Here is a 51574-nt window from a genome sequence, read left to right as displayed (position 1 = left end):
CATGAGTCATCCGTGTAGAGGTGGCGCCTGGGGTGAGACTGCCTCAAGACCACTTGGATCATTTGTAAACTTAAAAAAATGATACACCTTCTTGTGTATGCTTGTTCTGTAATCAAATCACCGAATAAATATTTTAAACTTTTTATTCCTAAGATTTTATACAATATAAGAATTCATCCAGCCAAGAAGGATATGAGTTCAAGGGACGCTCCCACGCAGAGAAACCTCAGAAAACCTGAGTATGTTAGTTATCTATTGCCATGAAACAAAGTCATCTAAAATTCAGCAGCTTAAAGCAACAAACATACTATCTCACAGTTTCTATGGGTCAGGAGCTGGGGGGAGCTGAGCTGGGTGCTTCTGCCTCAGGGTCCCTCATGAGGTTGCAGACAGAATGTTGGCTGGGGTGGCATCATCTGAAATCTGGATGGGGCTGGAGGATCTGCTTCCAAGGTGCTCATTCATGGCTGTGGGCAGGAGGCCTCAGTCTTTGCTGTGTACATCTGTCCCTAGGACTGCTTGGGTGTCCTCATGACATGGCAGCTGGTTCCCCCAGAGCAAGTGAACGGAGAGAGGCTGGCTTTTATGTCCTCATTCCAGATGTCACACACGGGCTCTTCCACCACATTCAGTCCACTAAAAACAAGTCACTAAGTCCAGGCCACACACAAGGGGAGGGGGATGAGGCTTCACATTTTAAAGGGAGAAGTAACAATGAATTTGTGGACATATTTTAAACCTCTAAACTGAAATTACACAGTCAAATTCTTTGACAAGAATCAACTCCTTCCTCTGGGTTTCTCCATGGCCTTCCACATTCAGAGGGAGTGGCTGTCGGACCCACATCCACTGATTTCCTTGGCTCTTCAGTAACCACCTGTAATTAAGCCCAGGGCTTTCATTTTGTCCTTCTGAGAACACAAAAGGTGAGTTGCGAGCTGGGAACTGACGCTGATGAAGCCCTGACTGTCTACACTGGTTCTTCATGGCTCCTTCATCCTCCAGATTCTGGTCCTCAGCTTTGCATGAAACAACAAACATGCATCACATGTTTGTTGTGATAGAAACAACATACAATATGTATCACATCCTCAGAGATAACCAGGATCTGGAGAAGTGATCCCCACTAAACTAATTTTTGAGAGACTAGTTTATAAATACTTAGAATAATTCATAAACCAGAACACCTCTGTGCTTGTGGCCTCCCAGGAATCTTTTAGGCCTTATGAATGCAGGTCCATAAGGAGCCACTCTGGGCATCTCCAAGAGGACCTGGTCAGCCACCAGGGATTAATTGCATCCAAACACCCAGCCTGCTGGGCTCTTCCTTCAGGGAACAGGACAAAGGAGTAGAGATGGATGCCCTCGGAGAAGCAACAATGTCCATGCCCAGCTTCCCCCAGCCACACCAAGGACCTCAAGACACAAGCTCAGCCTTGCCTGGTTCTGAACCGATCTGGACCAGGGCAAGCATGGGAATCCTGGTATCCAAGGTGCCAGCTTGGGCAACTTCTGGGCACCAGAGCTGCATGAGTTAGAGTACACAGAAAGCCACAATAACAGTGGCCTTAAAATTGTATTATTATTATGATCACTATTTTGGCTACGCCAGGAAGCTTGTGGGATCTTAGTTCCCCAACCAGGGATTGAACCCAGGCCCTTGGCAGTGAAAGCACTGAGTCCTAACCACTGGACCACCAGGGAATTCCCTAAAAAATTAATTTCTTCTGTAATAAGCCAGGCATAAGCCTCAGGGCTGGGAAGAATATGTCTCTACAGCATCAGACACCCAAGATTATTCTCTTTGTAGCTCTGTCATCCCTTGAGCATTTCCTTTGTTCTCAGAGTCCCCATTCCAGATGGCTACCACCATGTCCCCATTCCAGCCACAGGGAAGGGAAAGAAGGGGAAGTGCGGGCATGCCCTTTCTTCCTCTTAAGGGCACAGCCCAGAGGATGCCCACTCACATGCTATCGGACAGAGCCTGGTCACATGGCCACACCTGGTTGCAAGGGAGGCTGGGAGATTCAGTCTTGATTCTGGGCAGCAATGGGCCCAGCTAAAAAGCAGGAGTGTCTCGGCATAAGACGAAAAATATGGATATGGGGCAACTAGTTGTTCCCACCATCAGAGTTCTGTCTAATCCCTGCCACGCGCATAAGCAGGATAGTTTACATTTATCAAGGGCATTCCAGGCACCAAGCATTGTGCAAGGGTTTCACTTACATTATCACACGATTTTCACAAGCCTTACACTTACTGAGATTCAGGAATATCAGCAAATTTTTCCAGTCCACCCAATAGTGCAAGGCAAAGCCTGCATTTGGACCACCCAGCTAATTCCACATCTGAACCACGATCTAGAACAGCACCAGTAGAAATATAACACAAGTTACATGTGTAATTTAAAGTTTTCTAGTGGTCACATTAAAAAAAGTAAAAAGAAATTAATTTATAGGGACTTCCCTGGTGGTACAGTGCTTAAGAATCCGCCTTCCAATGCAGGGGACACGGGTTGGATCCCTGGTTGGGGAACTAAGATCCCACATGCCACGGGCAACTAAGCCCACGCACTCTAGAGCCCACGCAGCACAACTAGAGAGCCCGCGTGCCACAACTACTGAGCCCGCGCACTCTGGAGCCTGCACGCCATAACTAGAGAGAAGCCCACGTGCCACAACTAAGACCCAATGCAGCCAAATAAATAAATATTTTTAAAAAATCTATTGTGACTTGTCAGAAAAATGAATAAATAGGCACATTATTTTTTTAAAAAAGAAATTAATTTATAATATACATTATAGTAAAATATAACATTTTTAACCCAATATTTTGGGTTAAATATGTAATCAATATAAACCATTATTAATGAGATATTTTACATTCTTTCGTTGGTCTCCAGCCAACACTCCAATACCCAGATGCTTCCTTCACATGTGTCAGCTCATTTCATTTTCACAGCCATCCTGGAGTCCACCTGGTTTTATACCCATTTGACAAACTAGGAAACTGAAGTGCAGATGAACTGAAGTTCATCTGTCCAAGGTCACAAAGGGCTCAAAGCCAACTTGAGTGGACAGAGTGGAAATCTGCACCCAGTCTAGGCTGGCATCTCTACTGGCTGCTGGACCCTAAGCAAGGCATTCCAACCTCCACTTCTTTCCTTTGTTTGGTCAATAAGCACCTCCTGAGAGCATCTACCTGCCACACGTCAGGCACCAGAATATAAGAACAGACATGTGGGACTTCCCTGGTGGCGCAGTGGTTAAGAATCCGCCTGCCAGTGCAGGGGACACGGGTTCGAGCCCTAGTCCGGGAAGATCCCACATGCCCCGGAGCAACTAAGCCCGTGCACCACAACTAATGAGCCTGTGCTCTAGAGCCTGTGAGCCACACCTACTGAGCCCGTGCACCACAACTACTGAGCCTGCACTCTAGAGCCCGCGAGCCACAACTACTGAAGCCCGCGTGACTATAGCCCGTGCTCCACAAGAGAAGACACCGCAGTGAGAAGCCCGCTCACCATAATGAAGAGTAGCCCCCGCTCACTGCAACTAGAGAAAGCCTGCACACAGCAACGAAGATCCAACGCAGCCAAAAATTAATTAATTAAAAAAAAAAAAACATTAAAAAACAAGAACAGACATGTGATCTGCCCCAGGGAGCTTACAGTAAAATGAGCTGGAGAGATATGAATCCAAGAAGGACAAATGTGAAATTAAAGCTGTGATAAGGCTTATGAAGGAGACACTCTGGAGGTCAAGGAAGAGGGCCTGAGAAAGAGGAGTTGGACCACAGCAGGGACTAAAGCTCTGTGGCAGATGGACCAGTGTGGCCTGAGACAGGAGAACAAAGGCTGGACCTTGGGGGTCCAAAGGTAAGAGGAACCCACTGAAAGGGTTCTACGCGGGAGCTGGGGCTGACATGACCATACTTGAATTTCAAACAGATCGCAGTGGCCATAGTAAGGAAACGATCTGGGCAGTAGAGGCTAGTCGCAGTAACGCACACCGGGTTGCCTTAGGAGTAAGGACTACACAGGAGAGGCACCCAGTAGGGTGAGTGCGCAGTAGACATCAGCTGCTGATATGGCCCCGGCCCTCAGCCCTCCCCGGATATAGTCTTTGTAACGCCCGTCCCCCTCCCACCATCTCCGCACCACGGGGCCAACGCAGCGCCTCAGACGTGGTAGTAAGTCAATAAACTGTAGTTAATTGGTTCAAGGTTCATAGCTTTGTTTTTTAAAATCTTGCCTCCCCCTCTCCAGAAAGCCTTAGTTTCCCATAGCAACAGCATGGGGAATCTGGGAAGGGTTTGAATAACAATCCTGCAGAAGCGCAGTCCCTGGGACTGTACTACACTACCGCCACCTGGTGGTAACATGTCCACACTGCAGAGCAGTGCCCTCCAGGCAATATGGATCAAAAATAAATAAAAGATAACATTAATGAAGTGTACAAATAAAAATGGTTAAGATGGTAAATTTTCGTTTATGTTTTTACCACAATAAAAATAAATAAAATAATAAAAGTATAAAATAAATAAAATTATTATATATAGAATGGAATAAATTTTTTTAAATAAAATAAATTAAAAGTGTAAAATAAGTCCTTTCTCACTTGACTTAGGATATAACATTGCTTAATCTTGGGATTATGCTGTAGTCTCAAAATTTACTTCTCATTATTATAAATCACATTATTACATGACAGTTCAAAGTATTTCTGTCCTATCTCTACATTTCCCTCAAGCCCTCTAAAATTTCTATTTGGCAACCTTTGGGGGGGTGTATATAATTATATACTATTATACATGTATTATTAATTATGCTATATAGTATATAAAATATTATATGCTATATTTATATATACTGCTGCTCTTGGCTCAAAAGCCACCCTTTATTAAGTTTGCATTTTCCAAACATAGATTCTCAGCATCGTGTTCCATATGATTTCCACTTTGCGTCAGCTCTTGCTGGGGTACAGAATACATGTGACCTATCCACCCTGTGTGTACCAACAGCAGTGTACAATTGGTCCTGACCTTAAGCCTTTCAATCATTTCTAGCAAATGTGAGGTCCATGAGGTCCCCATTTGCAATCAAAGTCCAGGATCCGTGACAGGAGCTGGTTTGAAATCTCACCTCATTGTTCCCTGGGAGTTCCCCACAATGGTTTTGCTACACCTACTCACAGTTGCAATATAAAAGAACTGGTCCACAGTTTAGTCTGTTCCTTACCAACAATGTAACCTCCAGCAAATTATCTAAACTCTCCAAGTTTGTAGAATCCCTATCAGTAAAATGGGACTAACAATGTCTTTCTTGCATGTGCTAAAAATGTGCTAAAAATCAAGTGATAAGGTATAGTAAAAGCATTATAAGCTGTAAAGCACTATGCAAGTATTGTATTCCTATGTTAAGATGGGGTTCTCTTTGCTTTTTTGGTTTTGGGGGGTTTTGTTTGTTTGGGGCTGCAGTTAAAACACGAACTTGAGTTGGAGACCTGGGCTGGGCTGGATCTGCCTCCACCTTTAAGCTAGAACTCTCTCCAGACGTGTCACTTCCCTCTCTGAGTTTCCTTTTTTGCATGTGGGAAATAGAGGTAACAATACCAATAACTCAGGGATTGCATCATCATTACATGACACAGTGAAGGTCAAAGAGCTGTCCCAGAGCAGGTGTGCAGTACCTGGTAGCCAAGGGCTCTCTTAGAGCACAGCCTGGTCTGGAAGGCCCCCCAGAGAGTGGCTGTTCCCTGATTGGCCACACGGCCACGTGGGCCAGAAGCTACGCCTCTCTCCACCATAGATAGCCTGGGTTTTATGCCCACAGACAGACTTTATATTGGGAGAACAGCATGTCACTACATAAACATTGTATTTTATTCCCTGACCAAACTGTTCCTTTGAGATGACAAGCCACTTGAAAAAATAACGATAAACCCTACCCACCTTAGCCCTTCAGGATCTGAAGGGTTTTTTTGTGGCTTAACAGGAATTATATTATTTTCTTTAATGTGAGATACTATATAACAAGCACTTATATTGGATTATATTGCTTACAAAACAGCTACATGAACATTTTTAAAATAAAAGCTTTATTGAGATAATTCACCCTTTCAAAGGGTACCATTTGATGTTTTTTAGTATATTCACAATGTTGTATATTCACACTATAGTGCAACCATCACCACTATCAACTGCTAGTATATTTTCATCACCCCAAAAAGAAACCCTGTACCGATTAGCAATCACTACCCGTTCTTCCCTCCCCAGCCCCTGCAACCACAAATCTACTCTCTGTCTCCACCGATGTGTCTATTCTGAACATTTCACATGAATGGAAATAGACAATATGTGGCCTTTTGTTTCTGTCTTCTCTCACGTAACATAATGCTTTCAAGTTTCAGCCATGTTATAGCATATATCAGTAACTTTATTCCCTTTTATTTACTGAATAATATCCCATTGTATGGATATACCATATTTTATTTGTCCATTCATGTCAATGGACATTGGAGTTGTTTCCACTCTTGGGCTATTATAAATAGTGCTGCTATGAATATTTTTGTAGAAGCATTTTGTGTATACATATGCCTTCGACTCTCTTGGGTACATACCTAGGAGAGGAATTGCTGGATCATAGGGTAATTCTATATTTAACTACTTGAGGAACCACCAGACTGTTTGCTTCACCATTTTGTATTCCCACCAGCATGTCTGAGGGTTCCAATTTCTTCACAAATTCAACAACATTAGCTGTTGTTCATCTTTTTTTGTTATAGCCATTCTATTTTGAAGTAATATGATTTGCATTTCTCTAATGACTAATGAGGTTAGGCATATTTTCATGTTTTATTGGCTATTTATATATCTTCTTTAGGAAAAAGTCTATTCAAGTCCTTTGCCCATTTCTAAATTGGGCTGTTTGTCTTTTTGTTATTTAGTTATGACTTCTTTATGTATTCTGGAAAATAGACCCTTATCAGATATATGATTTGCAAATATTTTCCCCTATTCAGTGGATTATTTTTTCACTTTCTTGATAGTGTCCTTTGATGCACAAATTTTTAAATTAAAGTGAATATTTTATCATTTTAAAAGTGTCATGCAAATATATCCATTAGTTAAAAGAGGAAATCATTCTCATGTGGTATTGAGTACAATTCAGCAGCCGTTCCTAATAAACTCTAAGGAAAATAGAACTAGAAGAAAATAACTAAACTCTGATTGTGCATTCTTCACACAAACCAGTAGCAACCATCAAGCCAAATGAGGTCATCCTGAAAACACTGCCATCAGATACAGGAAGAAGACAAGGATGTCCACTGTGATTCAATAATGTTTTCAAGGTTTGGATTAGTGTAAAAGGTAAAAGGTAAAGCAATTAAATTAACGAAAGAAATATTAGAAGAATAGTTGCATAAGCTTAAGTTGGGAAGATCTTATTTAGCAAAGTAGGAAACCTAAAAGTCATAAGGGAAAAGATAGACATAAAAGTTGTAAAACTTTGGATGAAGAAACACGGTTAAAAGACAGACTGGGGAAGAAAACACAGGCAAGATGCTCTTTGACATAGGTCTCAGCAATATTTTTTTGGATATGTCTCCTCAGGCAAGGGAAACAAAAGAAAAAATAAACAAATGGAACTACATCAAACTAAAAAGTTTTTGAATGGTGAAGGAAACTATCAACAAAACAAAAAGGCTGCCTACTGAATGGGAGAAGAAATTTGCAAACGATATATCTGATGAGATGCTAATATACAAACTATACAAAGAACTCATATAACTCGACATCAAAAAACAACCCAATTTTTAAAGTAGGAAGAAAACCCGAATAGACATTTTTCCAAAGACAGACAGATGGCCAACAGACACATGAAAAAATGTTCAACATCACTAATCATCAGAGAAATGCAAATCAAAACCACAATATCACCTCACACCTGTCAGAATGGCTATTATCAAAAAGACAGCAGGGACTTCCCTGGTGGTGCAGTGGTTAAGAATCCACCTGCCAATGCAGGGGACACGGGTTTGATCCCTGGTCTGGGAAGATCCCACATGCCGCGGAACAACTAAGCCTGTGTACCACAACTACTGAACCTGCGCTCTAGAGCCCGCAGGCCACAACTACTGAGCCCACGTGCCACAACTACTGAAGCCCGTGCACCTAGAGCCCGTGCTCCGCAACAAGAAGCCACTGCAATACGAAGCCCGCGCACCGCAACGAAGAGTAGCCCTGCTCGCCGCAACTAGAGAATGCCCGTGTGCAGCAACGAAGACCCAATGCAGTCAAAAATAAATAAATAAATAAATTTTTTAAAAAAAGACAACAAATAAGCGTTCGCGAGGATGTAGAAAAAGGGAACCCTTCTGCACTGTTGGTGGGAATGTAAATTGGTGCAGCCACTATGGAGAACAGTATGAAGGTTACTCAAAAAATTAAAAGTAGAACTACCATAACATCCAGCAATTCCACTGCTGGGTATTTTTCCAAAGAAAAGGAAAACACTAATTCAAAAAGCTCTCTGGAAAAAAAAAAAAAAGCTCTCTGCACCTTTATGTTCATAACAGCATCATTTACAATAGCCAAGATATGGAAGCATCCTAAGTGTCCATCAATAGATGAATGGATAAAGAAGATGTGATATATATAGATAGATATAGATACATATACATATATACATACACACACACACACACACACACACTCACACATACAAGGAAATATTACTCAGCCATAAAAAAGAATGAACTCTTGTGACAGCATAGATGGACCTAGAGGATATTACGCTAAGTGAAATAAGTCAGACAGAGAAAGACAAATACTGTATGATTTTGTTTATATGTGGAATCTATAAAACCAAAACAGGACTTCCCTGGTGGGGCAGTGGTAAACAATCCGCCTGCCAATGCAGGGGACATGGGTTCGAGACCTGGTCTGGGAAGATCCCACATGCCGCGGAGCAACTAAGCCCATGGGCCACAACTACTGAGCCTGCACTCTAGAGCCCGTGAGCCACAACTACTGAGGCCCGTGAGCCTAGAGCCCGTGCTCTGCAACAAGAGAAGCCCCCGCTCCCTGCAGCTAGAGAAAGCCCGCATGCAGCCAAATAAATAAATAAATAAATAAAATAAAAAACCAAAACAAATGAACAAACATAACAAAACAGAAACAGAGTCATAGATACAGAGAACAAATGGGCGTTTGCCAGAGGGGAGGGGGGTTGAAGGAGGAAAGAAATAGGTAAGGGAGATAAAGAGGTACAGACCTCCAATACAAAATAAATGAGTCACAGGAATGAAATGTACAGTGTGGGGAATACAGTCAATAATTTTGTAATATCTTTGTATGGTGACAGATGGTAACTAGACTTATCATGGGATCATTTTGAAATGTACAGAGATATCGAATCACTCTGCTGTGTAACAGGAACTAGCATAGTGTTGTAGGTCAACTATACTTCAAAAACAAACAAAATCATCGAAAAAGAGATCAGATTTGTGGTTACCAGAGGCAGGGGTGGGGTGATACGGAATTGGATGAAGTTGGTCAAAAGGTACAAACTTCCAGTTAAGATAAATAAGTCCTAGGGATGTGATGAACAACATGATAAATGTAATTAATGCCATTGTACATCATATATGAAAGTTGTTGTGATAGAAAATCCTGAGTTCTCATCACATACACAAGTTTGGAGGGTTTTTTTCTATTTCTTTAATGTATCTCTAGGAGAGATGGATGTTCACTAAACTTCTTGTGGTCACCATTTCATGATGTATGTAAGTCAAATCATTATGCTGTACACTTTAAACTTATACAATGCTGTATGTCAATTATATCTCAATAAAACTGGAAGAAAATAAAATAAAAATATCTTTGCTAAAAAAAAAAAGACAGGTTGGGAAAAAAATGTGTGCAACACATTTGATGGACAGTGGTTATTGTCTATGGCAGGGGTCTGCAAACATTTTCTGTAAAGAGACAGACAGTAAATATTTGAGGGCCACAAGGTCTCTGTCACCACTGTTCAAGTCTGTCTCTGTAGCACAAATGCAACCATAGACCATTCATATACAAATAAGCATAGCTGTGTTCCAAGAAAACTTCATGGATACTGAAGTTTGAATTTCATATAATTTCCATCATACATCATAACATCATGGAATATTATTATTCTTTTTTCTCCAACCATTTAAAAATGTAAAAACTGGAAATTCCCTGGCAGTCCAGTGGTTAGGACTCCACGCTTTTACTGCCACGGGCCCAGGTTCAATGTCTGGTCAGGGAACTAAGATCCCGCAAGACACCTGGCGTGGCCAAATAAATAAATAACTAAATAAATATGTAAAAACTATTCTTAACTTACAGGCCTCATAAAAACAGGTAGCTGGTCAAATTTGGCCTAACGGCCATAGTTTACAACCCCTGATCTTTGATATACAAAAACTCCTGCTACTTGGTAAGAAAGGCAAAGGACAAAGGATGTAAACCTGCAGAAAAGGAAATCCAAATGGTCAGTAAGCATTTGTAACAGGATGTGGAGAGATTTTTTTCCTGTTATCAGAGTAAATATATGACAAATAATCCCACATTCTAGAGGAAGGGTCTTGACATGCTCTTGAAAGCTTTCTAGAAGAGACCAGAACCAGTCCTTTGACTATCAACCTCCATCACCCACCTCCAGATAATAACAGACTCCTAATGATTCAGAAAAGGAAAGAGAAGGGGGTCAATGTCATACTTAGCCTATTTGACACCCAGACAGATGATTTTTTAACTCTCGCCACTTTACGAGACTATTTTGGTAATTATCATGAAATGAAGCTATACCCAATATTGAAGACATTACATATTTCAAAATAGATCATGCCATTGTTCCAGTAACTTCCTCTTTTGCTTTTTTTCTTTGTTGAGCTCTATTGGGCCAATGTCTTTTCCTGTTGGAACAGTGTCCTCTTCACATGCTATAAAGGGATTCTGCAGATGTAGTTATGTCCCCAAATCAGCTGACCTTAAGAAAGCGACATTATCAATGTGGTCCTAACCTAATAACATGAGCCCATTAAAAGCAGTGTCTCTGGCTGGTGGAAGAAACCTCTAGAAAGGAATGCAACTTAGCCGACACTTTGATTTCAGCCTTACTGAGAACCCAGACATGCTGTGCCCAGACTTCTGACCTACAGATCTGTAGGCTAATAAATGAATGTTGTTTTATGCCACTAATTTGTGGTAAATTATTACATAGCAATAGAAAACAAATATATGCTCTACTGCCCATACCCAGGTGGACCGCTCCCACCCTCTGCCCTTGGTACCCACCAGTAAGAAGCCTTAGGGGAATGTAAGGTGGTTTTCCCTCTCCAGCCCTCCCTCAACTGTGGTTAGTATGCAGACTACACCCTGTTTCACACGGCTGGATTGAGGCCAAGACAGGGCTCTGCCTGGCTCTTCCTCCCTCATCTCATGTCCTGAGGTGCCCCCTAAAAGTCTTTGGTCTCTTTAGTGCAGTCATGAGAATCACTGCTCTAGTGATACCCTATACTTTCCTACCTTTAGATGCTCTGTTTCCATTTTTTAATTGTATTGTTTTATCGTAAATTTAAAAACGAAGAGCATCTTTGTTCATAAAACTTTGAATTTTGGCTGGTTTTCTTAGGATAAGAAATGCTGAGTCAAGGCGGATGAACATTTTTAAGGCTCCTGATATACACCGCCAAAGTTTTCTAGAGACTCTACCAATCCACCATCCCATTAGTCAAGTATGATGCTAAGGTTATTTTATCTAAGCTGAGCCAGTGGAGATTTTGGGTCAAAGAATTAGGAGATATTTTGGGGGAAGACCCTCTTCTCATTTTACCTCTGAACTCTCTCCCCCTTAGGGACCCATCTTCACTCCCGTTTCTAGGCGCCTAATGGAAACCTCTACCTGGAAATTCCAAAGGCACCCAAACTTGATGTGTCCAAAACTAAATCACTTCTGTCACCTTTCCACCTCTTTTCCACTGAAATGCTCCAGATCCAGAAAACTGACCTATCGCTGTGGCTGGGACCACGGTGGTAACCATGACGATAACCATGGCAACCAGATTCCCTAACGAAGTCACACGGAGTGCAGACATGAAGCAGGAGACACAGAGGGACGACAAGCCCGTCCTCTCCCGCGTTGGGCACAGAATGGGACATTTAAGGGCATATACACGACAGCGCCTGCGCACCAAGGCACGGGACGAAAGGGTGACGAACATACGTCACGGACCTTCGCGAAGCCCGGAAAACAAGGCATCCGCGGCTGGTGCAGAACCGCGGTTTCGGTTTTGGGAGTCGGGGTTTTTGTGCGCCCAGGCCTTGCTTTCGCGCCTGGCTGGGGATAACTGCGCAGCCGCCGTAGGGCGGGCCGACCGCCAGGCGCGGGCGCGCGAGCCGGGGCGCAGGTGTTTGTGCGCACGCGCCCTCGGACGCGCGTGCGCTCGTGTAGTCCGGGAACTGGGAACAGGAAGCAGAGGGGAAGGGGTGGGGTTGAACCCGGGTCTCGCGCATGCGGGCGCCATACAAAGCATTTGGCGGGTTTTTCCGGGCTTCTCTTCTCTGATCCCATCCTTGAGATGTTCAGTGGTGGCTTTTAGGAAGCTGGCCGTTCTCCCCAGGAGAACGACTTCTGAAGATTTCTGCTCTCTTCCTTCAGGTGTTTGGGGACTTCAAAAAAAAAAGAAAACGTGTTTCTCCGTGACTGACGGCTGGAGCCTTCTGACGGCCTGAGGTTTTGGGCCATTTGGTCACTCTCCGTCTCGGTCCCTCGGAAGGTGAAAGGATCAGAGGGACCTCGTCCTGCTCATCGATCTCCACGCCTGTGGGTTTCTTGGCGTCAGGTCGGAGCTGGGTGGGCCCGGCCCCCCTCCTGGGTCATCATGGCCGTGTCCGCCCAGCTCTTGGTGGAGGAGTTGGAGATCTTCGGCCTAGAATGCGAGGAGGCTCTGGTTGAGAAGTGTGAGTCCCTTGCCCCCCTCCCCGGACCCCAGCCCAGGTTCACGCTCCCGCTCGGTTCTGAGGTTCACCTCCCCTAGATGGGGCTTCTCGGTGTTTGTGAGATGAGTTAAACTGAGTATTGAGATTTGGGATGTGAGGACTGTGAAATGCTCACAGGGTACTGCTTGGATTCCCAAATCAAAAATAAGAATATGAAGAGCGATTTTAAATCGGCGCAGTTTCACCGAGTTTGGAAACTGCTTAAAGCTCAATAACAAAGCAAGAGATGTTGGGGTTTTGAAAAGTAGCTTTTTATTCCTGGCTCCTCCCTTTCCAGCCTACACCTGAACTTCTGCTGAACCATCACTTCTCATCAGAACTGTGGGTGGTCTGTGCAAATATGAGTCCCTTTAGGTGGGTTCCTAAAATTGAATTTTGGCTTTGGAAGGAACTTTAAGGAGCTTGTCAGCTGTTTACAGATGGAGAAACAAATAAGGAGAGTTAATTGCCTGAGCTGGTCTGTGAACCAGATCTCCTGTGCCCAAGTCCGGTGCTCCATTGTATTGGTCCATCGTATTGGTCAGGGTCTGGGGCAGTGTAAGGAGTTGTTGGAAGCAAAGTCTTTGGAGGTGTGGACAGTCTCAGTTTTAGAATCAGGGTGATTGTGCACCTGCCTTACTCATTCATCAGCACATTGAACTTCTTTTCTGATATATAAAACCAGGACGCAAACATGGTAATTTATGAGAGACCAGAATACTCCAAGTTTTTATCTCCAGGGCATTCTCTTCCTAACAGACTTGAATGAGAAAGCCAATCATAGTCAGAAATTTATTTGGTGAGCCTGAAATCAAAACAAGAGAATTTATAAAGGCTTCCATCTCATGTAGGACTCCATTGGCAGTGCTGTTGGAATTCTAGACTTGGAATTCATAATTGCTAACCTCACTGGGACTTAAATATTGACTGACAGTCATACCATATTTCCCTGGTCTGTTCACCCTGAGTCTCCTATGATTATTCGTCAACTGCTGCGCCTTTAACAACCTTCTGTCCCACTCTCACTTCTCAGCCGATGAACTTCCTGTTTTGCTGAGAATAGAAGGAATTAGAAAACTTCTTTAAGCTACCCCCATTACTTCTTCCCACTGACCTGTGTCCGTGCCATATTCCTTGCCTCCTCCCATTACAGTAAATAAATTCTCCATAGTCCTAGCAAAAGCCACATGCTCCACTTGAGTCCCAAATCCCATTCCTTCTCTCCTCCTTAAGGACACCACTCCAATAATTCTCCCCTTACTTATTTTCCCTTTTTCTCTCTATAAGGTTTTTTTCCCTAATAGCCTAGGAATGTGACCCTTACCCCCTCCGTTTAAATACTCCATTGTTCCGCCTTCCCACTCCAGTTATCTTCTCCCAATTCCAACAAACCTCCTCCTCAGGGTTACCTATTCTTCAAATTTTTCCTCTTTAAGCCCATTTCAGTCAGCTTTTTCATCCCCACCACTTCACTGAAATTGCTCCTCTCAAGGTCACCGACAACCTTCACCTGGCTGAAGCCAGGGGTGCATTTTCAGTCTTCGTTTGGATGAATCGCAGCATTTGATGCCGTTTATCGTGTCCTCTCCTTTAAAACACGTTTTTTCTCATAGCTGCTTGGATGCTCCGGCCAGGTGTTCTCTACCACGCGTGTCACCTCCTCTCAGCCTTTGCACATTCACCCGCATCCTGAGCCGCGAGATACACTCGGCTCCTTGGTGATCTCACCTGGTCTCCTGGGTTTACATTCATGTGTTTGCTGATGATTCCCAAATTATATCTCAGCCCAGACCTTTTGCCTGATCTGCGGGCTGGTCTGCCTCCTAGATGTCTCCAGTTGGATGTCTGATTGGCATCTCAAACTCTACGTGTCTAAAGCTAAGCTTCTGTTCCCTCTCCTCATAGTTCCTCCTGCTGCCTCCCCACCTCAGTTAACTGCCCCCTTCCAGGTGCTCAGACTAAACCCACAGCCTCATCCTTGACGCCTTTCTCTCTTCACACCCCATATCCAGTCAGCAAATCCCACTGGCTTTACCTTCAAAGTGTTTCCCACCTAGAGTCCAACCACTTCTCCCCCTCGTCCACTGCCACCACCTTGATCCAAGCCACCATCATCTCTCACCTGGACTTTGCCGTGGTTCTCTTAATTGGCCCCCCTGATTCTGCCCTTGTCCCCTTCAATCTGCTTAACGTAGCAGCCAGGGTGACCCTGTTCAGTGGAAGTCAGATCCTGTTACTGCTCTGTTCAAACCCTCTGGTGATTTCTTGGCTTGCTCAGAATAATTACAGTGGCCAACGGTCTGCACCCCCTTCACCCTTTCAGCTCATCTTCTGTCGCCTCCTTCCTCCGTGCATCCCTGCCCCAGAGGCCTTACTGAACTTGCTTCTCCCTCAGGATCTTTGCCTGAAAGCTCTTCCCCTCAACACTGCCTGACTCGCTCCTTTACTTCCTTCAAGTTCTTACGCAGATGTCACCTCCTCAGTGAAGCCTTCCCTAATCACTGGGTTTAAAATTGCCAGCCCAGGGCTTCCCTGGTGGTGCAGGGGAAAAAAAATTTTTTTGATTGCCAGCCCCTTCCCCCACTCCCCCATCCCTGTCCAAGCTTTATTTTCCTACAAAGCACATTTAATCGTCTAACGTGCGTCTTTTACTTATTTGTTTTCTTTTCTTTTTTTAAAATGTATGTATTTATTTATTTATTTTTGGCTGCATTGGGTCTTTGTTGCTGAACGCGGGCTTTCTCTAGTTGCAGCGAGCGGACCTCTCATTGCGGTGGCTTCTCTTGTTGAGGAGCAGGGGCTCTAGGCGCACGGGCTTCAGTAGTTGTGGCACACGGGCTCAGTAGTTGTGCTGCACGAGCTTAGTTGCTCCGTGGCATGTGGGATCTTCCCGGACCAGGGCTCGAACCCATGTCCCCTACATTGGCAGGCAGATTCCCAACAACTGAGCCACCAGGGAAGCCCTACTTATTTGTTTTCTGTCTCCCCTCCATAGTGAGCTGCGTAAGGACAAGGGTACGTCTCTTTTTATTCACTGCTGTGTCCTTGGGCCTCGAACAGTGCCTGTCCCTAGTAGGTGCCGAATAAATTTTGATTGAATTTAAGTAGAGGATGATTTTCACTTTTCAAGGTGAAAGCTGCAAGCAATGAACTAAGTTCTTACGTGTCCAATTTCCCCCTGCAGTGATAGAGCTGTGCGCTCTGTATGGGCAGAATGAGGAGGGAATGGCCGGCGAGCTCATAGCCTTCTGCACCAGCACACATAACGACTGCGTCACCGCAGAGACCCTGAACTCTTTTGAGCACGAGGTAAGAACAAACTGTAAAAAAAAAAGAAAAGAAGAAAAAAGAACAAACTGCAGGCAAACTGATAATGTAACTCTCCGTGTCTGCTCAGTCGGGAGGCAGTGCGCTGTACTGAGAAGAGTGTGGGCTTTGGAGTCGGGCCTGGATTTCAGTCCCAGTGTGAGCTTGGACCAACTAACCTAATGTCTCCGAGCCTCAGTTTCCTCTCCTCTCAGTGATTCTCTTGATCTGTACTTTTTATGGGTATTGAATGAAATGAGAATGGACATAAATCACCTAAAACTGTGTCTTCAACAAATAATTGGTGTTAATATTAGAACTGTTATGTGTTGTAGGGAAACAGTCACAGGTGAAGTCTTTAATTTTTGGTCTATCGTGCATCTTCTGCATTCTTCCTTTGAGGAATTTTATATCTTTGATTATGTTTCAAATACCCATTATTACCTCATGGCTGTGGGGAACGCCTCCTCTATTACCTGAGTATGGAATAATATATTCATTATCTTTTCTTCCTCAGTTTCTGAGCAAAAGATTGTCCAAAGCCAGGCTCGGTGCCTCCAAGGGCAGTGGGCATGCGGGAGCCAGAGACATTGTTTCCATACAAGAGCTGTATCCTTTTCTGCTCAAGGCCTTTGCATCAAACCACATATTGTATTTCATCATTTATCTATCGTTATTGTTATCTATTGTTATCGTTGCATTATTGTTATCTGTTGCATGTATAATTTTAGAAACAAGCAACAAATGTAACTAATACTCAGATTTCTTATTTGATCAACCCTTGCCTTAGATTTTGGGTGGAAGTTTATTGTTTCTCTTAACCAGTGTTCTTAGAATTGAAGTGGAGGAGGAAGAGGAGACCCTCTTGAACTCTTACACCACACCCTCTAAGGTGCGTGTACCGTGTTTGGAAATTGCATTCTACACATAGCATTTTTTTCTTTAGTCTAAAAATATCAGCACAGCATTTGAAGTTCTAAGGGAAAAAATTCACCACTCATACAGTTTCCTCCTCTATTTCCACATACGCATCTTCCTTTCCGATCACATGCATAGATGTTTTTGCACGTTGGCAGTCCTTGTGGACACATGGTTGTCCTGCTTTCTTCAGTTAGCATATCATAAAATTTTTATAAATGCAGTTTCTCCATAATTACTCTTTTTTAATGGTTGCCTAGTTTTGTATCAAGTGGAATGTAACTGAATGATCCGACTTGGGTGTCGGACCCCAGCATGAGAGGTGGAGTAGGGCAGTGGAAAAGCGTTGCCCTCCACGCCTGAGTCAGAGACCTCAGTGACCTTGAGTGAGTTGCTTTTATCTCTCTGAGCTGCCTTTTCCTTTCCTTTAAAATCAGGATCTATTCATTCATTTATTGAGCAGCTACTATGTGCCAGGCACTGGGTGAACTGGTGAATGAAACAGGTTTGGGTGTGCTCTGCCCTCAAGAAGCTGACAGCCAGCGCTGATAATATCTGCTATCTCAGAGGGCTTGAAAATTAAATGAATGTGTAAAGCGCCAAGCCCAAAGCAATGTATTCAGTAATACCGATAGTAGTTACTCTTTATAGAAAATACATTTGTGGAAATCCTTAACCAGGGAGTAAGCCTTAATCTTTCAAAGTAAATTACATTGTAAGAAAGAAGGTGAATAGTTTAGGTGTGCCTATGCAGAGCAAGAAAGCTAAAATGTTCATAGTGTTTTGGAGGACTGACTTATGGTAATTCAGCTCTCAGTAGACTGGTGCATAAGTCAGATGCAGATTTACTTAATTTACTGTTGAAGTATATACCCTTCTGATGGCTGAAATACCATATCGAGGACACCCCATTCCTGCTACAAAAGTACCTAGGAGGCGGGCTTCCCTGGCGGCGCAGTGGTTAAGAATCTGCCTGCCAATGCAGAGGACACGGGTTTGATCCCTGCTCCTGGAAGATCCCACATGCCGTGGAGCAACTAAGCCCATGTGCCACAACTACTGAGCATGCACCCTGGAGCCCGCGAGCCACAACTACTGAGCCTGCGTGCCACAACTACTGAAGCCCACACACCTAGAGCCCGTGCTCCGCAACAAGAGAAGCCACCGCAATGAGAAGCCCGCACACTACAACAAAGAGTAGCCCCCACTCACTGCAATTAGAGAAAGCCCCCACGCAACAACAAAGACCCAATGCAGCCAAAAATAAATAAATTAAAAAACAAAAAAAAGTACCTAGGAGGCTCAATCACGGATTAAAATTTGTGACCATGGAATCAGAGCTGAGAGAGTTGGGTTGAAATGAGCAAACAATTTGAAATATGTGTCTGAAGCTCAGAGGAGAGGCAGAATGGGGCTGGGCTAGAAACAGGAAAAATGCTTAGAACGGTGCCCATCACACGGAAAGTGTCAGTCATCAGTGGCAGCATGATGACAGAGTCAGCCAAACCTTGGCCTTTCCCACCCAAACAGTGCCAGTGTCAGATCTTAGGGGCAGGAGTGCCCCTGTTACAGAGGTGAAGATGTCAGTGGTCTTAGCTTGTCACCATTAAATACTTGGCTTGTGCAATTGACAGCTACACTTTTGCTCCCATGCTCACCATAAATCTTCTGGTTATAATTTGGCTCTCCACGTGTCCTTCCTGACAGGGAGAGATGCGTTCGCCTGAGGATTTGAAGTTCCCATGATGTCGGCATTATGTTTCTAATCAGTGAATATGCTGGCATCCTTGGCTATAATTTGGGTTCCTGTGTGGTGTGAGGATATGCTCACCCCAGGATATGAGACTGTGGTCCCTCGGTATTTCTCGTTACAGGTGAATGAACTGGCACGTAGTATTAGCGGCGAGTCTCCTGAGCTTGGTTAGAGTGAGCACACCCCCCAGCAGCGTAGCTGGAGCTGGTTTGCTGACACAGTCAGGTTTCACCGCAAGGTCTGAGGATGAGAGCCGCGAGGCTCTGCTCTCTCCCAGAGTCCCATCCCCTGTCCATGTCCTGGGAGACCTAGAGTTCTGTAGCCCACTGTATATTAGAAGGGTCTTTGGGGGAAATAGTTTGAGAAAATATATCAAAACCATAAAATCTTTACCATCCTATGGCCCAATAATCGTCCCTACTAAGAGTCTCTCCTAAAAAAATAATCCAAATTCTAGGAAAAGCTATGAGTGTGAAAATGGGCACTTCAGCATTATTTATAGTCACCAGAAATTACAAATGCACCCAGCAATAGAGAAGTAGTTAAGTAAATTATTGTATATCAGTTCAATTAACACGGCTACTAAAAAGAATGAAGATTGTGACAATGTGGGAAAATGCTCATAATATAGAGCAAAAAATTCAGTGTATGTATTATTTAAATGAAGGTTCATATTCAAAATAAGATTACAACTATTAGGATTTTTTTAATTGGAAAAATATTGAAATACTAGGAAGGAATATTTTTAAATGGCTATTGTATAAGGGTGGTAGCATAAGGGTCTTTTTAAAATCTAGCTTCCATTCCAGCTCCTTAATGGTGGTTTTGAATCCTTTCTCTCCCATCGGTCCGTCGTCACCCCTGTAGGCAGCTTTGGTGGCATAACTTAAACCTGCAGCCAGGAGGAGCCCAAGGGTAGGGGAACGTCTGCAGACTAGCTGGCAGCCTGGTTGCCATCCAGGCAAGGATTTTGTCATTCCTCAGCCACAGTTGGTCGTCCCAGACTCTGGGGAGCAATGGATCTCGGGACTTGCAGGTTTCACCCTCTACTCTGGGCATCTCTGGACTCTTGATGAGCAAAACCCAGAAAACAGAAGTGACCATCAGTGAGGCATTTGCTAAATCCTCTCCAAATATGAGCTCACTCATGTTATCTGCCTGGAGTCACTCCCTTCTTTAATTTTGAAAGTGTGTGGTAGACTTTGCCAAAATAAATAGTAACATGGTCCCATCCCTTGTCAGGAAAATGTGTCCACGCAGGTCAGAACCATATGCATAGCAAAACTCACAGCTGTTGTAAAGCAAAGAGAGGTGGGGAAGGAAAGTGAACACGTGAGTGACTTGAGAGGACAGATTGCCTGCTTGGCAATCCTTTTTGGGAATGTTGGCATTTTTTTCATAATTGCCTCCAAAATGGAGACATACTGATGAATACTGGGTTACAGTTGCTGAGGATTTCTCTCTGAGATTATGCTTGGAAAATGGGGCCTTAAGAAGGAAACCAACCCTATCCTATCTGTGCCCTTCATTCGGGCACCGTTCTCCCATTCTTCCTAAGGAACTGTACACTTAATTAGCAGCCTGGATCTAGAGTGACTGGGTCCTTTTCCTGTTTTGTTTCTAGGGTTCTCAGAAGCGAGCTATCACCACTCCGGAAACCCCCCTCACAAAAAGGAGTGTGTCTACTCGAAGCCCCCATCAGCTCCTGTCACCATCAAGTTTCTCTCCAAGGTATGGCTCATAATTAATTCCTCTGCCAAACAGCAGGCCTGCCCTTCCCTTCCCTTTCTCTGGTTATCTGGTGGCGGCGACTCTACAGCGTGACTTAATGAATGTGAGTGGACGGTTACCTCTGCAGTGAGCTGGCTGGAAAGCCTACTGCTCTCTGCCCTCCCCGCTCTGCTGTCCTGTGTGGAAAATTACTGTTTCTTACGGTAATTAAGGAAACTCACTTTCCACCCACTTTTCTGGGGCTCATTTCCTAGATCAGGAACTGATATCTTCTACTGAAAACAACCTGTCTATTCAGGAGTTGGGAGGCCTTCGAGTCTTGCCAGTAGAGGCAGATAGGTTTCCACCTGCTTCTGTTAGTTCGTGTGTTGTTGGGTTTCTTTTTTTTTTTCATCTGAAGTATTTATTTTTAAAAAAGAAAAGCACGTATCTTTGTTCATAATGTTGCGTAACCTGTTTTTTGTCCCTCACTCGGGTTACAACTAGTTTCTGAGAGTTTTCTTGTCACTGTGAATCTACGCCAACTTAATTGGTATTTTATCCCTGCTGCCACCTCTGCACATACATCCACAAAGATCACATGTGACTTTTGGAAATCCATAAATGACATGTCTTATGTGAGAGAATTCCATAGGTGAGAGCTCTACTGAGGAGAAGAAAGGTTTCTAGGCACTGCCACATCAGGATGAGGCAAAGGAACAGTAATGTTAACCAGTTAGGGAAACACTTGGCTGCTAGGAGTCACTTCTTCTAGACTGAGCAGAGCTTAAGACTTTGTAGCCCTGTCACATTAGAAAGGACGTGATAGGGAATTCCCTGGCGGTCCAGTGGTTAGGACTCTGTGCTTTCACTGCCGTGGTCCTGGGTTCAATCCCTGGTCGGGGAACTAAGATCCCGCAAGCCGCGCGTCATGGCCAAAAAATATTAAAAAAAGAAAGGAGGTGATAGCCGTCATTCAAGCTGAGCGGTGGTTGGATTCTGAGGGACGATTTGACTTTAGTGTGGTCCACTCCTGCTTTCGGGAGTTCTCAAACTGGCTTCCGAAGTGAGCTTTCCAGACTTAGAAGGGCATCTTTGGATGCACAGAGATGGTTGGTGTGCAGAGATGGTTCTCATAGGTGCTCGCACCATGACAGCAGTTCTGTCCTCTCAACAAGCAAGCCTTTGCAACTCGTAGATCTGTCTACAGCTGACCCGCTGGGAGCGACTCCCTGCATTAAAGGGCCAGCTGTAACGCCCACCCCACGGAGCTTCACAGGGAGGAGCTCGGAGCAGTCGGCGATGTGCTGCCTAGTCATTTTTTTTTTTTTTAATTTATTTATTTATTTATGGCTGTGTTAGGTCTTCGTTTCTGTGCGAGGGCTTTCTCTAGTTGCGGCAAGCGGGGGCCACTCTTCATCGCGGTGCGCGGGCCTCTCTTGTTGCGGAGCACAGGCTCCAGACGCGCAGGCTCAGCAATTGTGGCTCACGGGCCTAGTTGCTCCGCGGCATGTGGGATCTTCCCGGACCAGGTCTCGAACCCGTGTGCCCTGCATTGGCAGGAGGACTCTCAACCACTGCGCCACCAGGGAAGCCCTGCCTAGTCATTTTTTAATGCACGCCAATGAAGCTGACATCAGAAACTGGCTTTGTAATTTATGAAAGTAACTTCTAACTTATTCAGGTAGAGGCAGCACTGGAGATGGAGGTACTTAATCAAGCTCGCGTTCTGTAGCCTCCCTGGAAAGGAGGAACTGGTGGCACCCATTGCAACAGTGCCCCCATAGAACTTGTTCCTGCAGAGTTTCGGGACATGAAATGAAGCCTGTTTTAGTTGGACCTCTCTGTACGCTGTGTTCATGACCGAAGGGTTAGAAGACCTTGCTGTCCTCTAAGCAGATCAGCAATACCGGTGTGTCCTTGGAGGTGGAATGTATCAGTCAGTGAGTGGAAATATGAGAACTTGTCCATTGAGACTCGGAGAATGGGAGTGTTTGTTCACCAGCTGACAGAACTCATTATGCGTCCACCTCCAGACACTGGGGAAAGCTCATTCATTTCATTTAACTTCATTTCAGTGCTGTTTCTACCTTGAACTATATCATGAGGTCTTATGTGTATGCACAGCACCTTTTGACTTATCCACAGTTCCAGGCTCTCATGATGTTCTAACAAATGCTAAAAACTCATAAGAAAATAGTACTCGGAACTTGCTTTTTTTAAAATTTTATTTATTTATTTATGGCTGTGTTGGGTCTTCATTTCTGTGCGAGGGCTTTCTCTAGTTGAGGCAAGTGGGGGCCACTCTTCATCGCGGTGCGCGGGCCTCTCACTATCGCGGCCTCTCTTGTTGCAGAGCACAGGCTCCAGACGCGCAGGCTCAGTAATTGTGGCTCACGGGCCTAGTCACTCCGCGGCATGTGGGATCTTCCCAGACCAGGGCTCGAACCCGTGTCCCCTGCATTGGCAGGCATATTCTCAACCACTGCGCCACCAGGGAAGCCGGAACTTGCTTTTTAATCAATTCAGAGTTTGGGTTTTGTTTTACTTTGTTTAGTTTTAAGCCAGGAGAAGACCTTTTAAAATGTGTCCTTGCATCTAAACTTCTCTGAACACGTTTGGTATTCCTCAACCCCCTCATTCCTGAAATTCCTTAAAGGTCCAGAATGTCCAACCCCATTAAGCTGATTAGATTTATAAAATGTGAGGCCAGCCTGACGTTCCTCCAAATCTCCATTTTCAAAAGGTAACCTCATCCTATTCCTCTCTCCTTTTAGATATGAACACACTAACATTAATGTCTTCTGCTTCCAATTAGTGCTACTCCCTCTCAGAAATACAGCTCGAGAAGTAACCGAGGAGAAGTGGTTGCCTCCTTTGGCTCAGCACAGGTGATGTCTTGGTCCGGGAGAGAAGGAGCCAGTAACATCAGCCTGAAGGTCTTGGGGTATCCAGAGCCGCTAACCGGGAGCTACAAATCCATGTTTCAGAAGCTCCCAGACATTCGAGAAGGTAATTGTTTTTCTCTTTGAAATTCTGGAGGATATAAAACCACCCGGAAGGGTCTCGAGTCAGTAACAAAGCGTCAGCTAGGCTGGTAGAACAAGTTTCAAGGTTGCCTTTGATAGGTGTCCTCCGGGTGCCCCTATTAGTAAAAGGATATGAGATGATAACTCTCAATAATTCTCCCAAATCACATCACTTTGCTAAAGAAAAAGCACGTAACCATTTCCCAGTAACAACCACTTGAAGTGTGTAAAGAAAGCCAATTAAAGTGTTAAAGGAAGCAAAGACATTTATGGCTTCTTCCTTGTGAAGAATGGAAGACTCTCCAGGTTGGTCTTGGCTTCGCCTAAACCTCCCTGACGACCTGAGTGAGAGGAAGGCTAGGGTGGGAGCCGGACTGACTCTGGGATTGTGCTGCGTGACCCCCTGTGGCCAAATGGAAGGCCGGGTTCAGCAGCCCAATATCGGGAAATTGGCTCGGCCTTCAGAAAGTTACAAACTGGCCGGTGTCCTAGGCACCCTGCCTGCTTCTGTAAAATGACTGACTTTAATGTTTTACAAGGTGCTATGTTTTCTCTTCTCGGCAAGTAAAATGTCTTAAACACACTTTCTGCCCTCTGGGATTTCAGTTCTGACCTGTAAGATAGAAGAACTTGGCAGTGAACTCAAGGAGCATTACAAGATTGAGGCTTTTACTCCTGTTCTAGTCACAGCACAAGTAAGAGTTGTTCTAATAATCTTTCCTGAATGATATTGTTTTTTTTAAATCAATGATGAAAAAGCAGCCTCCTGCTTCCTTTTCACTAATTGTCTACCTTCTAGTTAGAATATCTATCTGGGATGAATTTGGTAAAATGGGTTATAAGTGCTGTCTGGTTTTGTGACCAGAGAAAGTCATTTCCTTTGCACTTGGATTAGAGTCTTGCATGTAAACAAAGATTGAGGGCCTCAAGCATTCAAGTATCAGGATATGAGGACAGCAGCAAGGTGAGGATCTCCAGAAACGGTGACTCACAGTCTCTCCCCTTCTCTGGTCTCTGTCATTAGGGACCAAGTGTTGCCAATCATGTCTTTATGTCATAGTTTAATCTGGCACGTGCACCAGTGCTTTCTCTCTAGAACGTACTTTAAGGGGAGACGTGTTCTCAAAGATTCTTTATGGTACCTCTGTCATGTGTTTGCATTCAGAGAAGAATGGCCAGTTGGGGAAGATAGGCAAAACCATGTCATATAAGGAAGTTTTGGGGGAATTTGGGAGGAAGCAGTGGAGGGGAGGCCGGGATGTACGATCTCGTGGGGAAAGATTAGACTTCCTCAGTTTGCCCCCGGGAGTGGGAACAGGATAGAGGAAGCCGCAGAGAGAGAAATTTCAGCTCAGTTTAACGAAGAACTTCCTGTTAAGAGGCACTCTGGTGTGTGGTTCAGGATATGGCCCTGGAGCCAAACTTCTGGGCTTCAAACCCAGGCTTCTCCCACTATTTGACCTTGACTAAATTATCTAACCTTTCTGTTACTGGTTTTTCTCATCTGTAATATGGATGCAGTAATAGCATCCACCTCACGGTTGTTGTGAGGATTAAATGAGTTAATACACGTAAGCCTTTAGAACGGTGCCTGGTGTTTAGTGAGCTCAGTAAATGAGAGCTACCGTTAACCGTTATCCAGGGATGCGGTACGTGGGCTGCTGGGGGGGCGAGGGGCCAAGTTCCCCTTAACTAGAGATGCTCTGGCTCAGGCAGCCACTTAGAGGGGCTCAGGCATTAGGTGGTGGGCAGACTAGATGCCCTTTAAGGGTCCTTCCACCCCCAGGAGCCAGTGATGATGTTTGTGGTCGCCTCAGGCTCAAAACGATGCCCCAACAAAAAAAATGTGTGTTCTTTGAAAAGGTCTGTTTTGCTGTTCGTCACATTGACCAGATGTTGAGCTCCTGTCCCAAAGACTGTCATTCTTATGTGTACCTTCGGCAGGAGCCCGTCACCCTGCTGGGCCAGATTGGCTGTGACAGCAACGGGAAGCTGAACCACAAGTCGGTGATTCTTGAGGGAGATCGGGAACATTCCTCAGGCGCTCAGATTCCAGTGGATCTGTCTGAGCTCAAAGAGTACTCTCTGTTTCCTGGACAGGTGAGATCAGGGGCTTCTCCCACCGGGCGCGGGCGTGCTTGTTTGCTCCGCGGTGTGCCTAGAGGGCTGTGGTTCCAAGAGCGAGCGTCTCGTCACCGGCCGCCGCCCCCGCTTTTTTTTTTTTTTTTTTTTTTTTTTTTTTTTTTTTTTAATATGGGAATGCTTTTTTTTTTTTTTTTTTTTTTTTTTTTTTTTTTAAAGGATTTTCTTATTTATTTATTTATTTATTTATTTTTGGCTGTGTTGGGTCTTCGGTTCGTGCGAGGGCTTTCTCCAGTTGCGGCAAGCGGGGGCCACTCTTCATCGCGGTGCGGGGACCGCCCTTCATCGCGGTGCGCGGGCCTTTCTCTATCGCGGCCCCTCCCGTCGCGGGGCACAGGCTCCAGACGCGCAGGCTCAGCAATTGTGGCTCACGGGCCCAGCTGCTCCGTGGCATGTGGGATCTTCCCAGACCAGGGCTCGAACCCGTGTCCCCTGCATTAGCAGGCAGATTCTCAACCACTGCGCCACCAGGGAAGCCCCGCCCCCGCTTTTGACGTCTGATGCCGTGCGGTGTCGCTGGAGCTCAGGCCCAAGAGGGGCCACCAGGGTAGGGAGTTCAGCCTTCCCCCACATGCTCGGACCTTGGCTCTGGGATCTGCTGCCGGGTTCAAACCCCAGCTCCACCCCACAAGGCGGGTGATTACAGAGACGTTACTAACCTCTCAAAGCCAGAGTGTCCTCGCCTGTGAAATGGGGAAGATAATTCCTACCTCACAGGAGAGAGGGAAAATGAGGTCACCCGTGTAAAGTACAATTATTATTACGCCAACATAACCCCCCTGATTTGTCTTCTAGAAAAATACCCCCAAGTTTACAATTACAGAATGAGAGTAGCTGCACAATACTTCTTTTTTTTTCTGGCTACGTTGGGTCTTCGTTGCTGCGTGCGGGCTTTCTCTAGTTGCGGCGAGCAGGGGCTACTCTTCCTTGTGGTGCGCGGGCTTCTCATTGCGGTGTCTTCTCTTGCTGTGGAGCACGGGCTCTAGGCGCACAGGCTTCAGTAGTTGCGGCGTGCGGGCTTAGTAGTTGCGGTGCGCGGGCTCAGTAGTTGTGGCTCGCGGGCTCTAGAGCACAGGCTCAGTAGTTGTGGCGCACGGGCTTAGTTGCTCCACGGCATGTGGAATCCTTCCGGACCAGGGCTTGAACCCGTGTCCCCTGCATTGGCAGGCGGATTCTTAACCACTGTGCCACCAGGGAAGTCCTGGACAATACTTTTAACTCTATCAGAGTAACTTATTCCAGACCTCCCGTTCATCTCCCCTGTGATGCAAGCCTGTCTGCTGCCTGTCTTTCAGGTTGTGGTTATGGAAGGAATCAACACCACTGGTAGAAAACTTGTTGCCACCAGACTCTACGAGGTACCGGTGTCCCCCACCTTCCCTCCCCACTCCCCCCCAGTTTGCTGCAGGCACAGTGTGTGCGGTTCTGTCTGTCCTAGAGCCCATCCTTTGTAAGGGCCCATTTATTTGCTTCTCAATTCTCTGTCTGTAGAGTGGGACTTACCTCTAGGTCAGGGCCTCGCAAACTGTTCCCCTAAAGGGCCAGACAGTAAATATTTCAGGCTCTTGCAGGCCGTATGGTCTCTGTCACAAGGTCAGCTCTGCCATTGTAGCACAAAAGCAGCCATAGGCAACCCATAAACCAACGAGTGTGCTGTGTGCTAGTAAAAGTTTGCTTACAAAAACAGGCGGTAGCCAGATTTGGCCCATAGCCCATAGCTTAGCAGTCCCTGCTCTAGCAATAATCCTCCACAGATTTCCAGAGGATGCAAGGAGAAGTAGCAGGACCCTACTCTCCCACCCTCGCCTAGCAGGACCCTGATCCTACAGGCACCTGTTTTGCTCCTGCTTTTTGCTGGGTGTTTTATGAGTTTAGCCGTGACCTTGTGCTACCCAGGTTTCTTTGCCACTCAGTAAAGAAAAATGGCAGGACCATCAACTCTGTAGGCTTTTAGCTCCAAGGGGCAAGACACCCGCAAACACACCACCATTCACTGCTCACCCCATTCCTGACCAAAGACGGTGCCGGGAGCAAGACCTCACCGTAGCTTCTCTCCTGTTTGAAGGGCGTGCCACTTCCGTTCCATCAACCCACTGAAGAGGATGGAGGTAAACTTTGCTTCAAACATTATTTTGCTAACAATGCGGGTGGAGGGTGGTGGACAAGGGTCCAGGAGCGCAGTTCCTCAGGCCCCAGGGAAGCTACACAAGCTGTTTGAGAGCAGCGTGCCGGAGCTCCAAGGGCGACTGTGAATGGGTGGGTTCACTGGCCCTTTGTGGAAGGCCAGGGGTCTGAGCCTACATGGCTTTGTCAGCGTTATCGCCTGTGCTCTGACTCCACAAGGCCTGTCCTTTAAAGACTAATGTTTAACAGGTATTTGAAGGTTGCTTTGAAAAGGGAAAAGAGCAGGTATTTATTTATTTATTTAAATTAAAAAGATTTTTTTAAAGAGCAGCAATTTTTAAAAGAATTTCTGTAAATGCCACGTGATATCCTGGACTAGATCCTGGAAGAGAAAGGGGACGTTAGTGGGAAAACTAGTGACATTTAAAGAAAGTCAGGAGTTAACAGTAATATACCAGCATTAATTCCTTAGTTTCAACAAACGTACCATAGTTATATAAGATGTTAGCATTAACATTAGCGGATGCTGGGTGGAAGGTGTACATATGGGAACTCTGGGCTATGTTTGGAACTTTTCTACAATTCTAAAGTTATTCCAAAATAAAAAATGTATTTAAAAATTAGACAAATTTCTCAGAAAGCCTAGAGTTACTTGGTCACTAACCTAGATGGGAAAAGACGAACATTTTAATAAACTTTGCTTCAGAACAATTCCAAGCATTTTTGTAGGCAAAGCAGAAGACTGCTGAGGATTAGCAGGGAGCTGGCTGGCACTAGCACGTTGTCAACACCCCTCCACGTTAATACTGTGTGAGGTCATTCTTAGAGGCGGCCTGGAATCAGGAACGAAATCTAGGAGTTTATGACGTTGCACATTCTCTCAGAAAATAAGTGTTTATGGAAGCAAAAGTGCTGGTACTGGATCGACTTCAGGTAATGAAGAAAACAGACAGGGCTGAAATGCCCGGAGCCTGAGCTGTGCCAGGGAAGCCTTTGGAAGCAGTTGAGTAGGTTGTAAACAGACAGTTTGTGAGCAGAGTCTGGGCTCACAGCACCCTGGGTGTGGAGACACAGAATAGGACGTGAGCCCGGCCCTCCTGGCACTCACCATTTACCCGGGATTGACGTCTCCTGTAGGCTCCTCAGAACCATTAGCTTTGTCCCCCGCCCCAGCACGGCACGGTGCGAGCGTTACGCTTCCCCTTGAATTCTCTGTCTCAGTTGAGTTATTGCCACTCTGGTAGGCGAACAATGGCCCTCATTCCTGGAATATATTCCTGAACATATTACTTTATATGGCAAAAGGGACTTTGCAGGTGTGACCGAGTTAAGGCTCTCGAGATGGGGATTGTCTAGGTGAGCTCAGTGTAATCACAGGGGTCCTGATAAGGGAGGGCAGGAGGGTGAGAGTCACAAAGATTAGAAATGTTGGGCCGCTGGCTTCCAAGGTGGGGGAGGGGCCGTGAGCCAAGGACTGCAGGCAGCCTCTGGAAGCTAGGAAGGGCAAGGAAACAGGTTCCCCTCCGAGCCTCCAGAAGGAATGCAGCCCTGCCCACCCCTTGATTTTAGGACTTCTGACCTCTAGGACTGTAAGATGATAAATGTGTATTGTTTTAAGCCACGAAGCGTGTGGTAATTTGTTACAGCAGCCATAGGAAACTAATAAAACTGCCTGTTAAGAGGTCAGGGGGGCTTCCCTGGTGGTGCAATGTTTAAGAATCCACCTGCCAATGAAGGGGACACGGGTTCGAGCCCTGGTCCGGGAAGATCCCACATGCCACGGAGCAACTAAGCGCATGCACCACAACTACTGAGCCTGCACTCTGAAGGCCGTGCGCCTAGAGCCTGTGCTCTGCAACAAGAGAAGCCACCGCAACGAGAGTAGCTCCCGCTCACTGCAACTAGAGAAAGCCCGCACGCGTGGCAACAAAGACCCAAAGCAGCCAAAAATAAAATAAATAAATTTAAAAAAAAAAAAAAAAAAAGGAGGTCAGGGATCTTTGGGTTTTGTTGTCGTAAGCTACAGAACCAAGTTCAGACTAACTTAAGAAAAAGAGAATTTGTTAGGGGAAATCCAGGTAGCTCACAGACTGGACAGGTGGCTGGAACAGGCTTACAACCCGGATTAGGGCTTAGTAACTCTAGGTGTCCAGGTAGCAGGGAGTCCCCCGCTGTCTCGTCCAGGCACCTCTGCTGGGATGGGTCAGCGCCAATCTTTTTCTGTCCTTGGATAGTTCACCTTGAGATTCCAGAATCCAGAGGAGAGTGTGAATGGCTTAAGCTGGGTCCCGTACCTGCTCCTTGGCTAGGGGAGGACAGTGCACCTAATTTACAGCCCCCCCTGGTGGAGGGGGGCGCTTATGGAGAACGAGGCTGATTCTCCAAAAGGAAAGCAGACGCTGTGAGGAAAAGGGTGCCCCAAAACAATGGCCCTGCACCCCATCACACAAGAGTCTCCTGTCCCAAGCCTTGCACCCCAGCCTGTCTTTCTGGACTCCTCGAGGTACCAGATTCTCTAGCTGCACTCACCACCAGATGGTCCCTCACACCGAGCACTCAAATCTTAGGGCCATCCGGGACCCTGCCTTGCCCTGGCTCCTGGCACACTCTACTTACAAGTGTAAGCAAAGTCACAAAAAGGCAAATACCATAAGATTCCCCTCAGACGAGGTTCCTAGAGTCGTCAGAATCATAGAGACAGACAGTGGGAGGGTGGGGGCCAGGGGAGGGGGAACAGGAGTTAGTGTTTAACGGGGACAGAGTTTCGGTTTTACGAGATGGAAAGAGTTGTGGAGAGGGATGGTGGTGATAATTACACACCATTATGAATTTACTTAATACCACTGAAATGTTTACTTAAGATCAGAGGGAATTCCCTGGAAGTCCAGTGGTTAGGACTCCGCTCTTTCACTGTCAAGGGCATGGGTTCGATCCCTGGCTGGGGAACTAAGATCCCGCAAGCCTCTCAGCACGGCCAAAAAAAAAAGGTTAAGATGGTAAGTTTTGTGTTATATGTATTTTACCACCCACCCAACCCACCCCCCCAAAGTAAATGTTGGGAGGAAAACCATGTAAGCAAATGCCACTTTGATCAAGTCCCTCCAGACTCCCACTTCCCTACCATGACTCGTGCACTGCTGGTAAATGTCTATCGAGTTCTAGTTGTTTGCATACTTACCTGTCTCTGCCAGCAATGGAGGGTTCTTTGAGGGCAGGATGAGGTCTTGCGCCTCCTGGATTCCTGGAGTTGCACACGTAAGGAGACTGTCAGTGAATTGAGTCCTGTGGCATCTTTCCCTAATTGTCCTTTGTCCCACCATCCCAGCATCCTCTCATCAGCATCTTAACAATCTTTTCTTTCTTAGATTCTGAGCAAATCATGGTCCTGGTGGCCTGTGGGCCATACACCACATCTGACAGCATCACGTTTGACCCCCTGCTCGACCTGATCACCATCATCAACCACGACCGGCCCGACGTCTGCATCCTGGTAGGAGGCCCTCCTGGGACAGCTTCACCCCGGGAGGCGCCAGTGGGAAAACTGGGGGATCAGTCTTAGAAAAAGGTCTGTTGAGGTCCTAAGTTTTTAGGAAAAGTGTGGGACTCTCCTCCTTTTTAAAAATATTTTTTAGTGCTCAGCCTACATCTTGGGCGAGGTGAGGTGTACGTGGAATTAATCCAGAAGCCCAAGGTATTTTGCCACCCTGCATTGACTTTACAGTATTCTCGCCTCTGTCTCATTACTCCAGTTTGTGAACTCACCTCTTCTGAAAACTCAAAATATAACTGCGTGGAGGTAGATTTCCCTTGCTGGGTTGAGAAAGAAAAAAGCCCAGTATTGTAGGAGGCAAAACAGCTAGCATCCAGGAGTCAGGTCCTTCTGCCTGTGATATTAGCTGGGCGCCCTTGCCCCATCTGCTGCCTGTCCCAGGCTGCACAGGTGGCCTTGGAGGGACAGTGGACCCTGGACAGAGAACTGCTAGGAGAGGATATGTGAGGGCACTCACAGACACGTGTGGTCCTGATTTGTTCTTTTGGTACCTTTGTTTCTCCCCCTCGGGCTTATTTACAGTTTGGACCGTTCCTGGATGCTAAGCATGAACAGGTAGAGGTGAGTGACTGGGGTTGGGAGGGGGAGATACCGGACACTCACATTCAGTCAAGCCCCCACTGTTACTTTCGTCTCTTGGAGTTTATCCTGCATCTGTAACAACCTAAATGAATCCCTGCGGCTGATCAGGAAAACATTATCACAGGGCATTTTTAATAAAGGTACTGAATTTGAGGGCTTCATTTCACCAGAATACAGAGCTGTTTGGAAGCTGGGGGAGAGGGATCCAGATATCCGAGTCCCGGTCCTCCTCGTGTGCGACCGACCCTTGGTGCTGAGGCAGGTGCCCGCGGGTCCTGGAGGTGCGCCTGGGAAAGTACCTTCCTGACTGCTACCCTCAGCTCCATGACCCACATCATCTTGCCATCCTTTGAACTTAAAACACAAATGACCCTTCTGAGGACATTTCTTCCCTTTGTCTCAGGAGGTTTTACCTGCCACAGAAAAGATTTCAAAACGCTCTTCTTCCTAGTCTTCCCCTTGGCTCACTTGCAGGAGGACTGATTTCTTCCCCCACCGCCTTTCCTGCCCCCAGCTAGACTCAGCTCCTGGAGGGCAGAGACCACGTCTTGTGTATCTTTGTGACTCCTTCAGCTCCTTGCTCAGGGGGCTTGCCCCCAGGGTCATCTAACAAGCGCTCAACAAGTGAATAAATGCCAAACGTCTCCCCTGTAAACCTGTCTCCTCTTTTCTTGTAGAGCTGTCTACTGACAAGCCCGTTTGAAGAAGTTTTCAAGCAATGTCTGCGAACGATTATTGAAGGGACACGAAGGTCAGAGTTCAAAATACTGGGCAGAACCTTACGCTTCCTAAGTTTCTCCAGGGCTTCTCATTAAGAAACTGAAACTGTTCAAAAGTCGTGGTAGTTCCCATCCTTTTATCCTTTTGAACTACAAAGATCAGATAGAACCCTTGAACTTCAAGTGCACGGATGCTGAGTGAAGAGGCATCTTTGTAAAACACAAAGCTAAACACACTTGAAAAGGCTACACAGACTTTTCGCTCTTCCCTTGCTCTTTCTTTACTTCCTTCCTCCTCTCACTCCCTTTTGTATAAACTCATATTCCACGGGAATCTTCCCAGGGTGGTGCTGAGGAGTGTTTGATGACTTACACCACAAAATCCCTTGTGTGAGTGAGAGTTTGGGGTGAGCCCAAGTCCTTCCCCGAGTCAGTGCTTCCCTCGTTTCACGGGCGCCGCCGCCGGCTTGTATGAGCCATGGTAGAAACTCACGTGGGTGGGGATCTTGAATGCTTGCCCCAGACCCTAGGGACGGGACTGGGAAAGGTCATAGCAGTGATGAGAGATGGGCAGTTCTAAATTGAGAGAAAAGCCTCTATTCCAGGAAGGGTCTAAGCTAGAAGTAGAAAGTTTTTCAGGAAGCTGACACCTCCACTTCCTGTCCCTTCCCTCCAGCGCCAGGGTTTGAGAGAAATTGCCCTTGGTGGTGGATCTCTTCCTCTGGGGATCTGCCTCCCTGGAGCTGAGCTCATCAAAAACAAACATTCCCGAGGCTAAGCTTTTAAAAATAAGTCTGTAAGGAAGGTGGTTTTTAAAACAAGATGTATAATCTTCCGCCCCTTGGCCGTGAGAACTGATCTCAGGCTTGATTAGCTGTAACTCTACCTTCTTGTACCAGCAGCATGGGCCAGTGTCATAGGCCTCTCGGACTGGGGAAAAACACCCCCAACTGACCCCAGAGTCAGGGGGCTTGAATCGTGCAGGTGACAGCCTGCAGCTGGATCTGCCCCTCCCTCCCTCCAAGTGAGATAACATAGGTGCCTTCCCTCTGCCTCCCAGGTTTGTTGTGACCCTGAATGAGTTTGTCAGACCTGGAGGCTCCTAGCACTCCTCAGGAACACGAAACACGGGAGCAGGGCTGGTGTCCCTGTTCTATCAGCCCTCAGGTCCCCTCCGGGATAGGCAGGGACTGCGGGGCAGTGCTGGGTGCTTTCGATTTGAGATGGGGTTCTGTTTTTGGTTCCTCACCCCATATGGTATTGACAGCAGTGCTACAAACAAAGAACAAACCAGGCATTGTTACCCTGGGGGTGAGCTCCCAGCACCACCAGGCACTTTCATCTGAGGCCAGTGTGCGCCTCGGGGGAGAGGGGCTGCCCCACCCTTCCCAAAACAGTATAAAAATGGCCCTCCTTTGGGGGTAATTTATTTTTATTCTGAGAGGTCAGAAACGCAGAGCATTAAGCTGATTTATCAGTGAAAACCAGAGCCAGTGAGGAAGCACCTCCCCTCGCAAGAGCCCAGAAAGAGCCCAGCAGAGCCCGGGGAGCTTGAGGGAGGGAGTGAGCCACTGCAAGGCCCCTCCCCACCGTGATGTATGAAGTTGTGCAATGCTCAGCATAGTTGGAATTTTCTCGCGGATCCCTCCCCCTACAGCCAGCCTATAACCCTGAGCCAGAGGCCCCTTTCCTCCTTAACCATTGCTCTGCCAGAGCCTGCACAGAAGCAGAGCAAGTCCATCTCTTAACGGCGGCCAGCCGTGCCCCCACCCTTCGTGTCCATCACGGACTGAGCCCCGGGGATCTGAAACACAGACTGTCCCCTTTGGGTCACCCCCGGCCTGTCTGCCAGACTTCAGCACCCAAATCGGTAGACTTGGCTACTTACAGGGACTTAGCTTTCAATGTCAAAAGGACTATAATTTGCAAAGTGCCTTTGGTCTCAAGATTCTGAATTTCCGCTGCAGAAGTCTCAGTTCACGCTTTGAGCGGGCATGACAAACAAGTGACAGGTGTGACAACCATCACCAACACCTGTGTCCCATGTGAGAGGCAGCCGCATCCCTGTACCTGCACAGGTGCCTGTACCTGCCTCTGGGAAGCCACCGCGTCTTACGCAAGAGAGGGTGCTAGAACTGAGAGCTATTGGTGGATGTTAAACTCGCCCCAAAGTAACACTTTCCGTCTTTTGGTTTACAATAGACCCCACTCCGCCAAGGACAGGTTTTTTTCCCCCTTTCTTCTGCACGGCTGGAGAGGTTAAAGAGTTGGCCCCTAGAGTTACGGGGTTTTTCTTCACTTACATCTTGTAACAACCCTAGAGATTCTCCTGCCTCCGTCAAAGGAAACGTCTGTCATCTCTTTTACTGTTGCTGTTAGATATTTCTTTCATCTTTGTAAGACAGGCTGCTGAGAAAGAAAAACCAAGGGCGTTGATTCCCTGTGCGGGAGGGGAGGGCGGGGCGGGCCCTTGACGAACCAGAACCAGCCGTGCCTTTCCCCCCCCCAGATCTGCTCAGCCTGCGGGTCCCTCCCGAGGGAAGAGGCCCCCAGCCAGGGAGGCTACGTGACGCCTAAAAGCCACGTCTGTTCAGACAGTGTGAAGAGTCAGAACTTTGGCTTCAGATCTGGCTCTGAGGATTTTCAGTCAAATCCTCGTCTTTCCTGATTTCCTAGATCTCCATTTCTTCTCCCCTTTTTCTACGAAACAGTAGTCCTCTTCCTCTCTCGAGTAGAACATCATACGGAGCCAGGAGAAAGCATGTCCTGGGAGACAGCCATGAGCCCCATCGAGGTGGTTGTGTGTAAATTAGAACAGATTGTCTCTCGTTCCTGGTGTCGCATGGGGAACGGCACCCCCCTTAATAGGAGAGCTCCATTCGGAACTTCTTCCCTGGGAGTAGGCTCTTGTATCCAGCTCTGACCCTTTAAGGCTGTCACCAGCTATGCTAACTCAACTGCACTCATTTTCCTTCCTGTTCTGATGCTTTTTTTGGCAAAGTAGCTCTGGCTCACACCTCATCTTCGTCCCATCACTGAGAGACGTGCACCACGAGCCCGTGTACCCACAGCCGCCCTTCAGCTGCTCCGACCTGCCTCGGGAGGACAAAAAGGTACCAGCGTCCCCTCCTCGACCAGGCAGCCGGAGTCGAACGTGCCGAAGGCGACCCAGCTTGTCCTGGAAGCAGAGGGCGGGGGCGCCTTTTTGAGGCACACGTGGTGCCTGCGTCTTAAGCTTCTCTTTGTAACAGGCAGACGTGTGATTTACTGTCTGTTGGGCTGGTCCCGCTTTCACTGGTCCCCCCAGCCCTTGCAGACCCCCCATTTTCATGGGGAGGAAGTTTCTAGCTTTGGTGTGCGAACGTCTGTCCCACCTTCTCATTTTAGCGAGTGCAGTTCGTGTCCGAGCCCTGCACGCTCTGCATAAACGGAATGATCTTTGGCTTGACGTCCACCGACCTGCTGCTGCACATGGGGGCTGAGGAGATCAGTAGGTGAGGAGGGTTTTCGGTCCCGCAGGCGGTTCCTCTGGATCCTGGTCCTGTCCTCGGCCAAGGGGTTGCTTGGCAGGGTCGAGAGGGCAGCCCCTAGAGCAGCACTTTCTGCCAAAGCCTTTGGCCACTGAGTTTCTCTGCGCCCAAGGGGAGCGGTGGGATGCATGTGTTTCTGTTATCGCTTGTTTCTGTGGTGTTTGAGACCCTGAAGGACCACATCCGTTCTGTCTTTGCACTTAATTTCTAGTCATAGAAGTTCATCTACTTTTCTCCGTTTGCCACATTTGTGACCTAAACAAGATGTCCCTGCTTGCAGAGGGTGACTGTGAGTTTACCCCGCAGGGTGCTCCCCCTTCCAGAACAGTGTGCAGCTCTGCAGAGGATCAGACACAGCCAGATCTGTTGAGCTGAGGTTCAGCAGTTCACTTCTCGCATCGCCCGTGATGGGAAGGCGTGCGGAGCAATTTGTGTCTTAGGCGAGAATGGGTGTGTGTTTGTTGGCTCCGGTTGGAGGTGCAGGGGTCACCCCGGCTACAGCTGGCCTGGCGCCGGGACAGACTCCACGTTCTCCGGCACGATGCGGAGCTGGGGATAGCCTGCCTGGGCCCTGATCGCAAGGGATCCCTGCTCTTTCCCTTCTCAACCCCGTGTCCTGCTCAGCAGACCGAGCATTTGAGGGCAGGTCTTTAAACTTCCCCAGAGGTACCTTCTTGTCACACGCCTTGGCCACTTCGCTTCTCTCTAGTTTAATAAATCCTCCCCGAGCAGAAACAGGCACTGATAAACAAGGTTCCACTTTCCGTTTCTTGCTTTTCTTCCTCCCCTAGTTCTTCCGGAACTTCAGACAGGTTCAGCCGAATACTCAAGCACATCCTGACCCAGCGGAGGTGAGCCTGCCCGACGGAGTGGCTGACCGTGAAGGGAGTGCTTAGGGGTCAGGGAGCTCTGACAGATTTGACCTCGAGACCTTCCCCAGGCCACTACCAGGGAACTCCACCCTGGGATGACAAGCCTGCGTCCTGTCCCCTAAACACAGAGGAAAGGGAGAGACGGTCTGTGAAACCGTGGAAACCAGTGACATAGAGGAAATCCATCTGGGGGGGGTGGTCCCTGAATCAGCTGCTGCTGACTGTCTCTGTCCGTCTCTGCAGCTATTACCCGCTCTACCCTCCCCAGGAGGACATGGCCATTGACTATGAGAATTTCTATGCCTATGCACAGCTGCCCGTCACCCCCGACGTCTTCATAGCCCCTTCAGAGCTGAGATACTTTGTGAAGGTAGGTTTGAACTCCACCATTTCCCAGAAACACCAGAACCAGTCTCTGACTTTCCCTTCTGGACCCCTGGCACTCACTCCTCGCAGGTCTGCTGATGGGGATGGTGGCCTCATTTCTTTGGGGGAGGGGGTAGGACTAGAAAACAAATCTGTTAGTAAAACGCATAAGTAAGCAGCGTCCCCTTGCTGCCCTTCCCGCCCCAGGGCATGGTACTCAGTCAGCCCAGCCTGGGAGCCGGAGACAGGTAGGAAGGCCCTCAAACCATGGTTCGCACCTGAGGCCACCTCAGGTGCCCTGGGCTTGCCTGCCCCCTCCTGAATTCTGAGATGACCTCCAAGCAGCTCTCAGTCATTCTCATCTCTGCCTCCTGAGGCCCTGCCTGGGGATCGGGTCCCTCACAGGGAATCCACCTGATCAAGCCCCTCTTGCCAAACCAGAGCCAGTTCAACCTCGAGAGGTAAACTTTTTTTCATGTTGGGAAACAAATAGATCAAGTTTGTCTCCAAGTTTGGGAGCTGATTGTCACCCTGCCGAGTCACCTTCTTCTTTATTTTGTTTCAGAGACTCAAAAGGTTCTGAGTTTTCTAATAATAAATTAACATATTTGATTTAAGATGCGTTTTGTTGGCCTTCATTTCCATTTTATAAAGTCCTCTTTAGGGTCTAATCGTTAGATGAGTCCAGCTTTTTCACATCAGTCCCGATGGTTTTGGCCTTTCCAAACCCACAGTCTTTCTTTCCTTCCCCCAGGACATCCTTGGCTGCATCTGTGTGAATCCCGGGCGCCTCACCAAAGGGCAGGTGGGGGGCACCTTCGGCCGACTCTACCTCAGGAGGCAGGCCGCGGGCGCCGAGGGCAGGCGGAGCCCGTGTACTGCCGCCCAGGTGGTCAGGATCTGAGGCTCGGTCCTCTGTCATCCCCCGTCGTGCGGGCCTCCCAGACACCGAGAGCCCGGGAGTAGCCCTCTGCCAAGATCCCACCCGTGGAAGGAGAGGGGGTAGCCAGCTGGAGAGGACAGGGCTGCGGGCAGGGGGCCCAGCGGGAAGACCTTGGGCAGCTGGACCCCTACTCCGCGTCGAGTTTCTCTGGAAGAAAGCTGTTGTTTCTTCATGGACACTTGGAGCCCAGCGAGAACTGGCCGTGGACGCAGTACGCTCAGGAAGGTCAAGGCTTTGCGATTTCCTACTGAGTCAGACATAGAAACAACTTTTGGAGATATGAAAGTAAATTCTGTGACTTCTGAGTTTAATCTTTCTTCCACTCCGTCTTTTTCCTGGTAGTGAACAAAGAATGTTGCCCTCCTGGACCTCTGTGCAGAGAAGGCAGAGCGTCTGTCACACTGGGTTCCGTCCAGCCCCAGCCCCGATCCTCCTAAGGCTGCTCCCAAGGCCCCCGCGGCCTCTGTGCTGAGGAGGCGCTGGGCTCGGGCCACGGAGCAAGCAGCTGGCTGCGGGCCGGGCCCGCCCGGCGCAGTCCTCGCCGGCCCGCTGTGGTCCCAGCCTGACCCCTCCATCTGGAGGGGGCGGCATCCAGAGCTGCGCCAGAGCTGGATTCCCTGGCGCTGGCTCAGCCGAGTCACCCAGCAGCCTGGGGCTCACCTCTAGCCCAGGACACTTGGACAAGGCCAGGCCTTCCAGGGTCCCCAACACGTCCCCTCACCTGTGTGTCCTGGCATCTGGGGAGAGGCTGTCGCTGGCTAAACGTGGAGTGGGTTTCTGCCCTGAGCTGGCGGCTGTCCTGCCTCACACGCCAAAGCCAAGGCTGGAAACCCACAGCTGTCAGACCGAGGGAGCGGCCCGTGCCGATGCCTTGAGTCAGAGATAAATAGGTAACCTAACAGTGCCCAACCTTTGCCTTCCTCCTCTGATGGTGAAGTGGAATCAACAACAGATCAGACCGGGCTGGGGTAAAACTGGTCTCCCTCTGAAAACAAGCAGTTGCTGCTTTGTTTCATTCGTTTTATAAGTGCCTCCTCTGAAGGCAGGAATTAGAGACAAGCCCCAGCTTGGGGAGCTGGTTTTCCCTCCTCCCCAGGATCCCCCACACGGGAAGCATCCAGCCACGGTCAAAGGGCCACTGTGACTTAGCAGCCTCGGGATGTGGCATTGTTGGAGCCCGGGCCCCTCTTCCACAACCTGATAGAGTTGCCGCAGTTCGAGAATGTCATTTGTATTTCTATCAAGCCACATATCAACCAAAAACCCACCCCTCCCCGCCTTGGAAAACCCTTGCCTGGGAAGATTACAAGCCTTTGGCCACAATAGACAAGGCTCCGGCCCTTACTGTGTGAGCCCATGTGTGGTTCCTTGGGTGTCACAGCTCTGGCAATTATTTTCATGTTGCTGCTGAAGCAGCCTTGTGGGGAATGGTAATGTCTTGGTGCCCATTTGTCACGGACGATCCAGAGGCCCCAGTGGGATGGGGCAGTTAACAGAGGCGAGAAAAGACCTGTGTCCTGGTGGGAGGGAGGCGTGTGCAGGGCAGGCGGGCGGTGGTGTGCAGCTTCCTGGGAAAGAAAGCTGGTGCTCCGCGTGAATGGGAGCAAGAGCCCGTTGCCTGGATACAAGTCGTGTGACTGTTGGAAATGCTCTGGGAGGACCCAAGCAGGCATTTAAAACAAACAAAAAAAGCAGGATGAGAACCCCAGATTGCAGACAGGTCTGGCGACCCGTGCCCCTCTGACACCAGACGCTTCCCTTTTGCTCTTGGCGGGAAGTCGGTGCCCAGCGACTACCAGCTGACTGCTCCTCGGCCCCTCTTCACCTGGGTCGCCAGTTTCCTGAAGCCTCATCCCACTTGCTCGTGAGGGGGGGTCTCTTCCCCCCTCCCCTCATGGGGGCTCAGGACTCTGAAATAAGGCTCTGGGAGGGGGCACTGGTGACAGGGGTGGATGAAGTGGAGGAACCTGGCTGGGCCTGGACTCCTGGGACCCACCTGCTTCAGAATCCCCTTTGGTGGCATCGTCCCTCGTCCTGGTCGTGCCCTGGGCCTTTAAGACACAAGCCCAAGGATGAAGCAGATGGTTCTGAAGAAGCAAAGTCCTGCGCTCTTACCACGTTTGCCTCCCAGGCCTCGATGCCCCAGCCCTGCCCAGCCCTGGCCTCGGTGTTTCCTTTCCCTTCACTCAGGGTCACCTAGCCCGGCTCAGCCCAGCCTTGCGGCTTCCCCTAGTGCTGGGAGTAGCCGTTTGGGCTGATTTTTCACTACTCTGTTTGATACACACTTCCTTTCTCCGGACCCTGGGGCTCCTGGCTGAGCCACCTGAGAGCCAATTCTGGTTGGACACACGTGGCCTCTCCCTCCAAGTAGATGTGAAAGGTCTTGACTGACGGGTGGGGGTGAGGTAGGTTTTTTTTTTTTACATTAAAAAAAAATGTTACTGAGATATAATAATAACACGAATTTCGCCTTTTTTTTTTTTCTTGCCGGCGAGGTCTGTGGGATCTTAGTTCCCAGACCAGGGATTGAACCTGGGCCCCCAGCAGTGGAAGTGCGGAGTCCTAAACACTGGACCGCCAGGGAATTCCCGAATTTCACCATTTTAATGTGTATAGTTCAGTGGCTTTTAGTATATTCACAATGTTGTGTAAACATCACTATTTCTAGAATATTTTCATCACCCCAGAAAGAAGCCCCATACCCACTAGCACTCACTCACCATCTCCACCCCACTCCCATCCCCTGGCAAACGCTAAACTACTTTCTGGCTCTATAGATTTACCTATTCTGGGCATATCGTATGAATGGAATCATACAGTATGTAGTCTTTTGTGTCTGGCTTCTTTCACTTAGCATAATGTTTTCAGGGTTCACCCATGTTGTAGCATTATCAGTGCTTCGTTCCTTTTTATGACTGAATATCATTCCACTGTACAGATAGACCATATTTTGTTTATCCGTTCATCAGTTGATGGACATTAGTGTTGCTTCCACTTTGGGGCTATTGTGAGTAGTGCTGCTATAAGCACTCTGTACAAGTTTTTGTGTGAACATGTTCTCAGTGCTCTTGGGTATATTATATACCCAGGCATGGTAGGGGGAGGGGCTTTAGATTTATGGAAGAAGGGAATGCAAGGGAAGGGAGGGAGAAGAGAAAAAAGAAAAGAAGGAAAGAAAGAAGTGATGGGCCTGGAACTGTGCTTAGGAGCCAGATGACTCAAGGAGTCTAGACTGCCTTGCTAAGAAGTTTGGATCGATTCTTGTGCCTTGGGGAATCTTTGAAGGCTTCTGAGTAGTGGAAGGACTACATCCAATCTGTGTCTTAGGAAAGGGCTGGCAGTGCCGCAAAGGGCAAAGTGAAGCTGGGAGAGGCGGGAGACGGGAGACACTTTCAGAGCCATCAGAGGACAGAGCCCCCCCAGCAGTCTCTCTCTGTTCCTATGGAAACAGTACCCCAGTTTCCCTGTGGAGGAACTGCCTGTCCTCCCCCCACCTCCCTTGCCTAAACCAAACCGCACATTGCATTTCTCTGGCCTCAGTGATTGGCCAGGGATAGGCACAACCTAAGACATGCCAAACACAATGACTCTAAGGCTTCTGCTGGAGGTGGGAGAAAAGACACACCATAAGGGTGGAACTGCTGCAGCCATCTTGCCACCATGAGGGGAAACGCCTCCTGAGTATGGATCAAACCAGAGAACAGAGAGCCAGAAGCTGGGGAGAGAGGTCAGCACCAGGCTATGATGTCCGAGCTCTGGCGAAGTGAGCCTCCTGCCCCCAAACCTAAAGCACAAATACCAACCCCCCTTCGCAACAATGTGTGTGAACCTAGAGAATATTATGCTTAGTGAAATAAGTCAGAGAAAGACAAATACTCTATGTTAGCACCTATATGTGGAATCTAAACAATAAAACAAACAAATGTATATAACAAAACAGAAACAGGCTCAGATACTGAGGACAAACTAGTGCTTACCAGTGGGAGGAGGAAGGGGGAGAAGCAAGACTGGAGTATGGGATTAAGAGATAAAAACTACTATATAAGGCTTCCCTGGTGGCGCAGTGGTTGAGAGTCTGCCTGCCAATGCAGGGGACGCGGGTTCGAGCCCTGGTCTGGGAAGATCCCACATGCCGCAGAGCAGCTGGGCCCATGAGCCACAGTTACTGAGCCTGCGCGTCTGGAGCCTGTGGTCCGCAACAAGTGAGGTCGCGGTGGTGAGAGGCCCGCGCGCTGCGATGAAGACTGGCCCCTGCTTGCCACAACTAGAGAAAGCCCTCGCACAGAAACGAAGACCCAACACAGCCATAAATAAATAAATTAAATTAATTAAAAAAAAAAAACTACTATATATAAAATAGATAAGCAACAAGGATACAGCGTGCAGCAAAGGGAAATATAGCCATTGTTTTGTAATAACTTTAAATGGAGTATAATCTATAAAAGTACTGAATGACTATGTTGTACACTTGAAACTAATATTGTAAATCAACTATACTTCAATTTAGAAAATAAAATAAAGAGAAACAACAAATACCACCACCACCACCACCACCATCCGGTTTTTTTGTTTGTTCGTTTGTTTTGGCCATGCTGCACGGCTTTCGGGATCTTAGTTCCCTGACCAGGGATTTAACCTGGGCCACAGTGGTGAAAGTGCCAAGTCCTAAGCCCTAACCACTGGACCGCAAGGGAATTCCCCCACCAACCCCTTTTTTTTTCTTAAGTTTAAGTTGAGGAGGAGAAAACACAGCTTGGGTAGGAAGGAAAGGGAATTACCATTTCTGAGGACCAACTGTGTGTACTTTGACATAGAGATCACATCTAACCCGCTGGCAGGCTCCAAGAGGTTCAAGATCACCGGCTGAAGTAAGCAATGGGGCTGGGATTTGAACTCCAATCCCTTGTCTCTCCTCTGTGTCATACTGACCAACTTGGCCACCCAGCAAGGACAGACTTCAGAGGAGTCCCAGGGAGCAACCCAGGTGCCTGGGAGCATGTGGGAGGAGGGGGTGCCTGGGTCTGTTGGGGCAGGTTGGGATGAAGGGGGCACCCAGGTGGGCCCAGCCTCCCAGGACATCAGGGATGACAGATCCGGGCTCTGGTGAGGCATGAGGATTGGAGGGGTTGATCTAGGAGTCGCCTGCGTAGAACTCATTACGCGCGAGAGAACCGGGAGCACTGGGAGTCTGGCCGAGGAGAGGAGAGACCAGAGGGGGAGCTTACGTGCCTGGCCTCAGAGTCCGGAGGTCGCTGGGGTGGGACTTAATCACCCGCGCTCAGGCATTTGGGCCCCTCTGTTGCCCTGACCTCATCATTCTAGATCTTCTTTCCCTGAGCGGCCAGGCCTATCTATCTCTGCTCCCTCTGGGTCTGCCCTGGAAATGCCAGGGCCCCATGGGCCTCAGGGCTGGTCTGCTCTGGGACCCACTGGGCCCACGGCCAGCTCCAGACTCCCCACCCAGACCCACCCTCCTTCTCCTGTCAGCACGGAGCCCGCCTAACAGCTGAGAGCCGTGCAGCTGCCAGGGCCCAGGGCCCCTCGGGGGTCTCGGGGACAGCTGCTGGTCCGTGACCCTGCTCCCTGAGAGCCTGGGCATCTGCCCCGAGCCTGGCGGGGCCCCGCAGAACCCCATCTCTCCTGCTGGCTCCCGTGGCTCCCAGATCTTCCCAGGGTCTGAGCATTTCTCACTGAGAAAGAGAAGTGAAGGCCTGCAGGGCCCAGTCAGCAGGCCCTACCCCCAGGAGAGGGAAGGGGGTGGGGGAGGGATGGATTGGGAGTTTGAGATTAGCAGATGCAAACCATTATATATATATATGTATAATTGAATTGCTTTGCTGTACACCAGAAACTAACACAACATTGTAAATTAACTATACTTCAGTAAAATAAATTAAAAACAAAATAAATGAACATATGTATATGTATAACTGATTCACTTTGTTATAGAGCAGAAACTAACACACCATTGTAAAGCAATTATACTCCAATAAAGAAAAAAACAAAACAAAACAAAATAAATGAACAAAGAAACCCCAAATGTTCTGACCTTAGAATATTTCCAATCACAGTGGTTTACCTCTGGGGATGGGTGTTGGAGAACAAGGGGTCAGGAGCAGGAGGGCTTGGAGAATTATTTGTCATGTCCATTCTCACATCCTGTTTGGCATCTTTTGCCGCGTGCATGGATTATTTTAAAAGAAAGAAAAAATTATGTGTGTGTGTGTGTGTGTGTGTATACACACAACTCTCTTGCCCCTCTGCTCCGCGATGCCTGCTCCCTGAGGGCAGGGACCCTGTCCCGTACCTGTAGAGTGCTTGGCACACAGTAGGCCCACAAGAGATACCTGCCGAAGGGATGCCTTGTCATGAAACGTCCACCTGGGCCCCAGCCCATCAGTTCCCACGCCTGTTCCCATGCCTGCTCCCGTTCGCAGACACTTGCAGTGGTGCCGGCTCTGTGTGGGGATCTCTTCTCAGCATCGGGATGCAGACGTGTACCACCAAATGGACAGAATCCCTGCTCCACCTAGAGGGGGCGCCAGGGAAGCACCGAGAGCCACTGTGCCTCAAACAGTGGTAGCCCACTCCAGCGTCTTTTTTTTTTTTTTTGGCTGCATTGGGTCTTTGTTGCTGCGTGCGGGTTTTCTCTAGTTGCGGCAAGCGGGGGTTTCTCTTGTTGCGGAGCACAGGCTCTAGGCGCACGGGCTTCAGTAGTTGCAGCACGTGGGCTCAGTAGTTGTGGCGCCCGGGCTTAGTTGCTCCGCGGCATGTGGGATCTTCCCAGACCAGGGCTGGAACCCTTGTCCCCTGCGCTGGCAGGCAGATTCTTAATCACTGCACCACCAGGGAAGTCTCAACTCCAGGCTCTTTTACTTCCTAAACCCTCATCTCCTATTTGCCCCCTGTTTGCTACCCACGGTACCCTGCCCTTCATTCATTCACTTGTTCATTCATTCACATTCATTGGCATCCACTCTGGGGAGGCAACAGTGGTTACAGCCCAGTGGGGGATGGACATGAGTCAGATGACGATGGCTCAGAGAGGACCGTGGTCCGGAGTTTCTCCGCGGGACATCGATTGGGGTCCGGAATGTTTCCCCGAGGGGAGATACCATGGCTGAGACCTGCAGGAATCGCAGGAGGCGGCCGGGGAAGGGAGGAGCCGTGTAAGGAGCCCGCCCTGGAGGCTGGGTGTGCTCAAGGCCAGAGAAGAGGGAGCGGAGAGGTGGCTTGAGGCTGGAAGCCAGCAGGGTCCCTGCCCAGGGTTTGTGGCCACTGAAGCGTGTGAGCAGGGGGGTGTGGCCGTCAGGTTGGTGTTTTGCATCAGTCACGATGTGGGGTGGAGAGTGGGCAGGGCCCCTGCTGGGATCCTCCATCTCCCTTGGTGGCCCCACTGTCCTCCCTTTCCTCCCCGCCCCCTCTCATCACCCAAGTCACCACGCTGGACCGGCCTGACCCCGGTCCTTCCTCCCTGGCCCCTGTGGCCCATCTGTCACCAAATTCCAATCTTTCGACCTCATTATCTCCAGCGCCGTCTTTCACACCACAGCTCAGAGCCAAGTTCCGTCTCTCTCCTGAGCCATCCGCCCCCAAAGTGGCACCTGCCTCCAATCAGGCCTCCCTGCACGTTCCCTTCTCTGAATCGACCCTCTTAAGCATAATTCTCTAATTCCTTTTCCGGTTCATGGAAAAGGAAATAGAAATGGCCCTGAAGCCTATGAAAAATGGCCAACATCACTTATAAGAGAAACACAGATTAAAACCACACTGAGGTTCCTTTGTCTTTAGTTAGTGTTTACCTACCAGAGTGACAAAAATCAAAAAGGCTGAGAACCAGTTGCCAGCGAGGCTGAGGAGAAATGGGCCCTGTGGTCCCTATGGGGGCCTGGACCTGGCACGTCCCCTGAGAAAGGCAAGTGGACAGAGCCGACCAAATGACAACAGCGAGTGTCCTGTGACCCCCAAGTCCTTATGAACTTATTCTTCAGCTGTGCTCACACGAGTGTGAAACAGCATCTGGGCAAGATGACACATGGCAGCACTGCTTGTCACAGGAAAGGGCTGGGGACAACCTAAACGTCCGTCCACTGAGGCCATGGGTGTGGCTGATGGGCTGAAAGGCCCTTGTCCGGAACAGAGGGAGTGGAGAGGTGGCTTGAGGCTGGAGAGGTCATAATTTGCATAAATTATGGTACACCCCGTGTGAAATACTATGCAGCTGTGAGAAAATGAAACTGACGATATGCTCTATGAACTGACATGAAGTGGTCATAAATATGATGTCAACTGAAGAAAGGAAGGTGCCGGACAATGTGAATAGCAGAGGCTCAATAAAATGTGGCTTCCCATGGCTCCTGCAGAGTCACCCCCATCGCCCCCGGCAATGGGGCCTGTCCTCCCCCCCCCCCCCCCCCCCCCCCCCGCTCCCACCAAGGTCTGCTGTACTTTGGGGCTCTACTTGTCTAAATATTGCCATTTGTGTAAAAAAGATGGGCGGGGCTTTGCTTGCATGTGCAAAGAGTATCTTTAGAAGTGTTTACAAGAAACTGATAACGCTGGTTGTTTGTGGAGAGGAGAACTGGTGCCTGGGGAACAGGGGTAAGAGGGAGACGTTTTGCCTCTTGTGATTTCTTCTTTTATATTTTTATTTATTTATTTATTTATTTGGCTGCTTCGGGTCTTTAGTTGCAGCACGCAGGATCTTCAGCCTGCTGTGATTTCTAAATTGTGAACCACACGAAAACATTACCATGTCAAAAAGATAATTTAAATGAAAAAAAGGCAATTCTGGTCATGTCGCACTTCTGCACAGATCCTTGATTCCCTCCCATAGCATTCGGCAGCTATTGTGAGCTATTGTCTGCTTTTAATTATTCTTTAATGGGCAAGTGACAGAAACCCAATTCCAACAGGACTAAACAAAAATCGTAAGTTGTTGGTTCATATAATGGATGTCTGCTTCAGGCATGGCTGGATCCAGAAGCACAAGCAATGTTATTGAGAATCATTCTCTTGGCTCTGCTTTTCTCTGTGCTGGCTTTATTCTCGGACGAGCTCTTCCGTGAGTTGACAGCCCTGAGTTGACATCTTGGCATCTGTCACCCTAATAGTCACTGCAAGTTCCCAGGCTGAAGCCCACTGCTGAGATATGCCCATCCCTAAACCATCCTTATGACTCATATTGGGTAGGCCGGGGCCTCAGACCCACTTTTAGAGCTTGGAGGCAAGGTCAATCATACTGGAGACTCTGGAAAATTGAGGGGTGGTCAGCAGAATAAGAGGAATGGGAGCTGGGCAAGGAAAATGGTGCTCGCCCACTACCCTCTGGGTCTTTCCCCCTCTCCTATGCCATGGTCTGCTGGACATATCTTGTTTCCCGCTCACACCATGCATCTACTTGCACTCCTTCTGGCCTTTGCCTTTGCCTCTGCCTGCTCCCCCTGAAATATCCTTTCCTTTCTCTGCCTGGCAAATTCCTACTCATCCATTAATACCCTGCTCAAATATCGCCTCTTCTTGAAGGCTTCCTAACTCTTCCATCTGTTTCCCCACCTCTAACAGAACAAATCCTCCCTACCGCTGTTCTTTTTGGTTCTCCACTCATAGTCACTCACTGAATCTCATCTATGCTGCCTGGAATAGAAAGAGGTAAATCAGAACTGGCCTCTGCTTTCAAGGACCTCCATTATGGCACAGAATGTGCTGATTTAGAATTGGTTATTTGAGGGCTGGGCCCAGCCTTGACCATCTGTGTCTTCTCCAGTCAGCACAGCTCTAGGCACAAGGTAGATGCAAATGAGTTTTCAAAATGAATAATGACAAGGTGCCTTGAAGGGGAGGGAAGTGTTGAAAACAACCCCTGCTAACTCTGTGCTCCCCAGGCCAGAAGACAGCCATGTGGCTTGGATGCTCCCAGAGGCCTCTGGGAGGAAGTGCCTCAGTCCCTGCTAGGACAGGGCTGTCACCACTCTGGAAACCCCCATAGCCCTGGGCCTGGGGCCAAAAATCCAGACCCAAAGGAAAGTCCCCCAGTAAGGCCCTGCCACCCAACTCCCAAGGAGGGGTCCAAGGCAGAGGCAGAAGCTGGGGGTAGTTTCGAAGGGACTCTCATCTCGAATCCCAGCCTCTGCCGGGTCAGAGTTTTATGAAGGAGGGTGAAAAGCGAGGAGGGCAGGGCTGGAATTGGCAGGAGCCCAAGGGAGGAAGGAAACAAGAAACAATCAAGGAAAAATCCAACCCAGGCCTGGGGTTGGCTCAGGCCACGGAGCCCTGCAGGCTGAGCTCAGGCTGCAGCAGAGGAGGCTTCCTGGGGGTGGACGGAGCTCCTGCCCTCCTCCCTGTCTCCCTGTGGCAGGGGATCGGGGTGGCGGGGGCTGAGGCCCTTCCTGGAGACCTTGTCTCCTCGCACTGCCCCCTAGAGTATCACCACCCTTCCCTTGTGGCTCCCTGCTCTCAGACCTGTCCCCAGACTCCTGGTCCCTCTCATCCCACCTGCCTCCCTAGGTCCCCGGGTGGGCGGGGCCGAGGAGAGCTGGCTCGGGCCTGGGAGTCCTACCCCTCCGGCTCAGTTCCTCCGTTCTTCCCAGCTAATCTCGGAGAAGGGGGCCTTGGACTCTATCCCCCAGGGCCTTTGGGGGCTGGGGCTGCTGACGTGGGCGATTTTCAGGAAGAAGAGGCTGGGCGGGGAAGGAAGGGCTGAGTCAGTCCCTGTGTGGTGATTACAGGTCCTGTGTGTGGAGGGGGGACAGCTGTGGGACTGGGGGTCAGGGGCGTGGTGACTGGGCCTATCTCAGCATCAAGGCGAGGCTCCAGGCTGAGAAGAAGGAATTTGAACACCGCATTCGGGGCTTTTTTTAAAATTTTTTGTCCGCGCCGCACAGCATGTGCGATCTTAGTTCCCCGACCAGGATCGAACCCATGCTCCCTGCATTGCAGGCACAGAGTCTTAACCATTGGACCGCCAGGGAAGCCCCTTGGGGCATTGCTCCACCCAGGCTTCCTTGCCTCTAACCTGTCCTGAATGTCCCTCAGGGTCCTACCCCCTCAGACACCAGGGTGTCCAGGAGTCCTTCCAGCAAGAATAGTCCAGGCCCTGGCTGAGGCAGCAGACCCTGGACATGGGGTCAGGCTGGGCAGGGGGCACTTGGCCTGAGTGTCTACTGGGTCAGAAATGCAGGACACCCTGGCCCCCCCATGCCTCGGGATCCCAGCCTCACCACCCATACTTGGGCCTTTACACACTGCCTGAGAAGTTGCATAAAAAAGCCAATTTTAGTCAATGAAATTCTGTTTTATAAATGTTCAGTAATTGCAGGGCTGCCATGGCAACACTGGGCGTATCTGCAAAGATCCCGTCCATTCAGTAGAGCTGAGAGCCGCCAGCAGCCGGCTCCCCAGGGATTCCTCAGGCCCCAGCCAAGTGACATGACCGCATCTGTGAATGGGGAGAATGAACCACCTACCTGAGTGCTTGTAAAGCACAGAACCCAGTGCCAGGCACAAAGCGGGCCCTGGATGTGGGCTTTGTGGGGGCCGGATCTCTGGCTGGTGGCAGGAGAGTCTGAGCAGCTCGGGGAGCCGGCACTGGGTGGGAGCACGTCACATCCAGGTGGGCTTAAAACGGTCCCCAGAGCACAGTTCCTGTGGCTTTGGGGCCTGGTTGGGAGGATGGCTAGTCGCTGAGGGAGGGGTCCGGGGGTTGGGTCAGGCTTAGGGGCCAAATCTGCTGCTCTCTATCCATCCCCCAATGCTCCCCAACTGCGCACACACACACACACACACACACACACACACACACACCAGAACCTCTCCAAAGTGCTCTGGAGTTGGTTCCTGGCTTTGAGTGACCTTGCATGAGGGTCTTTGCCTCTGCAAGCTTTCGTCCCTGTAACTTTGTTTTGCCACCAGCCCTGAATGGAGCTCCTGACCTTCCCCGAGCCCCTTCCTCCAATGGAGGACGCTCAGCTGATGGGCGGGGCTGCGCCTCAGCCTCACTCTTGCAGGCCCGGGGGGTCATTATTAGAGTCATCTACGCATCATTAGACTCATTCCAGGTCAGGTGGCAAGGCCAGTCGCCACCCCCCAAAGCTCCCGTTATAATGTTTCCATGAAACTCCTGCCTACGGGGACTGTGTGTTCCCATCAACAATACACGCGCAAGTCCCTTATCTTGCTTGGGACTCATGTAACTCCCATTTTACAGGCAAGAAGGCTCAGAAAGGGACTGTCCTTTCTTCGTCTGTGGCCACAGAGCAAGTCAGCAGCACAGCCAGCTCAGAACCTGGGTCTGTGGCTCACAAGCAGTGCTCAGGGCCTGGCACCTAGCTGTCCCCCTACCTGGCTGTGTGTGGGAAGGAAGGCGGGGTGGGGGGTGACAATGGCTGGGTGAGAAGACTGAGTGGGGACGAGGGCCCAGAGTCAGCATGTCTTGCCACTTTCAGGCTAAGTAGATCACTGTCAGGGCCCGAGCTTCGGTTTCCATTTCTGTAAAGGGGGATAGTGATGCTGGTTCTGCCCACCTTGCTGGGCTCTCAGAGGATTTGAGGAGCTCAGGGGCAAGAGGCACTTGGTAAGGGGCACAGGCAAGCCTGGGTGGGTGGATCTTTGGCAGAGCCTGGGTGGCAGGAAGGGAGAGAGGTACAATACTTATCCACACACACGACAATTTGGCCCAGGGCCCCATTCCTCCACTGTCCAGGCCTCAGTTTTCCTCTGAGCCACCAGGCCAGTCCTGGCAGAATCCACCTGACTGATGCTCCCTGGGGAGTTAAAGGAGGGGCCAAGAAGGCTCAAGGTTAAAACCTGAAACTTCCCTGTATTAGTTTTCTATTGCTGCTGTAACAAATCACCACAAACTTGGGGGCTTAAAACAACACAAATTTATTAACTTACTGTTCTGTTGGTTTGAAGTCCAACATGGGTCTAAAATCAAGTGGTCAGCTGGGCCATGTTCCTTTTGGGGGTTCTGGGGGAGAATCTGTTTCCTTGACTTTTCCAGCTTCTAGAGGCCGCCCACA

The 51574-nt window shown here is 48.6% G+C and overlaps 1 protein-coding gene across 6 annotated transcripts; it reads left to right on the top strand.

The window, feature by feature from the left end:
• Nucleotides 1–12531: 12531 nt before the first annotated feature.
• POLA2 (DNA polymerase alpha 2, accessory subunit) lies at nucleotides 12532–38866 on the top strand. Of its 6 annotated transcripts, XM_057553359.1 has the most exons (19): nucleotides 12532–12993; nucleotides 16196–16320; nucleotides 16835–16926; nucleotides 17152–17209; nucleotides 20613–20719; nucleotides 23517–23710; nucleotides 24334–24422; nucleotides 25828–25943; nucleotides 26362–26416; nucleotides 27165–27227; nucleotides 27935–27977; nucleotides 31359–31483; nucleotides 32066–32104; nucleotides 32803–32876; nucleotides 35846–35957; nucleotides 36232–36338; nucleotides 37166–37225; nucleotides 37490–37616; nucleotides 38367–38866. In XM_057553359.1, the coding sequence occupies exons 1-19, from the start codon at nucleotides 12915–12917 to the stop codon at nucleotides 38514–38516; spliced, it is 1815 nt and encodes a 604-aa protein (XP_057409342.1). In that variant the 5' UTR covers nucleotides 12532–12914; the 3' UTR covers nucleotides 38517–38866. The 6 variants fall into 6 exon arrangements, with proteins under 6 accessions (XP_057409342.1, XP_007170990.1, XP_057409338.1 ...); XM_007170928.3 differs by lacking the exons at nucleotides 25828–25943; nucleotides 26362–26416 and adding an exon at nucleotides 25672–25827 and having other exon boundaries at nucleotides 35849–35957; XM_057553355.1 differs by lacking the exons at nucleotides 25828–25943; nucleotides 26362–26416 and adding an exon at nucleotides 25591–25827 and having other exon boundaries at nucleotides 35849–35957.
• The last annotated feature ends 12708 nt before the right edge of the window (nucleotides 38867–51574 follow it).

Source organism: Balaenoptera acutorostrata, chromosome 9, assembly GCF_949987535.1.
Source record: "Balaenoptera acutorostrata chromosome 9, mBalAcu1.1, whole genome shotgun sequence".
In the NCBI taxonomy this organism is placed as follows: domain Eukaryota; kingdom Metazoa; phylum Chordata; class Mammalia; order Artiodactyla; family Balaenopteridae; genus Balaenoptera; species Balaenoptera acutorostrata.
The sequence above is the reverse complement of the archived record's forward strand: the minus strand, read 5'-3'. Positions and strand labels throughout refer to the sequence as shown.

Bases quoted from the DNA above. Each gene is read 5' to 3' on its own strand.
- POLA2 (XM_057553354.1), top strand. From the start codon at position 12,915: ATGGCCGTGTCCGCCCAGCTCTTGGTGGAGGAGTTGGAGATCTTCGGC. The intron at 16,321-16,834 runs GTAAGAACAAAC...TTTCTTCCTCAG, and splicing joins TGAACTCTTTTGAGCACGAG to TTTCTGAGCAAAAGATTGTC. The intron at 32,877-35,845 runs GTCAGAGTTCAA...TTTTTGGCAAAG, and splicing joins ATTATTGAAGGGACACGAAG to TAGCTCTGGCTCACACCTCA.